Source organism: Phyllobates terribilis, unplaced genomic scaffold, assembly GCF_046119375.1.
Source record: "Phyllobates terribilis strain yellow unplaced genomic scaffold, ASM4611937v1 Scaffold_61__1_contigs__length_8056638, whole genome shotgun sequence".
Lineage (NCBI taxonomy): Eukaryota > Metazoa > Chordata > Amphibia > Anura > Dendrobatidae > Phyllobates > Phyllobates terribilis.
Genome location: NW_027362821.1, coordinates 2,566,090 through 2,638,178, shown reverse-complemented (window position 1 = coordinate 2,638,178; position 72,089 = coordinate 2,566,090). Strand labels below are relative to the sequence as shown.

Genomic DNA, 72,089 nt, shown 5'->3' with positions numbered 1-72,089 from the left:
TAACAAATTTTCCTCCACATGGGAGAGTACCCGGTCCGCACTCCTTCTGTCATCCGAGCGTATGAAAAGACATGCTGACAAAAAACGTCTGGATCCTCCTCAATTCCGTCCAGGGGATAAGTTCTGGCTCTCGTCCAAGTATGTCCGGCTCAAGATTCCTTCCTATAAGTTAGGGCCTCGGTTCATCGGTCCTCTGGAGGTCATCAGTCAGATCAACCCGGTGGCCTATAAATTGAAACTCCCGGCCAACTTGCGGATCCCTAACTCCTTCCATGTATCTCTCCTCAAACCCGTGGTACTTAACTCTTTTTCCAAGTCTACAGGCACGCCTCCTGCTCCGGTTTCCGCTGAAAACGAATTTGAGGTAGAGAACATTCTGGCCACCAAAAGGGTAAGAGGGAAGACCTTTTTTCTAGTAGATTGGAAGGGGTTTGGTCCTGAAGAGAGAACGTGGGAGCCCCGGGAGAACATCCATGCCCCTCTCATCCTTGCTAAATTTCTGTCTGGCCTAAAAAAGGGGGGCCTAAAGGGGGGGGTACTGTAGCGTCGGCGTCCCTGCCCTCTGCTAGGCAGGGACGCTGTTCCCCTCACCTCTCTGCTCCGAGCCCGGCGTCCCCCTCCCGCTCTGCTGGCAGCGCGCGCTCCTTCCCGGCCACTGTGCTTAGGGCGCGCGCGCGCGCGCTCCCTCCATCTTAAAGGGGCCGCGCGTGCCGTCCTAAGGAGTCCCCGGCCAATGGCCGGAGGACTTCACCATATATAAGGCACCTCCTCCAAAATGGAGGTGCCCGAGCAATGTTGTTGCACTGTTCACTACTCTGCTTCAGCCCTCAGGTCCCGTTGTCAGTTACCTGCCTGATTCCTGCCAGAGTCCTGCCAGTTTGCTGTCTGTTTCCTGCCTGATATTCCTGCTACCTGCTTGCTAGCCTGAGGTCCGACGGTCTGCCTTCCTACTCCTGTCAGTCTGTCTATGGACCAGCTTGCCCGCTCACCTGGGAGCGCTCCTCTGCTACCTGCCTGCTAGCCTGCCTGGAGGCTCCGCCGTCACGTGCTGTGACCACCTGCTATTCCAGAGACTCTTGCCCGCTCACCTGGGAGCGCTCCTCCGCTACCTGCCTGCTTGCCTACCTGGAGGCTCCGCCGTCACGTGCTGTGACCACCTGCTATTCCAGAGACTCTTGCCCGCTCACCTGGGAGCGCTCCTCCGCTACCTGCCTGCCTGCCTACCTGGAGGCTCTGCCGTCACGTGCTGTGACCACCTGCTTTTCCAGGGACTCTCGCCTGCTCACCTGGGAGCACTCATCTGTCATCCGCCTGCTAGCCTACCTGGAGGCTCAGCCGTCACAGGTCGTACCTACCCTATACTCAGAGACTGTCCCGGTCACTTACTGTGACCTCCTGCCCGTTCACCCAGAGACTGCCCCGGTCACTTGCTGTGACCTCCTACCCATTCACCCAGAGACTGCCCCAGTCACTTGCTGTGACCTCCTGCCCGTTCACCCAGAGACTGCCCCGGTCACTTGCTGTGACCTCCTGCCCGTTCACCCAGAGACTGCCCCAGTCACTTGCTGTGACCTCCTGCCCGTTTACCCAGAGACTGTCCCGGTCACTTGCCGTGACCTCCTGCCCGTTCACCCAGAGACTGTCCCGGTCACCTGCTGTGACTGCCTACCCGTCTTCCCTGGTCGCCACCCGCTCCCTTACAAGGACTGCCCCCTTGTATAGTAGCTCTGAGGTTCCGCCTACCAGACCCGTTACAATCGTCATCTAGAAATATTTCAATTTTTTCACAAAAATGTTTTGTTAGCCCCAATTTTTTCACTTTTGCAAGAGGTAACATGAAAAAAATGGACCACTCAGTTTGTTACCCACTTTCTTCTGAGTGTGGCAATACTCCACATGTGGTCAAAACACACTGTTTGGACAAACGGCAGGGCTGCAAACGGAAGAAGCACTATTTGAATTTTAGAACACAAATTTGGCTGAAATAGAGGTCTTTACATGCCAAAACAGCAAAGACTCCACAATTGACCCCATTTTCTAAACTGCACCACCTTATGAATTCATTGGATATAATAAGTGTTTTGAACCCACATTTTGTTAAAGGATTTACTTCAAAAACTGTGAAAAAAATATATATATTTTTTTTTCACAAAGTGTAATTTTTTAGGACAAATTTTCAATACATAGTAGTGAGAGGTGAGAAAGTAGACCCCAAAATTCATATTCCTCTTGTGCTCAAACGTAATCCCATTAGCATAGTTTGACTGAATGATCGGACCCAAAAGGGATGGAGCACCCAGTCTTTTTAGGTCATAAATTCATATATACAGTGCTGGCCAAAAGTATTGGCACCCCTGCAATTCTGTCAGATAATACTCAGTTTCTTCCTGAAAATGATTGCAATCACAAATTCTTTGGTATCATTCTCTTCATTTAATTTGTTTTCAATGAAAAAAACACAAAAAGAATTGTCCTAAAGCCAAATTGGATATAATTCCACACCAAACCTAAAAAAGGGGGTGGACAAAAGTATTGGCACCCTTTGAAAAATCATGTGAAGCTTCTCTAATTCGTGTAATTAACAGCACCTGTAACTTACCTGTGGCACCTAACAGGTGTTGGCAATAACTAAATCACACTTGCAGCCAGTTAACATGGATTAAAGTTGACTCAACCTCTGTCCTGTGTCCTTGTGTGTACCACATTGAGCATGGAGAAAAGAAAGAAGACCAAAGAACTGTCTGAGGACTTGAGAAACCAAATTGTGAGGAAGCATGAGCAATCTCAAGGCTACAAGTCCATCTTCAAAGACCTGAATGTTCCTGTGTCTTCCGTGCGCAGTGTCATCAAGAAGTTTAAAGCCCATGGCACTGTGGCTAACCTCCCTAGATGTGGACGGAAAAGAAAAATTGACGAGAGATTTCAACGCAAGATTGTGCAGATGGTGGATAAGGAACCTCGACTAACATCCAAACAAGTTCAAGCTGCCCTGCTGTCCGAGGGTACAACAGTGTCAACCCATACTATCCGTTGGCGTCTGAATGAAAAGGGACTGTATGGTAGGATACCCAGGAAGACCCCACTTCTTACCCCGAGACATAAAAAAGCCAGGCTGGAGTTTGCCAAAACTTACCTGAGAAAGCCTAAAATGTTTTGGAAGAATGTTCTCTGGTCAGATGAGACAAAAGTAGAGCTTTTTGGGAAAAAGCATCAACATAGAGTGTACAGGAAAAAAAAAGAGGCATTCAAAGAAAAGAACACGGTCCCTACAGTCAAACATGGGGGAGGTTCCCTGATGTTTTGGGGTTGCTTTACTGCCTCCGGCACTGGACTGCTTGACCGTATGCATGGCATTATGAAGTCTAAAGACTACCAACAAATTTTGCAGCATAATGTAGGGCCCAGTGTGAGAAAGCTGGGTCTCCCTCAGAGGTCATGGGTCTTCCAGCAGGACAATGACCCAAAACACACTTCCAAAAGCACTATAAAATGGTTTTAGAGAAAGCACTGGAGACTTCTAAGGTGGCCAGCAATGAGTCCAAACCTAAATCCCATAGAACACCTGTGGAGAGATCTCAAAATGGCAGTTTGGAGAAGGCACCCTTCAAATATCAGGGACCTGGAGCAGTTTGCCAAAGAAGAATGGTCTACAATTCCAGCAGAGCATTGTAAGAAACTCATTGATGGTTATCGGCAGCGGTTGTTCGCAGTTATTTTGGCTAAAGGTTATGCAACCAAGTATTAGGCTGAGGGTGCCAATACTTTTGTCCGGCCCTTTTTGGAGTTTTGTGTGAAATGATCCATGATTTGATTTTTGCTTCATTCTCTTTTGTGTTTTTTCCTTGAAAGCAAATTAAATGAAGATAATAAGACCAAAGAATTTGTGATTACAATCATTTTCAGGAAGAAACTGAGTATTATCTGACAGAATTGCAGGGGTGCCAATACTTTTGGCCAGCACTGTATGGGGTACAATGTCCCCAGCATCACATTTGTCAGTAAATATGACTATACTCACAGAGCATACCACAGTTATTTCATTAGTGCTGGAAAAATTGCATTGAAATGAAAGGCAACATGTTTCAAAATGAAGGAGTGTAACAATGTTACACGTGAGCACGTTCACTGGATAAAAGAACATCCAGGGCTACTGCCACTCTCGTAACAAAAGTGACTAGTTGTACATCAATCCCTATATGAGGGACGGATGTGCCATGTGATGCTGACACACTAAGGTTAAGTGCACACGTAGCATTTTTAATGCGTTTTTGCTGCGTTTTTTTAGTGCGAAAATGCATCAAAAACACTCTGACAGCAATTGCAATGGTAATCCTGATATGCTGTGCACATGATGCAGAAATATCCGCTCAGGATTACCATTGCGTAAAAAAACGCAGCATGACCATTATGCCTAGAGTTTCCGAATTATTTTGCGCCCATTGACTTTAATTGAAACGCAGCAAATCCGCACGTATGCAATTTATACTGGCGGATTTGCTGCGTTTCAATTAAAGCCAATGGGCGGAAAATGCTCCGGAAACGCGCTGCGAGTGGTACCCAGGTCGGCTGGGGAGGACTACTACTCCTCTCATCCGACCGCCGTTCACGCTCATAACAGTGTCAGCGGTGCAGCTGAGAAGAGCAGTAGTTCTCCTCAGCCGAGCGGGGAACCACCAGCAGTTAAAAAAAAGAAGAAAAAAAACACTATACTCACCTGTCCGGTGCCCCCGATGTCCTCCCAATGTCCCCCAGCGACGTTCTCCTCCCGGCGGCTGGCGGTACACTGCGCTCGCTCCCAGTAGTGTACTGCGCTGCCAGGACCTGTGGTCTCGTGAGCGATCAGCTGATCGCTCACGTGACTTCACCGTGGGAACATTCTCAAGAATGTTCCCATGGTGGTGAGCTCACTGGGGCTGATCAGCTGATCTTCAGCTGATGAACCTCAGTGACCTCCTGCAGCAGCAATGTACACTGACAGGAGTGATTTTACACCCCTGTCAGTACACATTGCTGTCTTCTACAGCAGTGACATCAGTGATTGGTGATGTCACTGCTGTAGAAGTAAATAAACTATTGCACCCCTGGTATAGGTTGGTGCACGGGTAAGGTACCAAGCCAAATATCAATATATAACAAAGCTCAGCACTCGAAGACTCAAATATTTTTTCTTGATTTTAATTAAGTAAATTACAGTACAAAACACAAACGTTTCGGTCGCATATGACCTTCATCAGTGTACAGTACTCAGTTTCTTGTGGTGTTGGTGCACTGTGTCGGCCATTGTTGCTGTGGTTTTGTGCTTGTGGGGCGGCGTGGCCTGGAGTCATGGGGACTCCGTCTTGCAGTATACGTGCTGTGAGGCACCAGGCTGCCCGTCCTGCTGGTGCATGGTCGCTGTGGCGGTGGTTGGCACACGGCTCCGCTCCCGTTCAGGCAGGAAATGTTAGGACCCACTACAAGGTTTGCCGTGACGTGGCAGTGGGCTTCATGCAGTCTGATCAGAATGTTAAACTAAGAACCTCATGTTCAGTTTTATATATTTTTGCCGAGAGGCATTAGATCAACGTATGTTTTTGGAGGTGCTGTCCATTCTCTTTTTTTGGCTCATTAACTTTTTCATTTTTTTTTTTTTGTACTCCAATTTATTAATGGGCGATGAAGAAATAAAAAGTGAATTGAGGGAAAATAACAGAAGGTGGCAAGGGTAAAAACAAAAAAATAAATCCACTTATTCTAGGGATGTTTGATAGCGAAGGAAATATTCCCTAATGCAGAGGCCAGGCTGATCAGGACAAGTGTCACACTGGTAAATGGTTTCCCTTTTAACTCCATCTTTATAAACACACCCTGCATCTCTTTTTAAGTCGGCCTTATTTGGTTGTTGGTGGCACTTGTGAGGGAAAATGCTGACTGGGAATTATTCTGCTGGCCTCGCTAGATGTTTCTCCCCCCAGCCTCCCTTGGTCTCGAACTATCAAATGTTTTCTCACTTTTTCCTGGAACTCAAGGTAAGATCCTTGGTTCCCAGTTTTTCCTTATAGTACAAAAGAATTACAGTATATAAAGCCACTTGGACAAGGTGTACCACAAGTTTTTTTTTACCATACGGGAGATTTGTGAACAGCCCTGTAGAGCTGCAGCATCTGGTCCACAAGGTCCACACCACCCATGAACTTATTGTAGTCCTGTATGCAGACGGGCTTCCGGATAGTATAACTTGTCCCGCGTACAGAGACAGGGCTGCTTCTGTCAGCATGTATTGATAACAGCATGAGGAAATCTTTTTTAACATGAAATTTGACAAGCAGCATGTCCTCATTACAGAGTGCCTTAATTTAATTTGCCTTTAATTTTTGGGTGACAAGAGTCTTGGGCAACGCTCTTTGGTTCCGGCGTAAGGTTCCACAAGCCACTTTTTTTGGCAGACCGGCACCTGAACAGGGGTACACTTGTATAGTAGTTATCTACATACAAGTTGTAGCCCTTATCTAAAAGGGGATGGACCAGGTGCCAGACAATTTTCCCAGCTACGTTTAGGGGGGAAGGCATTCGAGAGGAACAATCTGGGTGTCTTTTCCCTCATACACCCAGAATTTGTATGTGTAGCCATTGTCGCTTTCACACAGCTTTTATATTTTCAGTCTGAATCGGGACCTTTTATTCGGCAAGTACTTCTTGAAATGCAGCCTGCCCTTGAAAAGGACCAGAGACTCATCCATAAAGATATTTTTTTCGGAGGCATATGTCTGGGAAAATTTATTGCTAACGTAATTCATCAGGGGCCTGATTTTGTAAAGTCATAGCTGCAGTCATTGAGAGGGGGGCAATTTGCGTTTTATGCGAAATGTAGAAATCACAGAATGTTCTCAAGTCGTCGCCGGGCCATTACCTCTCTGCACATAGGGGTTTCGTACAGGACATCAGTTGACCAATATGATCTGATGATGGTTTTTTTTATCAGACCCATATTGAGAAGAAGGCCAAAAATTGTTAAAATATCCGCCACATCAACAGTAGGCATGAGCGAACATTTCAATGTTTGGTTAGGAAAAGTTCGCTGAACAAATTGATATTCGCCAAATTTATTCACTGAATGTTTGTCGAACATTTCCGAATCCCATAGGAGTCAATGGGGGGGGGACCAAAAAAATGCATATACAACACCTAGAAACAGGACCAAAAAGCTGCCAAAACACATCAAATTAGTTGTAAAAACCAGGGAAGTGCCATCAATTGACCCAGAGTATAAGTACTATAATTATTATTACTGTGACAGCGACATTTATTCAGTTGCGCTTTACATGTTAAAAGGGGTCACCGACTGGTACAACAGGAGAGAGGACCCCGCCTGCGAGGTCGCACTGTCACGGATGTGGTTTGTAGAACCACTGTGCCACGGACCCCAGAGAGCTTGGAGGGGTGTTACCAAGCGAGCGCCAGACTGTTCACTAGAGCATCTGATGGTGAGGTTAGACTTGGCTCCCGATGAACGCCAGGTGCCACTTCAGGACAGACCAACGGACACGCAGCAGCTGGATCCAATAGGACAGACTAGATGGTGCAGCAGGCAGAGTCTGTATGAGGAGCGCAGCAGGCAGAGTCTGTATGAGGAGCGCAGCAGGCAGAGTCTGTATGAGGAGCGCAGCAGGCAGAGTCTGTATGAGGAGCGCAGCAGGCAGAGTCTGTATGAGGAGCGCAGCAGGCAGAGTCTGTATGAGGAGCGCAGCAAGGACTGGTACGCAACCTTACACAACTTAGACTGCAGAACAGGAAGGTTCCACTACAACCAGCCCAGTAGATGGAGACCCAATCAGGATTCCCCAGATTTAAAAAAATTAGTGGCAGATGCCAGCAAAGTGGCATCAATTTCACTACTGTAGAAATAGTGTAAATAAGACCCACACCTCTTCCAGTACAGCCAACCACTGTTATGATCTGCTACAAGCGCTAAGGAAAGACAGGAGATCTGTCCCTACATTAGAACTACGCTAGATCCCTACGATGTAACGGGGAACCTGATCCTGCGATCAGACCCGCTAAAGTCCTCAGCTAGTCTGAACGAAGACCTATAGATGTGAGGGAGGGATCCCTACAAGAACTAGGGACTGGGAGAAAGATGGACACCTCCTAGCAGAAATTGTAGCAGTAAAAAGACAAACAAACAACATAGAACATAGAGGTCAAAAGACCAAGCTAAACTGACAGAGAAAGGTAACTAAGCACCTGGCTAGCTTAAGAGTAGAAATTGAAATTACAATGAAGTCCAGCAAGGCCAGAAGGGCGGAGCAGGCTTAAATAGGCAAAAAGGTCATGTGACCAGCAAAATAGAAAAAACCTAACAGGAGAGTTCTAACAGTACCCCCTCTTCTATGAGGATCCCAGGCTTATCAGGAAACCTCTTGTGAAACGCTCTGACAAGTCTGGAAGCAGAAACATCATCCGCCCTCATCCATGAGTTATACTCTGGACCGAAACCCTTCCAAGCGACGAGATACTGCAAACTCCCCCTATACCGTCTAGAATTAAGGATGCGGGAAATCTCATATTCCCCGTCCTCCACCACCGGAGGAACAGTGGCAGTGGCGTCTCTATCTGATACATCAGCTTTTTTCAAAAGAGAAACATGAAACACCGGATTAATCTTCCAGGAGGTGGGAACCTCCAACCTAACAGCAGATTGGTTAACTACCTGAAGCACCTTAAAGGGCCCTACAAACTTGGGACCCAATTTTTTAGAAGGAATCCTCAACCGCAGATTCTTAGAGGACAACCAAACCATGTCACCAACCGTAAACAAAACCTCTTGACGTTTCCTGTCAAAGTACCTCTTAGATTTTTTGTTAGCCTCCTGAAGATTACCACGCACATCCGTCCAAACTCTCTCCAAATCACCGGAAAAACTCTCCTCCTCAGGCACAGCCGATACCAATTTGAAGAATGACCCAAAAGACGGATGTCTCCCAGAACAACAAAAAAAAGGCGAACATCCAGCAGAAGAGGATGTATGGTTGTTAAGAGCAAATTCAGCAAGCGGCAGAAACTCAGACCACCCCTCGATTGTCTGCCACAAAACAACGCAAGAACTGCTCAACATCCTGATTCTTCCTTTCTGTCTGGCCATTAGACTCAGGATGATATCCAGATGAAAACGACAACTGAACTCCCAAACCTGTCACAAAAGGCACGCCAAAAACGAGCCACGAACTGAGGTCCCCTATCAGAAACAATGTCAGTAGGAACATCATGGAGTCTGACAATTTCCTTAACAAAAGCCTTAGCGAGTGTCTTAGCGCAGGGCAGTTTGATGAAGGGAACCAAGTGATACATCTTGCTAAAAAGGTCCACAACCACCCAGATGACCGTGAAACCCTTAGAGGAGGGAAGGTCAGTAATAAAGTCCATAGCCAGATGTGTCCAAGGTGCACTAGGAACCTCCAGAGGGCAAAGCAACCCCGCAGCAGGAGTATGAGAAGACTTAGATCTAGCAAACACAGTACATTGACGCACCCACTTGATGACTTCCTTCTGCCATCCAGGCCACCAAAAACTGCGACCCATAAGTCTCTTGGTCTCAGAAATTCCTGGATGACCTGCCAACCGAGACTCATGACACTCAACAAACAAATCTCTCCTAAAGGTCCTAGGCACAAACAACCTCCCATGGGGAGTGTTAGATGGGGCATTCTCCTGTGCTTTAAGAATCTCATCTTCCAAAACGGAGTCCAATGCAGCAATCACAACACCTTCTTGTAAAATGCTTCCTCCTCCTCAGCACCGACCATGGGAGAAAAGCTGCGAGACAAAGCATCAGCTTTAACATTCTTGGTACCCGGGATGTAAGTAACGGAAAAATTAAACTGCGAAAAAAAAAGTGCCCACCTAGCCTGACGGGCATTCAAGCGCTTGGCAGCATCAAGATAGATCAGATTTTTATGATCAGTGAAAACCTGAATGGGAAATTCAGCACCTTCCAAGAGATGACGCCAGTGTTCAAATGCGAGTTTAATAGCCAGCAATTCCCGATTACCAATATCGTAATTAAGTTCAGTCTCAGAAAAATTTTTTGAAAAAAAGGCACAGGGATGTACTCCATCCTTGATTTCCTGAGACAACACCGCACCGACCCCCACAGAAGAAGCATCAACCTCAACCAAAAACGGCTTAGTCACATCAGGCTGCATAAGGATGGGGGGAGAGCTGAACCTCTCCTTTAGAAACACAAAAGCTTCAATGGCCTCAGTAGTCCACTGAACCGTATTAGCACCTTTCCTGGTGAGATCGGTCAGTGGTTTAACAATAATAGAAAATTTTTTAATGAATTTTCTGTAATAATTGGCGAAACCCAAAAACCTCTGTATCGATTTCAAACCAATAGGCGTAGGCCATTCCTGCACAGCTTGAACTTTCACCGGGTCCATTTCAAAACCCTCGCTGGAGATAATGTATCCCAAAAAACTAATTCTCTGTACAGCGAACTCGCATTTCTCTAGCTTAGCAAAAAGCGAATTGTCAATTAATAACTGTAATACCTCACATACGCTCCGCCAATGACACTCCAGATCAGGCGAATAAATCAAAATGTCATCCAAATACACAAACACATTTTTGCCAATCAATGGTCTAAGGATGTCATTAATAAGATTCTGAAAAAATGCTGGTGCATTGGTAAGACCAAAAGGCATAACCAGATTCTCAAAATGACCCACAGGAGTGTTAAAAGCAGTCTTCCATTCATCACCCTCCTTCATGCGCAACAAATTGTATGCCCCCCGGAGATCAATTTTAGAGAACCACTTGGCCCCCACTAACTGGTTAAACAAATCAGGAATCAATGGCAGTGGGTAGGGATTGCGTACAGTAATTTTATTAATCTCGCGAAAGTCCAGACAGGGACGTAAACCGCCGTCCTTTTTTTTTAACAAAAAAAAATCCAACAGCCACAGGTGACTTAGAGGGTCTGATATGACCGGCGGCCAAGCTTGTCTGTATGTATTCCTCCAAAGCCTTTCTCTCAGGAATAGTAAGATTAAATAAACGACTTTTAGGAAGAGTCGCTCCAGGGACAAATTCAATGGTACAATCATAGTCTCTATGGGGAGGCAAAATTTGCGACTCCTCCTCAGAAAAAACTTTCCAAAAATCCTGAATAGGTACAGGTAATTCCCCTTTATCCACAGCAGCAATGCGCCCGTTACAACACTTGTCTTAACACTTAGGGCTCCAGGACTTAATTTCATTAGTAGACCAATCCAGTACAGGATTGTGCAATTTTAACCAGGGTAACCCCAAAACTACTGGAGAAGGCAAATTATTTAATACCACCAAATCCAAATTTTCTTGGTGAATACCATTAACAGTGAGGGGAAATTAATAAACCTTGTGAGTAACACAGTTCAAGGGAGAGCCATCGACAGAAACCACGGCAATAGGGGATGAGAAAGGTTTGGGTTTTAATTTAAGTTTTTCCAAGAATCCCCCATCAATCACATTCAGAGTAGAACCACAATCCACAAATACCCGAAATTCAATTAATTCTTCTTGAGCTGCAGTAGTAGCAGAAAGAAATACCCCCTTAGTGTTTAAACAGGCTATACGGGAGTAACTGACCTTTTTTTTTTTCTTAGTTCATACGAAGCACACAGTTCTTAATGAAATGGTCAGATTTTCCGCAATAACAGCACAAACCTTCAGAAAACCTGCGGTCTTTTTCCTGAGAGCGGGGTGACATCGCCCCAATCTCCATCGGCTCTCCAATGTCAGTACAGACCCTCTCAAGACTCGGAGCTGACATGGCAAAGGATTTACTCTCATTAACCCTTGCACGCAGTCTCCTGTCCACCCGTATAGCTAATTGCATAGCCTTCTGCAAGTTTCCAGGTGTAGGATAAGCAATCAGCAGATCCTTAAACCTTTCACCTAGCCCAGCAAGAAACAAACTTTTCAAAGCTGAATCGTTCCACCCCACCTGAGCAGACCACCGACGGAAGTGAGTACAATAATTTTCCACATTACCTGATCCCTGCCTCAAAAATCTCAATTCCATCTCAGCTGATGAGACATGATCAGGATCATCATACAACAACCCCAAAGCAGAAAAAAAACTATCCACTGATCTAAAGCATGGATCACTAGGTTGGAGAGAAAAGGCCCATCCCTGAGGTTCTTTGCGCAAAAGAGACATTATGAACCCTATGCGCTGTGATTCATCACCAGAGGATCTGGGTCTCAAACGAAAATACAATAAACAAGCATTTTTAAAGGAAAAAAAATCTTGCTGTTCACCAAAAAATAAATCCGGCAATCGTACCTTTGGCTCCACAAAATGCGCTCCAGAACAGCTACTCACATGTTGTTGGAGCTCGGCCACCTCCAGAGAGAGTCCCTGCAGGCGTTGAGCCAAATCCTGAACCGACACCATGATGGAAACTGGAGGTCTTTCCTTAGAGATATTTTTGGGCTGGACTTACTGTTATGATTTGCTACAAGCACTAAGGAAAGACAGGAGATCTGTCCCTACAATAGAACTACGCTAGATCCCTACGATGTAATGGGGAACCTGATCCTGCGATCAGACCCGCTAAAGTCCTCAGCTAGTCTGAACGAAGACCTATAGATGTGAGGGAGGGATCCCTACAAGAACTAGGGACTGGGAGAAAGATGGACACCTCCTAGCAGAAATTGTAGCAGTAAAAAGACAAACAAACAACATAGAACATAGAGGTCAAAAGACCAAGCTAAACTGACAGAGAAAGGTAACTAAGCACCTGGCTAGCTTAAGAGTAGAAATTACAATGAAGTCCAGCAAGGCCAGAAGGGCGGAGCAGGATTAAATAGGCAAAAAGGTCATGTGACCAGCAAAATAGAAAAAAACTAACAGGAGAGTTCTAACAACCACGGAGATGAAGACCTAACCAGGAGTGTTCACATTACCCTAAATGAGGGCCTAACACCACCGAAGTGGCAAAAATATCATCAGACTACAAGTAGTTTAACGCAGACCCATACTTGTCCCACTACAGCCAACCCAGGAGATGCAGACTCAATCGGAAGTATTTACATTTAAAAAAATAGGGCCTAAGACCACCATTTCCGTGGCCAACAGATTGGAGATGGTGGAGTTCAAACTCTTAGCTTTGTCATGTGTAGGATGAAACAATCTCTTACGTGACCACAACAGCGGGATTGAGGGCTGGCTGCAGTGCTGAGAGAGGGCAGAGTACTGTGAAACGGACAAACCGATAGACCGTGAGTGAGGTGCGGGCGGAGATGTTACATTGGATTGAGAAGCGTGTGGTGTGCTCAGGGAAACAAACACAACAGGCATGTCCACTTCACTTACAGCTGACGGGCTGTCACTCAGCCTAACTGCAGCGGGTATACAGCTGGTTCTGTCGGATACCTGCGTGACACAACTTGGCACGGTAACAGAGAAGGAGGAAGAAGCAGCAGAGGTGTTTGATGGGGCGGCTGATGGTTGTTTATTGAAAATCAATTTAGAGTTTATCATGTTTGTGTACCCATTTGAGGAGAATAATATCTGCACCAAATGCTCAACTTCACTACAGTATAACTATAGAAATGCATGGAGACCAAAACCTCTTCCACTACAGTCAACCCAATGGATAGAGACCCATTCAGGATTCCCCACATTTCCAAAAATTAGCTGCAGACGCCAGCAAAGTCTAATCAATTTCACTACAGTAGAAACAGTGTAAATGAGACCCACATCTCATCCAGTACAAACAACCCAAGAGATGGAGACTTAACCAGGAGTGTTCACATTGCCCTAAATGAGGGCCTAACACCACTGAAGTGGCATCAATTTCACTAGAGTATAAGTATTGCAAAGGAGGCCTAATCAGTTCCACTACAGCCAACCCAATAGATGGAGACCCAATCAGGATTCCCCACATTTAAAAAAAATTGTGGCAGACGCCAGCAAAGTGGCATCAATTTCACTACTGTACAAATAGTGTAAATAAGACCTACACCTCTTCCAGTACAGCCAACCGGCAGCGCTGAAGACACTTTCAAAGGGAACGCTGGCTGCTGGGCATGATAAAACCTCCAAAGCGTGAGAGGCGAGCTCAGGCCATTCATCCATTTTTGAAGACCAAAATGTAAAAGGGTCCAAACCCTCCCTGATGGTATTGATATTGAACTCTAGATACTCCTGCACCATCCTCTAAAGTCGTTCATCACGTGTCAGACTTGTACTCTGTTGTGCTGGTGCAAAAAATATGTGAAAAGATTCACAGAAATTGCTTCTGCCACTTACTCTGCTGCTGCTAATGTTTTGGCGTTGACGAACTGATGTGCTGGAGGTTGAAAGACTACAGCTGCGATGCACACTGTGTGCCTCACTGTTATCTTGGGGAAAACCTCTATTAAGGTTGCTTAAAAGCTTGTTTCGATACTCCAACATAAGCGGGTCCCTTTCCGGAGCGGGAAGCATCTGGCAAAATTGACTCTTATAACGTGGATCTAACAGGGTGGCAACCAAGTAGTCAGCATTATTTCGAATCTTAACTATACGGGGATTATGTTGCAGATAGAGCATCAAAAAGGCACTCATATGTCGGGCTCTTCCAGGAGGTCCAAAGCCAGGCTGTATTGTGGGCTGCGTAACACTGATGCTTGTACCCTCCATCCCCTCCTGCCAACGACATTCAAACAAGAGGGGATGATTATCCTCTTCATCCTCTGACAGCTGCTCACCCATCACCTCTTCCTCCTCCATTAGTTCCTCGGCTTTTGCATCTTCACTAACAGTTTGCCTGGTATCACCAAACCCCCTTGATCGCTGTAATCCACCGTCACTTGGCATCCACCTGTGTGACGACAGACTGGAAATTTGAGACATTGGTATCCCTTCCGCACCCTCCTCTTGTTCTGGGGCCACCACCTCCTGCTGCAGGTTATTTCAAAGTTTGCTCCAGCATGTATATGACCGGAAGAGTGATGCTGATGCCATCGTCAGCGCTAACCAGTTTAGTAGCCATTTCAAAACCATGCAAAAGGGTGCAGAGGTCCTTAATCTGTTCCCACTCCGCAAATGTGATATGCCCCAAGTCCGTACTGCGTTGCTTCAAGCTGTACGTGATGACATACTGCGTCAGAGCTCGTTGCTGCTGGCACAGTCGCTGCAACATGTGCAGAGTGGAATTCCACCGCATCGGCACATTGCAGATCCAACCTGTTAACTGGCACAGACAAAGACCTCTGTATTGATGCAAGTCAATGACATGAAGGGTGCGAACGGTGGAAGTGAGCACACAGCTTCTGTACTTTGTGAAGCAGCTCATCCAGGCCAGGATAGTGGCGAGAAATCGCTGTACCACCAGGTTGAGGACGTGAGCCATGCAAGGCACGTGTGCGAGCTTGCCTCGGCCTAGGGCCACTAACAGGTTCGCACCGTTATCGCACATGGCCTTCCCTGGCTCTAGGTTCAGCGGAGACAGCCATTGCTGAAACTGAGCCTGGAGATCTGCCCACAACTCTTCACCTGTATGACTGCAATTTCCAAGGCATATTAATTTGAAGACTGCCTGATTATGGTGAGCCCTGACTGCGCATTACGGAGGTGGTGTATATTCGCTCCGCACCCTTGGAACGCGTGTCTCGTTAAGGCAGAGGTTGAGTGCGTAGGTGGAGGCCCTAGAGGGGAGGTGGAGGATGCAGAAGCAGCGGAGGAAGTGGGAAATACAGAGGTTTCTTCTGCAAGCCTTGGGGATTTCAAGATTTGTGGAGCAGCCCCTTCCCCGCCTGCCCCCACAGCCACCAGAGTCACCCAGTGCCCAGTCAGCGAGATGTAATGCACTTGGCTATGCTTACTTGTCTAAGTGTCTGTGGTGAAATGCACCCTGGCGCACATGGATTTCGACAAGGAACGGGTGAAGTTGTCTGTGACATGCTGGTGTAGCGCAGGCACAGCTTTCTTAGAGAAGTAATGGAGACTGGGCAACTGGTACTGGGGAACTGCGACGGCCAATAGTTTTCGGAAACTGTATCTACCAGACCCAAAGGCAACATTTCTGTGGCCAACAGATTGAAGATGGTGGAGTTCAAGCTCTTAGCTTTGTCATGCGTAGGATGAAACAATCTTTTACGCGACCACAACTGCGGGACCGAGGGCTGGCTAAGGTGCTGAGAGAGGGTGCAGTATGGTGAACCGGAAAAACTGGTGGAGTGTGAGTGAGGTGAAGAAGTTACGGTGGATTGAGAAACATGCGGTGTGCTCGGTGAAACAAACACAGCAGACGTGTCCGCTTCCGTTACAGCTGACAAGCTGTCACTCAGCCTGACTGGAGCGGGTAAAGAACCGGAGTTTCTGCGATGGGAGACCTGCGTGACAATACTTGGCACGGTAACAGAGGAGGAGGAAGAAGCAGCGGATGTGTTTGATGGGGCAGCTGATGGTTGTTGAAGTGCGCTGTTCCGCATTTCAGCGCGGTAAGATTCCCAGCATAAAGAATGTTGTTTGAGCATGTGAACGTTCATGCATATAGTAGTCAAATTATTGCAGTTTTTCCCTCTACTGAATTTTTTATTGCAATGTTTGCAGATAACGTGAGTTGGCTCATCCTTTGCAGTGACAAAAAAGGCCCATGCATGGCAACCCTTGCTGCCCCTGCGAGCTGCAGACCGTGACCCCTTCTGGCCACAGCCATAGTTGTGGCTGAGGATGCAGTGCTCCTTGTGCTTGCATCACTCCATGTCTGTGCCGTAGGGTGAAATGTAACCTCCTTGTCTTCCTCCTCCACCTCCTCTGATGAGCTACTCGGCTGTGTGACTCTGGGTTCACACCAAGTAGGATCTTCAACCTGGTCATCATCCAATGTGTTATCCCATTCCTCTCCCTCAGAGTGACCCCTCTCCTCTTGCTGCCCTGACAGCACAGTACTGTCCGCATGAGATTCAGTTATCTGAGTCTCATCGGGATCACCTCCCTCCCCTGTGGTTATCGTCTGGTGATGAGGTTCAGGAGCCTGCTTGGACCCTACTTCGTCCTGCCCCGAATCCAAGCTAAAAAAAATTTGGGCATCGGTGCAGATGCTTTCCTCCCCTTGACTCTGTCACTGTTTGGAGTACACTTCTGATGCCCATGGTGTAGAATGGGTGAATAGTTCTACAGACTCACCCATCTGTGGTTCGCTATAGTCAGTTGGTCAGTTGTGACGTGGGGGGGGGGGCATGGGTAATTGGGGTGCCACCTCTGTGGACTGTAGTGAGTGTGATGTTGAGATGGAGGAAGAAGAGGAGAGGGCACTGGAAGCAGACCTTGCCATCCACTGGAGCACCTGATCTTTCTGGGCCTTATCAACAAGGCATCCACTAACAGTTGTCAGTTGTCTTTGGATAGGACCGTTTTGTGATGTCCCCTACTGTATTACTTTAGGAACAGAAGATTTTTTTTTTAATGTGGATGAGGCCAGTATAGCATAGAATATATGCTCCAAAATGTTTCAAACTCAGATCTAGCCAGCTGTATCACTTTACTCAGAGCAAAAAATATTTTTGGGTTACACTGCATAAGCTCTGCGTCCAGCTGACTTTGACCCCCACTGACGTAGTAGCTGTCTTATAGCACTGTATGACTTTTGGCACAGGAAAAAATATTTTTTGGACTGGGTTTAGCAAGAGAAAAAAAATCTATTTTTTTTACTCTGAAACCACCAGAAGTTCAACTCCACTAAAATAGTATCTGGCACTAAAAAAAACTTTAGTGCACACAGCTTTCAATATCACAATAGCAGCAGAAAAAAACTGATTTTGTGCTCTGCAATAAGAAGCTCTGCAGACTGTGAAGAGCACAATTTCAACCCCACTAAATGAAAAGGTGCACTGCGCTTGCTTGATCACATTAGCAATTGCAAAAAAACATTCAAGGTATCCTGAGACATGGAGCTCTATACCAGCGGTGCACAGCACTATTGTATGGCATGGGCCATCTGTTTCTGTCAGAATCTTGCACAAGAACACCAAAAATGTGCTGCACCAGCGGTTGCAGAGGTACACAGGCAAGGAATTATCTACACTATCTGACTACCACACAAGCGCCCATCTATCTAGCTAATATCTCTCATTACACAGGAGAACTCTGAGCTGCGTCTGTCTCCAGCAGTGACATGCATATAATGGCGCTGAGGGAACATGGCCGCTTTTTATATTGAGAGGACATGTGATTTCTGCAGCCAATTGCAGAAGCCCTTATGTCTGGACAGTGTAGATGCTTCCTGCGCTATGATTGGCTGGCTGCGCTTTCTCCAGTTAAAGTTACCGCCCACAGGAAAAAAGAAAAATAAAGTGCGCTGTTGGCTGATCTGACCTGTTCTAAGCTCTCCCCAGCCCCCACACTCACCTGGCACGTCACCTTCCCCCATCATACACTTGCACTATGCTAACAAAACTGTTCAAAATGCTGTGGTTGCCCTGTATTCGCGGTCCCACGCAAGTTCTTAAAACTTTTCAGATTTTAAGAAAATTTGATCGCCTTTGTGATCACGAATCTGAATGTGCCATATTTGTGCCGAATTTGAAACTTTTGAACATTTGCCGAACAAATTCACTCAACACTAGTGACGACCACAGTTTTAGGCTGGGGTCTTTTTGTACAGTATTGTTCAGCGACCAAGTGTGAATAAGTTCAACAACACACAGCTGGCTAACTTTAAATTGAGTATGTTCGGTATGCTCCACAAAATGTCTGTATTATTATGGCAGTAATATGGGATCAGGTGTGACGATCACGGTTTTAGGCTGGGCCCTTTTAGTATAGTATTGTTCAACCACCAAGTGTGAATAAGTTCAACAATACACAGCTGGCTGACTTTAAATCGAGTATATTTGGCACGCTCGACAAAATGTCTATTATTACGGCAGGAATATGGGATCAGGTGTGATGATGGAAAATTGTCTCTGCTTTACAATACAGCAATGTGAATAAAATAAAAAAAATGCCTGTATTCTGCTAACAAGCATATGGAGCAGCAAAATGGTGTACTGTATTGCTTTTTAAGCTACTAATCAGGATTAAGATAAAAAAAAAAAAAAAAAAAAAAAAAAAAAAGAGCCCTGGCCCCTGATATCTGGGGCCATGTCTACAGATATCTGTAACAGCAGGAGCAGACAGAACGTGCAATGGACCCTATTGTGCTGTATACAGTGTCCACAAAATCTGCCTGCCTAACTCCTGCTATCACCACTGAATATATGCAGCTGGATTAGTCCTCAGAAGGACTGTTAGTTCAGATGGATATCTATCTTGGTGTGGAATACCTATACCTAACTATTACACTGCCAATTCTGTCCTTCACACAGCAGCACCTCTCCCTACTCTGCCTGTTTCTGGGTTAGACTCTGATGAGCATAGGGGCACCAGGTCTTATATATACCCGATGACGATATGCGGCCAGCCAATCACTCTAATGCCACAACCAAGATGGCTATGGCATTACAGTGAGTGGCAGATAATCCCTGCATGTTCACTGTCTCTCTTAAGAGCACCAAACATGCAGGACGGGGACCCGAGCTCCCGCCCAAGCATCTCGGAAATACTCGCCAAGCATGTCGAGCAGTGAAACCCTCAGGCGAGTGCCACATCCACATCCCCGTTCCTTAACGTCACCCTTTCCCATATTGGATGCTTTATGAAAAAAAAAATCCCTGGCTTTATTTTTCACAAGTACCCTCACAGATGTGTTATGTATAAATTCCCTGTATGTAGTAATGTGTGGGTAATTTTTTTTAGCTTTATTAGACACAGCAACAGTAGACTCAGGAAAATTACTGGTAAACAGTGACGTTTGAGTATCCCAGCAGACTTTGCGCCAGTCACAACTGTTGGATAAATATACGCTTTTTATTTAACCAATAGCACAGTAATTTTTTCGTTATACTGCCTTTATGACACACGCCAACAGCAGACTCAGGAAAATTACTGGTAAATAGTTTAGTTTGCATAGCTCAGCAGGCTTTGCGCCAGTCGCACAACTGCTAGATAAATATACGCTATTTCAGCAATAGGCCAGGAATATTATTTAGCTGAAAAAATTGTTTAGTACATGCTGGTACTGAGGAATATTATTTTGCTCTATAAAAGAGCTGTTTTGTATATTATGGTACTGGATATGAAACCCTGCCTCTCCCTACTCCCATAATCTGTTCCTACATTATAGACAACCTACAAAAAGAGTGGCGTGACAGAGCCCAAAAAAAGAGTCAGGTCAACATCATAATGATTCCAGATTAAAAAAAACGGTTTTATTGTGTATTGAAAATATAAAAAGGAGGTCCCACGGACACTCCTAAATAGATCACAACCAATAAAATAGTAGGTCATAGGTGAAAACTACACAAAGGACAGAGATACAACCATGTGAGTCCACAAATATGGGTACATGAAAAGAAGTGACAATATTATCAATCCAAGTATCAATAAATCCAGTTACCAATTAATTGGACAACGTAACTTACAAGCACTGTATACAATCATGCATATGTGTTGTCTTGGCATCATAACAGTAAAGGTGCCCATAAGACATGTGTAACCTTCTATGATGTCCAGAAATATAATGACATTGCCTGGGAAGAGAAATTGACCCTGACATAAAGATGAGTCATAACATACCCATAGTGCGGTATGGACCGGTGTCTCGCTGGGGCCCCGACGCGCGTTTCGCGTGAGGCTCTTCGGGGGGCGTTGTGCACAACGTTGTGCCAGGATAACACATATGCATGATTGTATACGGTGCTTGTAAGTTACGTTAAACAACCAAAATATCCAGATCAATATATACTAAACGTCTAGACAAAGAAGAGATACCAGCTGCATATAAAAGGTAGGTGGTGACAGATATAAGGTAATTAATTTATCTACCCATACCTTATCCAAAACTCAACTAACACTCTTAGGGCCCCGTCACACTTAGCGACGCTGCAACGATCCCGACAACGATACGACCTGTCAGGGATCGTTGCTGCGTCGCTATGTGGTCGCTGGTGAGATGTCAAACAGGCAGGCTCACCAAAGATCAGGGGAGCAGCGATATTGTGGAAAGAATCTTTCCACGATGTCCTGCTCCTGGTTACCAGCCTGCTGCTGAAGCAGGAGCAGGCTGGTAACCATGATAAACATCGGGTTACTAAGGGCACACGCGCACCTAGTAACCCGTTGTTTATCATGGTTACCACTCTGCTACAGTGAGCGGGAGGTTACTGCTCACTTTAGCAGGCTCGTAACCATGATAAACAATGGGTTACTAGGTGCGCGTGTGCCCCTAGTAATCCGATGTTTATCATGGTTACCAGCCTGATCGCTGCTCCCGGTGGTCACACACAGCGATGTGTGCTGACCAGCGGGAGGGCAACGACCAAAAAATGGTCCAGGACACTTTGCAGCGATCAGCGACCTCAGAGCAGGGGTCTGATCGTTGCAAAGTGTCACACAGAGCGACATCGCTGGTGAGGTCGCTGTTGCGTCACCAAAATCGTGACACAGCGGCGATCTCGCTAGCGATCTCGCTATGTGAGACGGGGGCTTTAGAGAAGGGCCCTACCTATTCTCCCGTTCATCACCTAGACCCGTTCACGACACTGAAAGATACACATCTATTTGCAAGGAAACTCATTTACAAAAAATTACATTACAAAACAGCGTTACATGAACTATTTCCTACCAGAGAAGAAAGGGAAGCATTGGAAAACCTGGAATCTCTGGAGGCAGAAAGTAATTCAGAGATTAGTGACTTTCCCCGTAATCTATGTAACAAATCTAAGAAATTTTCAGCCCTCAGCCTATGTCAAAAAGGGGACAAAAACTGAACTTGGAAATTATAGGCCAGTAAACTTAACCTCTACTGTGGGTAAAATCCTGGAGGGTTTCCTAAGAGATGCTATACTAGAGTATCAGAAGAAGAAGAACCTCATGACCCAATATCAACATGGGTTTACGAGGGACCGTTCCTGTCAGACTAATCTGATCAGCTTTTATGAAGAGGTAAGTTCCGGACTGGACCCAGGAAATGCAGTGGATGTTGTGTATATGGACTTTTCAAAAGCTTTTGATACGGTTCCACACAAAAGGTTGATACATAAAATGAGAACAATGGGGATAGGGGAAAATATAAGTAAGTGGTTTAAGAACTGGCTCAGTGATAGGAAACAAAGGGTGGTTATTAATGGAAAACACTCAGACTGGGTCTCAGTTAACAGTGGGGTACCACAGGGGTCAGTATTGGGCCCACTTCTTTTTAACATATTTATTAATGACCTTGTAGGGGGCATACAGAGTAGTATTTCAATATTTGCAGATGACATTAAACTCTGCAGGGTAATCAATACAGAGGAGGACAATTCTATATTACAGGAGGATCTATGTAAACTAGAAGCTCAGGCTCATAAATAGCAAATGAACTTTAATGGGGATACATATAAGGTAATGCACTTGGGCAGAGGAAATTAAAATGTATAATTATATGCTTAATTGTAAATCACTGGGTAAAACTGTCACTGAAAAAGACCTGGGTGTATTGGTGGAAGACAAGCTCACGTTTAGTGGCCAGTGTCAGGCAGCTGCTGCAAAGGCAAATAAAATAATGGGATGCATTAAAAGAGGCATAGATGCTCATGAGGAGAACATAATTTTACCTCTATACAAGTCAAGAGTGCGACCACACTTAGAATACTGTGTACAGTTCTGGTCTCCGGTGTATAAGAAAGGCATAGCTGAACTAGAGCGGGTGCAGAGAAGAGCGACCAACGTTATTAGAGGACTGGGGGGTCTGCAATACCAAGACAGGTTATTACACTTGGGGTTATTTACTTTGGAAAAACGAAGGCTTAGGGGTGATCTTATTACTATGTACAAGTATATGAGGGGACAGTACAAAGACCTTTCTACTGATCTTTTTACTCTGAGGCCAGAGACGGGGACAAGGGGGCATCTTCTACGTCTGGAGGAATGAAGGTCTAATCATAATCACAGACGCGGATTCTTTACTGTAAGAGCAGTGAGACTATGGATCTCTCTGCCACAGGATGTTGTAATGAGTGATTCACTACTAAAATTTAAGAAGCGCCTGGATGCCTTTCTTGAAAAGTATAATATTACAGGTTATAAATACTAGATTCCTTGATAGGGCGTTGATTCAGGGAACTAGGCTGATTGTCGTATGGAGTCGGGAAGGAATTTTTTCCCCAATGTGGAGCTTAGTGTTTGCCACATGTTTTTTTTTTTTGCCTTCCTCTGGATCAACATGTTAGGCTATGGGTTGAACTAGATGGACTTAGTCTTCCTTCAACCTTAAAAACTATGTTACTATGTTGATATCCTTCACATTTATCCCTAAGCAGCCTGTTCGGGCATTGTGCTGCTGGCAGAGCACTCTGAATCTCACACACTTGCTGTCCTAATTCTTGCATTTTTTGCAACAGCTGAATACGCTCTTCATGCTGCTTCCTATAAGCATGGAACAAGATCCAGCCTCTTCTGCTCACTGCAATCAGCTCCTTGTTCCTTTCAACTCTCATCCTTTGCAAACATGTCACCACATTCGCTGGTTCAGCATCTTTCCTACACTTATCCCATGATTCACTTAATCCAACACATTGCGACCACTCATTGGCCAAAACACAGTAGGGAGCCTGCTCCCAGCCTGGAACATCAACAGATATATTTACAACCTCTTTTTTCTTAAAGAGAGACATGTTTTACGCAATTTCACACACTTTTCAGGACTATCGGAATTTGGTCTCAAAATTCCGGATTATTGGAATTTAGCTAAAATTTAAATTTTAAGCCTTCTGCGTATCCCACTTCTGACACCAAATGTTTTGGCAAGTATTTAAGGGGCTCGGATACGGCTTTAAAGAAGGCGATTAATTTTTATTATAATCAAATGATTACAGAAAATAGGAAATAATCTGATATTGCGGACACTTTTACATAATATAAATCACAAAGGTAAAGTAGTTACAGCGCACACGGTACAGGAAAAACTTCACCAGGAGCAACATACATCATCTGTCCGGGAAACATCATCTGTGAGAAGCAAAACAGCGAAGACAGAGAAAAGTCCTGGGATGAATCCACACTGTGACGTCAGGGCGTCCCCTTTCAGTCCACAGGTCAACAGGCTTCTGTCTTAGCTGAAAACTTCACTAGCTTATATATTGTTCAAAAACAAATGCCAGCCTAACCAAATGTTACACAAATCCTGACAGGTTCTATTTGTTCAGTATAGTATCTTTCTTCTGAGTGGCCGGCTCTTCAGGCGTCAATTCACACCGAACAAATATATCAAATATATCACCGGAGATGAAACATGTCAAATGCTCCTGGTACCTGATGTCTTACCATTCTATAAGCACAGCATATTCTCACCAAATATCGCTAACTAATATAAACATCATTCTCACTAACCATTGATAATAGAGCTATGCGGTCCAGGTGTTGGGAAAATTACAGCAAGTACAAGGAAACATAAACTGGGGGCACAGGTGACATTACTAATATATAGGGGCACAGGTGACATTACTAATATATAGGGGGCACACAGGTGACATTACTAATATATGGGGGCACACAAGTGACATTACTAATATATGGGGCACACAGGTGACATTACTAATATATGGGGGCACACAAGTGACATTACTAATATATGGGGGCACAGGTGACATTACTGATATATGGGGGCACACAGGGGACATTACTATTATATGGGGGCACACAGGTGACATTACTATTATATGGGGGCACACAGGTGACATTACTAATATATGGGGGCACACAGGTGACATAACTATTATATGGGGGCACACAGGTGACATTACTAATATATGGGGGCACACAGGTGACATTACTAATATATGGGGGCACACAAGTGACATTACTAATATATGAGGGCACACAGAGGGCATTACTAATATATGGGGGCACACAGGTGACATTACTAATATATGGGGGCACACAGGTGACATAACTATTATATGGGGGCACACAGGTGACATTACTATTATATGGGGGCACACAGGTGACATTACTAATATATGGGGGCACACAGGTGACATAACTATTATATGGGGGCACACAGGGGACATTACTAATATATGGGGGCACACAGGTGACATTAGTAATATATGAGGGCACACAGGTGACATTACTAATATATGGGGGCACACAGGTGACATTACTAATATATGGGGGCACACAGGGGACATTACTAATATATGGGGGCACACAGGCTACATTACTAATATATGGGGGCACACAGGTGACATTACTAATATATGGGGGCACACAGGTGACATTACTAATATATGGGGGCACACAGGGGGCAGTAATACTATTTCGGGCACACAGGGGACATTACTAATATATGGAGGCACACAGGGGACATTACTAATATATGGGCGCACACAGGAGACATTACTAATATATGAGGGCACACAGGGGACATTACTAATATATGGGGGCACACAGGGGACATTACTAATATATGGGGGCACACAGGAGACATTACTAATATATGGGGGCACACAGGCTACATTACTAATATATGGGGGCACACAGGGGACATTACTAATATATGGGGGCACACAGGGGACATTACTAATATATGGGGGGCACACAGGGGGCAGTAATACTATTTCGGGCACACAGGAGGAGTTGTGGCCGCTGCAGGTGAATAGGGGAATATTATCTTGTGGGGTCACATGGGGAGAAGGGAGAATTATTACAGTGGCCGGTACAGAGGGGACATTACTCTCTGGAGGAGAGGAGGAAATAATAAGGACTATAGTGCGTGTGATAATAATGTGTACAGCGCTGTGGAGTGTGACGGCGATATAGACGGAAGAGGAAGAAATAATCCGCATAGAGAATAACGCGGAGTCTGCACAGACCTCCAGCTGCAGAGCCGCACACCGGGACAGACGGAGCCACCTGGGGAAGGGCAGCGTGTAGATTGGAGGCGGCTGTGTGAGGTGACGTCACCGGATGGGGCGGGGCCTTCTCCATTCCACTGCGGTAGAGACTAAAGTGAAGTGTGCTATAGGACCTTTGCTGACATCAGACCAATGTCGCCATGCGAGGCTGTGTCACCGTGAGAGGGCGGAGCCTAGTCAGTGCAGGCGTGATAGCAGAGTTGTGTGGAGCTCGGAGTTGCTCTTTCCTCACTGTCTCCTCCGCTGTAGCCGCTCAGTGCTGAGGGGAGGAGATTGGAGCTGCTGGAACGCGGGCCTCCGCTGTAGACAGTTCCGCACTGTCACCACTAGATGGCGCTGCTCCCGGCTCCTCATACATTCTGCTGTGTAGCTCGGAGTTGCTCTTTCCTCACTGTCTCCTCCGCTGTAGCCGCTCAGTGCTGAGGGGAGGAGATTGGAGCTGCTGGAGCGCGGGCCTCCGCTGTAGCCAGTTCTGCACTGCCACCACTAGATGGCGCTGCTCCCGGCTCCTCATACACTCTGCAGTGTATCCGTCTCTTCTGCTTTTTGATGCTTTTTTTAGGAAATTGTTCAGGTGTTTAACCCCTTAAGGATGAAGCCAATTAAGTCCTTAACCCCTTAACCCCCGAGGGTGGTTTGCGCGTTAATGACCAGGCCAATTTTTACAATTCTGACCACTGTCACTTTATGAGGTAATTACTCTGGACCGCTTCAACGGATCCCCCTGATTCTGAGACTGTTTTTTCGTGACATATTGTACTTCATGATTGTTGTAAAATTTCTTCGATAACACTTGTGTTTATTTGTGAAAAAAAATGGAAATTTGGTGAAAATTTTGAAAATTTAGCAATTTTCAAACTTTGAATTTTTATGCCCTTAAATCGGAGAGATATGTCACAGAAAATAGTTAATAAATAACATTTCCCACATGTCGACTTTACATCAGCACAATTTTGGAACCAAAATTTTTTTTTGTTAGGGAGCTATAAGGGTTAAAAGTTGACCAGCGATTTCTCATTTTTACAACAAAATTTAGAAAACCATTTTTTTAGGGACCACATCACATTTGAAGTCACTTTGAGGGGTCTTTATGACAGAAAATACCCAAAAGTGACACCATTCTAAAAACTGCACCCATCAAGGTGCTCAAAACCACATTCAAGAACTTTATTAACCCTTCAGGTGCTTCACAGGAACTGAAGCAACGTGAAAGGAAAAAATGAACATTTAACTTTTTTCACAAAAGATTTACTTCAGACCCAATTTTTTTATTTTCACAGGGGTAACGAGAGAAAATGGACCCCAAAATGTGTAGTGCAATTTCTCCTGATCTCGTACATACCACTGGTGGGAAAACCACTGGACGCACGGCAGGGTTCGGAAGGGACGGAGCGCCATTGGACTTTTTGAATGGAAAATTTGCTTGAATAATTAGCGGACGCCATGTCACGTTTGGGGAGCCCCTTATGTGACTAAACAGTGGAATCCCCCCACAAGTAACACCATTTTGGAAACTAGACCCCTCAGGGAACTTATCTAGATGTGTGGTGGGCACCTTGAACCTCCAGGAGCTTCACAGAAGTTTATAATGTAAAGCCGTGAAATTAAGAAAATCTAATTTTTTTCCACAAAAATGTAATTAAACCCCAATTTTTTTTTATTTTCACAAGGGTAACAGGAGAAAATGGACCCAAAAATTTGTTGTGCAATTGCTCTTGGGTACGGACATACCCTATATGTAGGGGAAAACTATTGTTTGGGCGGACGGCAAGGAAGGAAACTACACCTCTCAAGGATTTTATCCAGGGGTATAGTGAGCATTTTTAACCTACAGGTACTACACAGAATTTAATACCATTAGGTCATCATATAGGAAATGGACCCCATAATTTGTTATGCTATTTCTCCCGAACGCGATAATGCCCCATATGTCATCAGAAATTACTGTTAGGCCACACGTCAGGGCTGAGAAGGAAGGAGCGCTATTTGGCTTTTGGAGCATAGATTTTGGTAGAATAGTTTGTGGATGACATTTGCGGAGCCCCAAAGGTGCCAGAACAGCAGAAAAACCACAAAAGTGGCCCCACTGTCGAAAGTACACATCTCAATGAATTCATCTACTGCTGCAGTGACTATTATGTAACATCCACGCCAGGCTTTATTCTGGAGAATTCCAAATATACCAGTTTAGTGCCCATACATAGCGCCCCCATACATTTCTCACACACCTCGTAAATTAAGTACTCTCCCCGCTACAATAATGCCAAACATGTGGCCACTTAATGCAGTTTAGGTACAGTGGGGCATTTGGATTTGGGAGATCAGAATTCACTGGATTTTATTTGAGGGGACGGGAGCTGTCACTTTTCCAGAGACTTTGTTCTACCAGTAACGTGGGACCCCCTATAGTCCTCGTGACAGATGACGGACCTGAGAGGCAGCTGGTTTTGTGTGGGATAAATTAGGGGTTTTATTGGTAACATTTTGGGGTACATAATTATTGATTGCTTCCAGAATAAGACTGGATCGCCAGTCTACGCTGAGAACTTACGACAGGGTTTCCATGTAAATCCCACAAAAATGCGATTCAGACGAAACCCCCAACGGAACCACCCACCACAAAGAGGCAGATGGAGACACTTTGGAGCCTGTTTGACATCTGCTCCAGTGGTCTCCATATTTTTAGGCGCACACAGACCTGTGGTTGTCCACACTTGTGCACTAAAAAAAAAGCCTAAAATGATGGTACACCGCTGGAACAGAAACCAGTCCAAATGGACTCCATCAGCCTCATAAATGAGTGGCTCCATCTGGGTTTTTTGTCTGAATTGCAGTTTTGGTGAATTAACACGGAAACCCCAACGTAGGCGCTCAGTGGAGAGCGCAGGATAAACGTGAGTCGAGACTTATTCCGATTTTTTTGGAGGCACAATGAAGAAATAGACAGCAGTACCAGAATAGTTCTTGTTTTTGCGCTGTTCACCATGCGGTATAAGTGATAAGGCGGATTTATTCTTCGGGCCGGTGCAATTACAATGATACCAGGTTTATATGGTTTTTTTTAGGTTTTGTTGCTATTACACAGTAAAAATCCTTTTTTTTTATGAAAAGTAGTTATTTTTGTTGCCATATACTGAGAGCTGTAACTTTTTTATTTTTTGGTGAACAGAGCTGAATGACGGCTTATTTTTTACGTATCGAGTTGCAGATTTTTTGGTACCATTTTGGGGCACATAATAATTTTTTGATCGCTTTTTATTCAGATTTTTCAGACACAGGATGAACAAAAACCAGCAATTCAGTTATTGTTTTTATTTTTTGCGCTGTTCGCCGTGTGGTAAAAGTGATGAGACTGATTTGTCCGCTGGGTCGGTGCGATTACAGCGATACCAGATTTATATATTTTTTTTATGCTTTGCAATTTTTACAGACTAAAAACTGTATTTTACAAAAAAGAAAATTGATTTTGCATCGTCGCATTCTGAGAGCTGCAACTTTTTTATTTTTTTGCCGAATGAGCCATATTATGGCTTTTTTGCGGGATGATTTGATCGCTTTTTATTCACTTTTTTTGTGAGTCAGTATAATGAAAAAGCATCACTTTTGGCGTGTTTTTTTTTTTGCTAAACGAACTAAATAACACAACAGTTTTATAGAGCAGGTTGTTCCAGATGCGGTGATACCAATTATGTGTATGTTTCCTTTATTTTTGAGCTGCAAAACGGATTTTAGTGATGTGTGCACTTTGTGTTTTTTTTTTTTACTTTTTTACCAAGTCCCACTGTGGAACATGTGTGATTGTCACTTTGATATGTGGTCTCATACTCTGCAGTAACTCTGTACTGCAGTGTATGAGACCTGTCAGTGAGTCATGTCTGACTCACTGACTGTGCCTGTGAGAGCCGGCTTGTTGCTGGATCTCACAGGCCACCGTACCCTGGGATCATCACATGATCTCAGGGTACCATGGTAACCATAGGGACCCGCGATTCTCATCGCGGGGGTCCAATGGTTATTAAGGGGGGTATTTCTTGTCATAAAGGGCCCTCAAAGTCACTTCAAATGTGATGTGGTCATTAAAAAAATGGTTTTCTAAATCTTGTTGGAAAAATAGGAAATCGCTGGTCAACTTTAAACCCTTATAGCTCCCTAACAAAAAAAAATTGGGTTCCAAAATTGTGCTGATGTAAAGTAGACATGTGGGAAATGTTATTTATTAACTATTTTGTGTGACATATCTCTCTGATTTAAGAGCATGAAAATTAAAAATTTAGAAAATTGCTAAATTTTCAACATTTTTGCCAAATTTCCGATTTTTTTCACAAATATACGCAAGTCATATCGAAGAAATTTTATCACTATCATGAAGTACAATATGTCATGAAAAAACAATCTCAGATTCAGTGGGATCGTTGAAGCGTTCCAGAGTTATTACCCCATAAAGTGACAGTGGTCAGAATTGTAAAAATTGGCCCGGTCATTAACGTGCAAACGACCTTCAGGGGTAAAGGGGTTAAGGGAAAGTTGAGTGGAAAGAAAAATTGTGGTAGGAAAAGGTGCACAAGCAACCGGGATAACCGCAGCCTGAAAGGATTGTTAAAAAAGGCCATTCAAAAATTTGGGGGAGATTCACAAGGAGTGGACTGCAGCTGGAGTAATTGCTTTAAGAGCCACCACACACAGACGTATCCAGGACATGGGCTACAATTATCGCATTCCTTGTGTTAAGCCCCTCATGACCAATAGACAACGCCAGAAGCGTCTTACCTGGGCCAAGGAGAAAAAGACCTGGACTGTTACTCAGTGGTTCAAGGTGTTGTTTTCAGATGAAAGTAAATTCTGCATTTCATTTGGAAATCAAGGTCCCAGAGTCTGGAGGAAGAGTGGAGAGGCCACAATCCAAGCTGCTGGAGGTCTAGTGTGAAGTTTCCAATCAATCAGTGATGGTTTGAGGAGCCATGTCATCTGCTGGTGTAGGTCCACTGTGTTTTATCAAGACTAGTGATGAGCGAGTATGTTCTGTTAATCATTTCGCAGAGCATGCTCAGGCAAACACCAAGTATCTTCAGAGTGCTCTGTGTTATGTTTGAATCACTACTGTGTGCATGTTTTGCGACTGTTTGACAGCTTTAATAAATGTGAGGAATGTATGTTTCTTTGACAACTTTAATACATGTGAGGAATGCCTAACAGTTGCAAATCAGGCACACAAGAGTGATTCAAACATAACACAGAGCACTCTGAAGATACTCTGTGTTCGCCCGAGCATGCTTGTAAATCTCAAATAATGAGCATGCTCGCTCATCAATAATCAAGACCAAAGTCAGCACAGCTATCTATCAGGAAATTTTAGAGCACTTCATGATTCCCTCTGCCGACAAGCATTTTGGAGATGGAATTTTCATTCTCCAGGAGGACTTGGCACCTGTCCACACTGCCTAAAGTACCAATACCTGGTTTAAAAACAACAGTAACACTGTGCTTGATTGGCCTGCAAACTAGCCTGACCTTAAACCTATAGAGAATCTATGGGGGTATTGTCAAGAGGAAGATGAGAGACACCAGACCCAACAATGCAGACGAGCTGAAGGCTGTTATCAAAGCAACCTGGGCTTCCATAACACCTCAGCAGTGCCACAGGCTGATTGCCTCCATGCCACATTGCCACATTGATGCAGTAATTGATGCAAAAGGAGCCCTGACCAAGTATTGAGTGCATTTACTGAACATACATTTCAGTAGGCCAACATTTTGGATTTTAAAATCATTTTTCAAGCTGGTGTTATAAAGTATTTTAATTTAATGAGATAATGACTTTTGTGTTTTCATTGGCTGTAAGCCATAATCATAAACATTAACAGAAATAAACACTTGAAATAGATTACTCTGTGTGTAATGACTCTATATAATATATAAGTTTCACTTTTTGTATTGAAGAACTGAAATAAATTAACTTTTTGATGATATTCTAATTTTGTGAGAAGCACCTGTATATATACAGGAAAGTGCAGGGTCACTGGAGGACACTTCTGCTGTAATTTACACCACTTTTGTGTTGTCAATGCTTATGATTTGGTTTTCTGCTCCATCACTGTCACGACCCTCCCTGCAAATTTATACCCAAACTCTTAGTTTTCAGTTGATTTTTGAGGACCTCACTCTAGCAACTCCATTTTAGTCTCCTCACTAGTGAGCCGTCTACAGTGGAGGCTAAAATGATAAAAACTCCTCACGTATCTGAAGCTGAACCCATGCAAGTTAACCGCCTATTAAAACGTGAAAGTGCTGCGAGAAAAGAACGGAGACTTCGGGAAAATTTGTGTTTTTATTGTGGCAAGACTGACCACTTTCTCGTCAATTGTCCTTCTCAACTACATAAAGCAGTGGCAGTGGATCTCAACTTTTCCGAAGAAGAATCAGTCTTGTCTGAATCAGCGCCTCCAGTGAATGTGGTCATCCATTCAATTTCTTCTATTGCACCCAACAGTAAAAAAGAAAACAAGGACTCTCATTGCTTTATTTTTATCAAGTTTCAAGTTGATTCTCAAATGATTTCCACATCTGCCATGGATGATTCAGGAGCAAAAGGCAATTTTATGGACATCTCTTTCGCAAATGAACATGGGGTAAAAATTCAAAACAGACTTTCATCTATTATCATGGAAACTGTTGACAGATCTCCACAAAATTCGGAACCAGTGTATCAAGAGACTGAACCCTTAGAGATGTTATGGAACCTAATCACCATGAGGTTTTATCCTTCCTACTAATCTCATCTCCACATTTTCCAATAATCCTCGGGTTTCCATGGCTACAGACTCAAAATCCCACTATCAATTTGGAAACCAAAGAAATGTCTTTTCCATCTACTGTACCCTTCCCACAGGCTTCACCAAATGAAGAGTTTGTAGAGGATTCTTGTGCCGATACAGTGTAATACTTTAATTAGCCAGATGATTAGATGTGGTAATCCAAAAGAAATACATTATTGGGTTTTATTAGAGATTGCTAGCTGTTTTATTAATGTTCTGCTTGCTCTTCAGTTTATGTACACTAATTTAACTTGTAAAGTGTTCAGCATTCCACTAATTTCATTACTATCTAAGCAGCCTCTAACCATTTTTCAAAAGTCGTCTAGGCCTATTGTGTAAGTGTTGAAAGAAGATCCGGCAGAACCTTCACCACAGGGAATCTCACATGTATCATAGAATCATAGAATGGTAGAGTTGGAAGGGACCTCCTGGGTTATCTGGTCCAACCCCCTGCTCAAAGCAGGATTCACTAGATCATCTCAGACAGATGTCTGTCCAGCCTCTGTTTGAAGACGTCCATTGAAGGGGAACTCACCACCTCTCGTGGCAGCCTGTTCCACTCATTAATCACCCTAACTGTCAAAAAGTTTTTTCTAATATCTAATCTGTGTCTCCTCCCATTTAGTTTCATCCCATTGCTTCTAGTCTTTCCTTGTGCAAATGAGAATAAAGATGATCCTTCTACAATGTGACAGCCCTTGACATATTTGTAGACAGCTATTAAGTCTCCTCTCAGTCTTCTTTTTTGCAAGCTAAACATTCCCAAATCCTGCAACCGTTCCTCATAGGACATGGTTTGCAGACCAGTCACCATTCTGGTCGCTCTTCTCTGAACTTGCTCCAGTTTGTCTATGTCTTTTTTAAAATGTGGTGCCCAAAACTGTACACAGTATTCCAGATGAGGTCTGACCAAAGAGGAGTAAAGACCGATAATGACTTCACGTGATCTAGACTGTATGCTTCTGTTAATACATCCCAGAATTGTATTTGCCTTTTTTGCTGCTGCATCACACTGTTGACTCATGTTCAGTCTATGATCTATTAGTATACCTAAGTCTTTTTCACATGTACTGTTGCTTAGCTCTATTCCTCCCATTCTGTATATGCTTTTTTCATTTTTATTGCCCAGATGTAGTACTTTGCATTTTCCCTGTTAAAAACCATTCTGTTGGTTGCTGCCCACTGCTCCAGTTTATTTAGGTCTTTTTGAATCCTCTCTCTCTCTTCTCTAGTATTAGCTATCCCTCTTAGCTTTGTATCATCAGCAAATTTAATCAGTTTACCCTCAATTCCTTCATCTAAATCATTGATAAAGATGTTGAACAATACAGGTCCCAGGACGGAGCCCTGTGGTACCCCACTTGAGACATTCATCCAGCTGGATGTGAAGCCATTTACAACCACCCTTTGAGTCCGATCACTAAGCCAGTTATGAATCCACCTAACAGTTGCCTGGTCCATTGCATACTTGGTCATTTTTTCAATAAGGATGGTGTGAGATACTTTGTCAAATGCTTTGATGAAGTCAAGATATACTATATCTACAGCATTTCCCTGATCCACCCAGTCAGTGATTCTGTCATAGAAGGAAATTAAGTTAGTCTGACATGACTTGTTAGTTACAAACCCATGCTGACTCTGGTTAATCACTTCATTCTTATCCATGTACTTACATACATGTTGTTTAATAATTTGTTCAAAGATCTTTCCTGGTATAGAAGTCAGACTCACCGGCCTATAGTTCCCTGGGTCCACCTTCTTCCCCTTTTTGAAGATAGGAACAACATTTGCTCTTCTCCAGTCTTCTGGGACTTCTCCTGTTCTCCAAGAATTTTCAAAGATTATGGAGAGTGGTTCTAAAATTTCTTCTACGATCTCCTTCAGTACTCTGGGGTGTAATTCATCTGGACCTGGAGACTTGAACTCATTTATGTTAGCTAAATATTCCCTCACAATCTTTCTGTTTACAGATAACTTGGATTCCTCTATTCCTTTAAAAGGACAGTGAAGATCAGTTGATGTTACATTTTCTTTCTGAGAGAAAACAGATGCAAAATAGGAATTAAAAAGTTCGGCCTTCTCAACATCCTCTCTTACTATTTCTCCATTTTCATCCTGTAAAAATCCTATAGCATCTTTGACTTTTCTTTTACTTTTGACATACCCCCAAAATCCTTTTTTATTGCTTTTGACATCTCTTGCAAGCCTTAATTCATTGTCAGCTTTAGCTAACCTGATACGTGCCCTGCAGGATCTGCAGACTGCATTATAATCTTCTTTAGATATGCCTCCCTCTTTCCATTTAATAAACATTTCTTTCTTTCTTTTTAGCATGTGTTTAAGTTCTGTAGACCCAGGTGATGCGGTCGACCTGAGAAAGATACCTCCACTAATGCACACTTCGCTTTGGAAGGGGTGGGTGAAAGGAGTTCTGCCCATTCAAGAGACTTGAGCCCAGAGAAGCAGAAGGGAGCATGTATTTCTGTAGCTGTGGGACTTGGGACAGAGAATCAAGGAACATCAGAAAGATGAAAGGAGAATGAGAGACATCCTTCAGGACAGCAGATGGATTGCATGGCATCCAAAGAGACACCGATTTGAATTTCACATGATTCTGGTCTAAGGGTATGCTCCCTGACTGGAAAGATATGGATTTGCTCCATTTAATCATCAGAGATACCATAGATACTTTTGGGGAGACCAGGAGAGGACAAAGAAGTCACCTGGTCCCATGGATGTTGTTTGGGCGTTGCTAGGGTGAACCCGCCGGTCACCTAGAACCCATGGAGACATTTACAGTTGCCAGGAAGGACCCACCGGTCGCCTGGCCCCATGGAAACTCTCGGAGAGGCCAGGTTGGGACCCTCGGGTCTCCTGGCCTTGTACCTTGATGGACTGCTAGCTTCCTAAGCTTACTGCTACCTCCTCTCTGTGGGGGCCCACCAGAAGCGGGGGGCCACTGGTTGAGGTAGTCGGCCCTGGAAGTCTCCAAAGGCGCAGTTGTTCTATCCTAGGCAGTCGAAGAAGGAAGGGTGAGACTGTGTAATGTTCCATCTTGGGTATATGATGGGATTGTTCTGTGTGTTTGTCAGTTTGTGGGTCAATAAAGTATTGCCACGCTGTTTTACCCTCACCCTGTGCTGTCTGAGTAGCGTTACGCCCATGGAAGACCCCGGGTCTTCACAATCCTGAATAATCTTCTAAACTACCATCTGTGTATAAAGAATTTGATGATGTATGTGACAAGTAGTATTGTGTCTAGGTGTTAGCCTAGTTTCCAGTCTCCAAGCTCCTGAACATTTTCCTAGATTGTTCTCACCCATCTACGGATTGTTCCTACAACTCCTTTTGCTAACTACAAGAACTTCTGCTACTGCTTGCTCTTCTGCTCGTGCTCCTTTGGCCACTGGTTTCCTGCAGTACTGTGCCGGTATCGTAGCACGCCGTCCAATCAACCTTACTGCATTTGGTGGTATCTGAGCAGAAAATATCGGCCATTGGAAACCAAGCATGCCTGTAACTTCACACAGCCGCCACCATGTGTTACAAAAGATGTGCTGTGTTTGGATCATGAGCCGTTTCAAGCCTTCTCCAAACTTTATTCTTCCCATCTTTTTTATACAGGTTGATATTAGTTTCATCTGTCCAAAGAATGCTTTGCACCTTGTGGTGAACCCTCTGTATTTGCTCTTATGAAGTCTGCTCTTTTATGGTGGACCTAAACACTGAAACACCTTTTTCCTGGAAAGTTTTCTTCACGTAGGTTCATATTGTGAAGGGGCTTTTCTTCACCATTGAAAGGATTCTGCAATCATCCACCACGGTTTCCTTCAGTGGGCGTGCACACCTTTTTGAGTCCCCAAGCTCAGAAGTGAACTTTTTTTTTTGCAAAATATACCATTCTGTTAATTTAGCAACTCCTAATATTTCTGATCATTGGTAGATTTGATCTTTTCTCTTCCATTGAGAGCTCATTTCTGTGTTATGGGTTCACAGCAACAGCTTCCAAATACGAAGCCACACCTGGAATCAGCACAAGACCTTTTACCATCTTAATTGATGATGGATTAATGGGGGAAGAGCCCATACAGCCAGTGAAAGAGCTTTTGAAATAATTGTCCAATTACCTTCGGTTCCTTGAAAAAGATGCAGCCCCATATTAAAGAGCTGTAATTCCTAAACCCTACATCCAATTATGATGTGAACACCCTCAAATTAAAGCGGAGAGTTGGAACTTTAAGGCCAGACTGATTATATAATTTTATCCTAAATATGTTTTGGTAAACCGATAAAATGCCCAAACTCGTATCACTGTCCAAATATTTTCTGGACCCAACTATTTAAAGAAATCAAACCAAAGATGGCCAAAAAATAAGCTATTTGTAATAATGAGAAATGACACAGGGAATAAGTATTTAACTCACTCACTTAAGTTTATTTAATACTTCACACAAAAGCCTTTGCTGGAGATGACAGCTTCAAGATGCCTCCTGTATGGAGAAACTAGTCACATGCATTGCCCAGGTGTGATTTTGGCCCATTATTCCACACTAACACTCTTAAAATCCTGAAGGTCCCATGGGGAATCTTCATCATCCTGGTAGTTGGCAGCAGATTGGCTCTAAATGCCCCAAAGTCGCTGAGGTTCTAATCCCCAGCGAGCCAATGGGATTGTAATATATGATGTTAACTGTTGTTGACCCAATAAAGTCTTATCTGAGTGTGGTCCCCTATCCTGCATTGTCTGAGAAGTGTTATACCAACGGAAAGGAGTACGGCAATCAATAGGATGAACCCTGGCCCATGTGGTCTTTCTAACACTGCTGCATGGACAGTGCATGCACACTCAGCTCTGCTACATACGCACATTTACATACACACAGCTCTGCTACATACAGTGGTGTTCAAAAGTCCTGCATAGGTATAGGATAAATTGATTTTTCAAGTTTTAAACGTTTTCTGTCGAATATCTTCGATGCTAATATGACATTATATATGGTTTTGTTCAGAATACAATTTTGCATTCTCTCCCTGTAATATTTTTAGCTTTTGAAGCAGTTTTGCCTGAAATTATTGCTGTTATGTTCTGCTACCAGAGCTAAGGAAAGAGAGGAGATCTGTCCCTACGATAGAACTCAGCTTAATCCCTACGATGTAACAGGGGACCTGATCCTGCGATCAGACCTGCTAAAGTCCTAAGCTAGTCTGTACGGAGACCTATAGATGTGGGGAAGGAATCCCTACAAGTACTAAGGACTGGGAGGAATATGGGACACCTCCTAACAGAAATAGTAGCAGACAGACGAACAAACAAAATATATAGAACATAGAGGTCAGTAGACCAAGCAAACTAACAGAGCAAGACACAGAGCACAGGCTAGCTAGAAAGTAGATATACAATGAAGTCCAGCAAAGCCAGAAGGGCGGAGCAGGCTTAAATAGGCCAACAAGGTCATGTGACCAGCAAAGGAAAAAAAACCTAAGAGCAAGGTTCTAACAATTGCAACAATATGGGAATTGAAAGCACAACTAAATATTGTACAGCTTCAGATCCAAAATTAGCCAATCACAGATGAGGTTCTTGTGACCAATCATAACCTGGATATGGCAGCCAATCACATTCCATTACATTGCATCACATCTGCTGCTTTGTTTGCTTGTTTTATCTGTTGGTCTATCTAGTGAATCATACTGTAGAGCTTTATGATGGGAGCCTTCAGATTTTTGTCAGCGGAGGATCGTGTGCGAGTTGTGGTGCTACATGAAGAGGGTTATACTGGCCCCCAGATCGCAAGGAAGGTCGGCTGTAATCAGAGTACAGTCGTAAGAATTTTGCAGAAACATAAGCAGCTTGGAATTACCCAGGACAGGCCCAGATCTAGTCAGCCCAGAAAGTCAACTAAAAGGGAGGATAGAGTACTGATAAGAACATCCCTTGCCAATCGAAAGCTCACCTCTCCTCAGCTTCTGCGAGAATGGCAAGAAAAGTGCAATATTGAGGTATCAACATCAACTGTTAGGAAGAGATGTTTGGAAGCAGGATTGAGAGGGTACAAGGCCCGAAAGAAGCCATTGATGACAGCCATACAAAGACAAAGGCGAAAACTGTGGGCATTGAAATATTCAAAATGGAGGAAGGAGGAGTGGGAAAAAGTGCTATTTAGTGATGAAAGCACTTTTTTCATTTTAGGAAATGATGGCAAGTCTTATCTGAGAAGGTTTCCACATGATGAGTACAAGCCAGTGTTTGAGCTTCTCTGTGAAACATCCGATGAAAGTAATGGTCTGGGGCTGTATGGCAGCCAATGGTGTTGGAAGGCTTCATATTGTGGAGGGTATGGTAATGCAAAAAAATACATAGACATCCTTAATAAGAAAATGCTGCCTTCTGCTCAACACCTGTTTTCAGGGGATTATATCTTCCAGGATGATAATGCTCCTTGTCACAGAGCTAAGAATGGAAAAATAGAACAAGGTGGCTACTATTGACTGGCCAGCCCAGTCCTCGGACCTCAATCTAATTGAAAATTTGTGGCACAAGGTATCAATAGAGATATCTAAAAAATAGCCAAGGACCAAGAGAGAGTTGATTGAGTCTCTGATACAGGCCTGGAAGCACATCATCACTCGTGAACATCTGCAGAAGCTTGTTCACTCAATGCCACAGAGATGCAAGTTGGTGCTCAAGAGCAAAGTCTGGCCAATAAAGTATTAGAAGCTAAGGCTAAGTGCCCACGTTGCGGAACTGAAGCATATTTTTTACACTTCTCCTTGGCGGGAAAATCGCATGCGGTTTTCCCGCCAGGTAGAAGCGTTTGTGAGGTGTCTTTGCATGCATTTCCGCATGCGGGTTATCAAGCACTTCTCCAAGTGATTTAAGCATCACTTGGAAAAGTGCTTGACAACTTGTTCACACTATATAAATCCATGCAACCGGCATGGATTTATATAGTGTGACCAAGTAATAGTTAAAAAAAAAATCAGAATGGTAAAAAATAAAGTTTATACTCACCTTCCGATGCATTCTCTGCCCCGTCCGGAGTCTTGAGCGGCTCACGCTGTTGTGTGCAGGACCTGCGGTGAAGTCATTGAGTCATGTGATAGGTCACATGACTCAATGACGTGGCAGGTCCTTCACACAACAGCGCAACGGAGGGAAAACATCAGAAGATAAGTATAAACTTTATTTTATTCTTTTTTTTACAGGTTCTTTGGTACCCAGGTCTGGATGAGAGTCTCCTCTCCTCCAGACTTGGGTACCATCCGCACATTGATTCCGCATGCGGAAACGCAAAATTAATGAACATGCTGTGGATTTTTGACCGCAGTATATACGCTGCGGAAAAATCCGCAGCATGGGCATTGACATTGCGGAATGCCATTGGGGACCATGGGGTGCGGATATACATGCGTTTTACAAGCGTTTATGCTGCGGAAATTCCGTAGCATATACGCTTGTAATACGCAACGTGGGCAGGCAGCCTAAAGATGCAGTCAAAAGGCCCTTTTCAGGACTCTGAATTAAATAAAAAACAATAAATCTTAAAAAGTAAAATTTAAGTCTGTGTGAACTTGCATTGGAAGTTAATGAACTTAGAAACCTGTTCACCATTCTACACACTGTACTGGTGTAGGTATGGTTATGATGGTTATGCTGTAAAAAAAAATTATCAAAAATGCGCATACCATAACAATTTATACACTTGGGACATTCAAAAATGAGTATGGCATACAATGAGGGATTACAAAAACATATATGTTCCACCAGTTTCACTGTAGAGATGCAGAAGTATGAAATATATAGTTTTCTTCATGCCTATGCAGAACTTTTGAACACCACTTGTATGCATATTTATATACACAGAGCTCTGATTCACATTTACATACACACAATACGTATGTACAATTTGTCAATAACATATATAGTTTCTACCCGTCTGGGTTATTTTTGATGGTCAACAAAATACGATTTTCCAGTAATTCATTTCTCACACTCTAGGTATGATAATGTCTTCTCTGTGTGTGGGATTTTTGATCTTTAAAAGGGGCTGTCCACTACTTAGACAACTCCTTCTCATTCCTCATGTTTGGTCCTGTTAAAATAAAAAGTCATACAAACCTCCCATGCCTGCGGCGTTCTAGCGGTGTCAGCACTTGCGTTTCCAGGGATTATATTACGTTGTTACGTCATGTAAGCCCTGTGCCCAATCAGCCCTGGAGTCACTGTCCCCACCTTTGGACACATCGAACAATAACAGAAAGTCAGAAAGCAGCTGTAGCCGTGGCTTCCTGTTGATGTTCAATCTGTCTGAAGGCGGGGACAGTGAAGCTGGCGCTGATTGGGCGCAGGGCTCGGGTGATGTAACAACCTCACAATAGCCCCGGGTACATGAGTGCAGACACGGCTGGAACAGCGATGACACAGAGTGTGAGTATGAGTGTTTTTATTTTAATGAGGCCAAACATGAGGAATAACAAGTGGTTGCCCTAGTAGTGGACAACCCCTTTATGAAGATACAATTTTCAGTTAAATCTTTTCAAACATTCTGAACATGAAAAATGCTTATCCCCTGTGTGAATTCTCTGGGGCTTAATCAAACCTGATTTCTGGTTAAAACATTTCCCACATTCTCAACAGGAAAAAGGCCTCTCTTCTGTGTGGGTTCTCAGGTGCTTAATCAAATGTGATTTCTGGTTAAAACATTTCCCACATTCTGAACATGAAAAAGGCTTCTCCCCTGTGTGGGTTCTCTGGTGGTTATCAAGATTCTGTTTCAGGTTAAAACATTTTCCACATTCTGAACATGAAAAAGGCTTCTCCCCTGTGTGGGTTCTCTGGTGGTTATCAAGATTCTGTTTCAGGTTAAAACATTTCCCACATTCTGAACATGAAAAAGGCTTCTCCCCTGTGTGGGTTCTCTGGTGGTTATCAAGATTCTGTTTCCGGTTAAAACATTTCCCACATTCTGAACATGAAAAAGGTTTCTCCCCTGTGTGGGTTCTCTGGTGGCTACGAAGATGCGATTTCCAGCTAAAACATTTCCCACATTCTGAGCATGAAAAAGGCTTCTCCCCTGTGTGGGTTCTTTTGTGCATAACAACATCTGATTTCCATTTAAAACATTTCCCACATTCTGAACATGAAAAAGGCTTCTCTCCTGTGTGAGTTCTCTGGTGGTTATCAAGATTCTGTTTCCGGTTAAAATATTTCCCACATTCTGAGCATGAAAAAGGCTTCTCCCCTGTGTGAGTTCTCTGGTGGTTATCAAGATGCTGTTTCCATCTGAAACATTTTCCACATTCTGAACATGAAAAAGGCTTCTCCCCTGTGTGGGTTCTCTGATGGCTATCAAGATACGCTTTTCGGTTAAAACATTTCCCACATTCTGAACATGAAAAAGACTTCTTCCCTGTGTGCGTTATTTGGTGCAAAACAAGACTACGTTTATGTCTAAAATATTTTCCACATTCTGAGCAGGAAAAAGGCTTCTCCCCTGTGTGAGTTCTCTGATGACTAAGAAGAGATGATTTCTTCATAAAACATTTCCCACATTCTGAACATGAAAATGAATTCTCCCCTGCGTGAGTTCTCTGGTGTCGAACAAGTTTCGATTTCTGGTTAAAACATTTCCCACACTTGGAACAATAAAATATATTCTCTGCTGTGTGAATGTCTTGATTCTTAAGAAAAAACTTTTGGAGAGGAAAACTATTTCCATATTCTGAACATGAAAATGGATTATTTGCCTTAGGAGCAGTTTGCTTTTTAATGCTTATTTTGTGACTTTGATTTTCCTTAGTAGTCGGTAATGAATCAGAAGACAGGACCTGTTTCAAAGGATCAGATGACAGATCTTTGCTGTGAAGGGATGATGGTGTATCTGGAGTAATGGCATTCACTTCAATTGTATCTTGTGGCATCTCAAGATCATCGGATTTAAAAATTGATGATGTCAGCTGTCCCTCTGATCTCCTGGTACAGTCATCTGCCAAGAATAAAAACAGTTATAATTTTTGAATAAAATATCCTTGAATGTAATATTTGTGAACATTTCTACTTAAACTGTCGGTAACAATTGAAAGTTACGTAGAAAAATTATTATTATTTACCAAGACAATGACAGTTCACAGTCTAATAGAAAACCTCATAGGATGAACCAGTGGAGCGTGGTGTTCAACTGTTTGTTCATTCTGCCTCCAAAATATGGAATAAAAAAAGCCACCAAAAAATGTTATGTAGGCGAAAATAATACCAATAAAAACTTCTACTCATCCTGCAAAAAAAAAAAAGTCCCCACTCAAGTCCATTATCTGTCAGTGGAAAAACAGAGGTTTCCACATTATTAGTGGCTCAAAAGGCTCTTAAAAAGAAACATGGCTTCCATAAACCAATCCAGCAATATCCGCACTCCCAAAAACAAATGCCCCCCTTGCTTCTGACCCTTGCAGTGTGCCAAACCACATTTAGCATCCATGAATTTGGCATTACTATAGTGAGAAGAACACAGTTAATTTATGGTGTGTGCCTCCTGGAGCACAATATGGGCACTATGTGTTGGGTAATAAAATGGCCAATGTGCAATTTTCACTCTCCAAAATCCACTGCGTGCTAATTTCCGGAAAGTGTCTGTGGAGTCAAAATAGTCACTAGTCCTATAGATTCATTCATTGAGGGTTATAATTTCCAAAATGGAGTCACTTTATGGGGATTTCTAATGTTCTGGTTTTCTGCCATTTTGTCATATTAGGGCTTCTGCAAATGGTGAATCCCATCTCCTCTGGGATCTTCTCCTGTCACCAGGAGCCGCCTTATTCATTCTGCGGGTGGCATTGGTGATGGAGATGTTGGAACCAGAAGCTCTGGGCGCACAGGCCCTGTCCAGCCATTAAGATTAGGGTGCTTGGGACCTGTAGTACCATCCAGTCTGGCAGTATGAGTGTGTGCAATCCAGCTGAAGTCACACTACTAAAGCTCAGAGTATATTGCCAGAAGCTGCCTGATACAGCCTTGTTCTCCTCTGGTTCAGTCCTCTGTACTCAGCACCCGGCTTGTGTGTTTGGTTCCTGATATGGCTTTGGCCCATTTACTGACTATTAGTGATGAGCGAGCATGCTTGTCACTACTCGTTACTTACCCGAGCATCACAGTGCTCGAAATGCTCAGTACTCAGCGAGTATTTTTTTTTCTTAAAATTTCGGGAGCGAGCTCGAGTGCCGGCCTCACATGTTTGGCACTTTTTAGGCAGCCAATTAACATGTAGGGATCGCCTGCCAGTCACTGTAATGCCGTAGCCATGTTGGTAGTGACATTACAGTGAATTGCTGGCCGCATAGCATCATCAGGTCTATATAAGACCAGGGACCCTGCCCTCATCACAGTCTACCCCGGAAATAGGCAGAGTAGGGAGAGCTGCGGCTGAGCGAGGGAGAGAATTCTAGCTTCTTTTAGGCAGGGATTCCACACTAGTTGTATTTATTTCATCTGAACCAACAGCCCTTGTAAGGGCTCATTCTGATGTATATTAATACTGCTGTTAGCAGGTTAGGCAGAGTTTGTGGAGAGATAGTGCACTACAGGTTAGGCTTCATTGCATGTTCTTTCTGCTGCTGTAACTCATATCAATAGCCCTAGTTCTCAGGGATAATAATATTCCTTTTTGCTCTTAATCCTGCTAATTTTTGTGAAAAGCAATATACTACACTATTTTTACTGCTCCATTTGTTTGTTAACAGTATACAGCCACACTTAGTTGATTTGACTAGCATTGCTATGTAGTGCAAGCATTGAAAAAGTCCATCTGTGGTGGTCAGATTTTACTGCGTAATGATCCTGAAATTTTTTGTAATCTGCGAAATATTATACTCCATTTAAAATGTGACAGTTGTGTGTTGAAAACATACATCCTGACTTGGCCGCTAACCAATAGCATATTGCTATTGCAGTAAAACTTGCTCATCTGAAGTGGTCAGATTTTTACTGCATTAATAATCGTGAAATTTTGTTGAAGCTGCCAAATACACTGTGTTCCAAATTATTATGCAAATAATATTTTTTCAGATTTTCCCAAATTACCTATATGAATTGCAGTCATTGTAATTTTCCAGTCAAATAACTATTAGAGTACAATTGAAAGGTTTTTGTACAAACTGCCTATGATAACAGTATATTTTTTAAAAAATAAAACACTCAAACTGCACTCAAAATGCATGTTCCAAATTATTCTGCACAGCAGAGTTTTCAACCTTTTCATTTTAATAAAGAACAAAAAAATGGTCATTTTTGAAATTATAAGCATTAGCAGGTTATTACAAACTGAAATCAAACAGTTTTCACCTCAAAACTTTATTCTAGGTGATGTTACATTTGCACATAGGACCCCTTGTTCGAAAGGAGCTTCTGAACTCTCTCGTCCATTGAATTTGTCAGGTTTTGGATGGTTTCTGCTTTAATTGTTTTGCACGAGGACAGAATACCCTCCCAGAGCTGTTGCTTAGATGTGAACTGCCTCCCGCCATCATAGACACTCCTTTTGATGAAGCTCCAGAGGTTCTCAATGGGGTTGAGGTCAGGGGAGCATGGGTGCCACACCATAAGTTTGTCCCCTTTTACGCCTATAGCAGCCAGAGATGCAGATGTGTTATGTGCAGCATGAGACGGGGCAAGGGGAAACTGTGCCTGCTGAAGTAGCACAACAAACACCCACATCATGTCGACCTAGCGTCCTGTCCCACTTTGTGGAACAACACTCTTGAAGCCAGACCAGTGTGAAAAGGTTGTTGGGTTGATAGCAGACAATGCTTCCAGTCAGTTTTCAGCACCACCCTGTCTTCCACACGGTCCAGTCTCAGTAGTCTTGAGTCTGGACCACATAATCCTCACCCTGAGCCTCCTTCCTCTCACCATGCCGAGCGCCCGGAGACAAGTGATCTCACACTTAGACACTCCGAAGGGCTGTTTATATTTCCATTTATAGTTTCTGTCCTCTTGCCCTGTTCGCTTCAAGCAGGATATGAGGAGATCACACTTAGCGATACCCAAATATTTGTAAGTCAGTAGGAAGACAAGGGTGTGGACGGGGAAGACGAGATGGTGGACGATGAGGTTACTTACCCAATCTGGGAAGGTGACAAGCAGAGCAAAGACAGCAGCGCGGAGAAGGTGGGATCCATAGTACCGCAACAGGCAGGAAGAGGTAGTGACGTGACCATAGAGACAAGGCGGGCAACTGTTCCCCAGAACACCAGCACGAGGGAAGTTGCCAGTCCAAGGGTTAGGTCTTCCTGAGTCTGGCGCTTTTTTAAAAACTGTCCAGTTAACCCAAAAAAGGCTATTTGCAACATATACTGTGCCAGCATCAGCAGGGGCAGCACAACTACTAGCCTGACCACCACCAGCATGCTCAGGCACACGATAGCAAAGCACTCAACTAGCTGGGCCAAACGCCAGGACCAGAAACAGTGTCTGTGGGCGACACCACTGCCTCTTCACCTGTTGTATGTGCATGCCAATCCCCTGTCCATGATGCAGGCGAAGATGCCTCCCACTCTCCACCTGTCGTAGCAACCACATTCACGTCCTTGTCCCAGCGCAGCGTTCAGTTGTCCCTTGGAACACAAGCGGAAATACGCAGCCACCTGCACACCCACAGGCCACAATACTAAACGGCCACATTTCCAGACTGCTCGCACTGGAAATATTGCATTTTAGGCTTGTGGAGAAGGAAGCTTTCTGCAACCTCATGGCCGCAGCTGTACCTAGGTACTCAGTCCCCAGCAGCCACTATTTCTCCCGATGTACCATCCCTGCCTTACACAAGCACTTGTCCCTTAACATTACCCGTGCCCTCACAATGCAGTTACTAGGAAGGTCCACCTAACCACAGACATGTGGACAAGTGCTTGTGGCCAGGGATGCAACATTTCCCTGACGGCACAATGGGTGAATATTGTGCAAGCCGGGACGGAACATGTGCTACCGATGCCGAGGATTGCGGGCCCTGGTTCAATCAGGGTTGCCCCCACCTTGTACAGCAGTTCCTGCACCTCCTTCGCCTCTTCATCCTCCATATCTCTGAAACATCAATAATATGAAGCTAGAAACTTCAGCACTGCCTTGGCCAAGCAGCAACAGGCTCTGCAGAAGCTAATCTGCTTAGGTGACAAACTGCACACCCCTGCAGAGTTGTTGAAAGCTGTAACAGAGCAGACAGATCTGTGGCTCTCACCGCTGAACCTACAACCAAGCATGGTCGTGTGTAACAATGGCTGGAACCTGCAAGTGGCTCTGAAGCTTGGCAACCGAGCACATGTACCATGCCTGACCCACGTGCTCAACTTAGTGGTTCAGCGGTTTCTCAAAACCTACCATGATCTGCCTGAGCTGCTTGTGAAAGTACACTGCGTGTGCCCATTTCCGCAAGTCAGCTACAGCTTCCGCCGCCCTGGCTGTGCTTCAGCAGCCTTTGTAACTTCCAGCTCACTGATTGTTGTACAATGTTACCATGCGTTGGAACTCAACGTTGCATATGTTAACAAGGCCTTGTGAGCAGCAGTGGCCAGTTGTTGAGTACCAGCTCCAACACGCCCGTCAATATTCTGGTCAGTCTCCGCACATAAGAGCTGATGAGTGGACATGGATGTCTGACATCTGTGCAGTTCTCCAAACCTTTGAGGACTCCACCAAGATAGTGAGCGGTGGTGACGCCATAATCAACGTCACCCTCCCGCTTCTCTGCCTACTGAAACGCTCGCTGCTCACAATTAAAGAGGAGGTTTTGCAGGCGCAGCAAGTTGAGATGGGCAAGAAACTATACAGGGTGATGCTACACAGCCCAGCCTTGTATCATCTTTTCAACGTGGATTGGGTGCGAATGAGGAACACAGGCAGGTTTCCTGCGCTACAGACGGTACAACCTGCACCACCTTCATCCCGTCTGTTCACCGTGGCTGAAGAGGAGGAGGACAAAAGAGGAGTATGAGGAGGAGATGATGGACAATCATCCATCTTGGTGGGGACAGGGAAGTCTTGGCTCTTCGCAGTCTGGCACATATGGCTGAGTTTATGTTCTGCTGCCTTTCCCGTGACCCTCGCGTTGTACACATTTTAGGCAACAGTAATTACTGGTTGGTCACCCTTCTAGATCCATGCTACATGGAGAACTTTCTATCTCTCCTTCAAGTGGCAGCGAGGTCTAATAAAATGTTGCAGTACCAGAAGGCCCTAGTTGAAGAATATAAAAAATTCCCATCTGACAACTTAGATGGTAGAGGTCACAGTTCATTGGACAACCAATGAGTACAGGGAGACAGACACACAAAGCCATATGCAGTAGAAGCAGGGGAACACTCTCAAAGGTCTGGGACAGTTTTCTCAGACCCTCCCAGTGCCCAGGCCCTGATACACGGGGTAGTCTGACAATGAGGGAAAAGTTTTAGAAGATACTGAAGGAGTATCTTGCTGACTGTACCACCGTCCTTGGTGATTCCTCTGTGCCTTACAACTATCAGGTATCCAAGTTAGACTCGTGGCATGAACTGTCTCACTACAGCTTGGAGGTCCTGGCCTGCCCTGCCTCTAGCGTTTTGTCAGAGCGGGTTTTTAGTGCGCCGGGGGTATTATAACTGATAGGTGCGCCCACTTGTCAACTAAAAATGCTGACAGGCTGACTAATATCAAAATAAACAAGGCCTGGATTGGCCCAGACTTCTCAACACCACCGGATGACAGCAACAGAACATAAACTCAAATCCATTTTTTTCTGGTCTATTCCCATGCAAATCTTCACACCCAGATAGGTGTGAAGATTTCTTCTTTTTATGTTGTCCTATTCCTTCTTCTCATCCTACACCACAATATCAACAGGGTGATCATCATGCAACACCCCCATTAATTATTTTAAAGGTATTTAGGACGCCCGCATGAATAATTTTTAGAGACCTACTTCTAACATTCTTTACAATATACATGTATACTCCTGCTGGAAATGAGTGTTCATTTTCGTTGCATACACTGTCTATAACTTGATTGCATTCTTCAAAAAACTCACTGACAGATGTGTTTTTTAATGTAACCTACACTCAGAAATTCAACAAAGCAGGCAGAGTTGCGTGCGTTCCTTCACAGTTTGGTGCTGCCATATCCCAAAAAAATACTCTGGGGGCGGGTTAAAATCTATTTTATATTCTGCAATATTACCTCTCTTATCTGTAATTTGTGTACGAGTGAGCTATAGCACTAGGAATAGCGTATTACAGGTTATCTAGTCAGGGATTATAGCCTTATACTCCGTGCTGCTGCAAGCAAAAAAGAAAAAAAAATCTATGCTATTCCTTATTAATACCACTGTTAGCTACATTTAGTATATTAGTATAGGGATAGGTGCTAGGTGGTAGCATCTGCTGGAAAGGACTGTTCATTCTGGTCAAATACATCTTTCCACAGTTCATAACTTAATTAATTTCTTCCATTCACTCATTGACCAATTCAAAATTTTTACGGTGATCTGTACTCAGAAATTCATCAAAGTTCACAGAAATTTATCATGGTTGACAGAAATTCATAATTTGGGGTCCTTGTCCTGCTGAAAGACCCATGACCTAGGATGCCAATCCAACTTTCTGACACTGGGCACTACATTGCTACCCAAAATCCTTTGGGAATATTCAGATTTCATGATGCCTTACACACAGTCAAGGCATTCAGTGCCAGAGGAAGCAAAACAACCCCTAAATATCTTTGACCCTCCACTATAATTGACTGTAAGTTCTGTGTTCTTTTATTTTTAGGCCTCATTCCATTTACAGTTAACAGCTGAATGATATGTTTTACCAAAAAGCTCTATCTTGGTCTCATCTGTCCACAAGATGCCTACTGGCCCTGTAAAAATAGTGGAGGCCACTTGCTGGCACTCTATAAATTGTGAGGGCCGCCTGCTGGACCTCCAAGTTGCAAACTTTACATAATATATACAAAAAAGAAAATTTGACCACCTCAGATGGATACGTTATATTGCAGAAGCAATATATGGCCATGCAAGTTTCAAACTTTACCGTATTAAAGAAGTTGTCCACTAATTTTACATTTATACCCCATCCGTAGGATAGGGCATCAATGTCTGATTGACCTGGGTCCCGCACCCGGCAACCCCGCCAATCAGCTGCTATTGGTGCCAGTGGCTTCCGTCGGCCGGAAGCGCTTACTTGCGGAGCTTGGCCGTCTAGCTTTAGTGGCCGCCGCAGGGTACTCTAACAATAGTAAGGGCCGCCTGATGGCGCTTTATAAATAGTGAGGCCTGAAAAAAAAATGGGACTTACAGAGTCTCTCTTTCATGAATGAAACAGATGTATCTGATCATGTCTTACACACCACATGGCCAGATAAGGTAGTAAAATGTTAAAATTACATTTACCGGTGAATGTATTTTTCACCGTTGAAAGCAATGTGAACGTGCAAAAACACTAAGTGTGAACATAGCCCAAGGTGTGGAGGAGTATTTTTTCTGTTATTTATTTTGCATTATATAGAAGTCATTATCCTGGAAAGAATGTTTCTTAAAAATTGTTTCCAGGAAAATCCATTTTATCTTCGTTTTTGTATTTTTTATTGTCAGCCCGTAAAAGTGGCATACTACTCTGGTAACATTGTTCACAGCAGCGACCTGGGATTCAGAGATGATTCCAGGGGTCTTCCCCATGCTGTTTCCACTGTTTTCATAGATCTGAACAATTTTTAGACTCCCTCCAGCCCTACGGAGGATATGGGGGGGGTTGGGGAAGGAACCGCCGGAAAATTGCTCGAGTAACAAATAACCAAGCATCACTACTGACTACTCTTTTGTCTTCTGATTTTGTATTTTCTCTGCCCTCCTGGTTCTAACCCGGCTACCTGACTATTCTTCATATCTCACTCCACAGAACAACAGGTCACACCAAGGCCCAAGCCTAGGTGTCTCTGTGTAAGTCCAGATTCATGTAGATGGGTTAAAGAAGTTAAAGGTTGATGGGGAAAACTGTGACTATAGACAATAACACATCACATTTTCTACTGAAAAGATTAGGCTGAACAGTCTTAGGCTGTGTGCCCACGATGCGTTTTTTTAAGCATTTCCGCAGTGGCAAAAACGCTGCAGAAACGCTTAAAAAACGCTTGGTAGAAGGCCTGCCATGTTCCCCAATGATAATCCGCATGTGCTGTGCACATGCTGCGGAAATTTCCGCTGCAGGTTATCATTGCGGAAAAAACCGCAGCACTACCAATTATTTTGCGGAAGCGCTGCGTTTTCGCCGCCATTGACTTGCATTGGAACGCATGGAATCCGCATCACTGCATCTGTACATGCGGAATCCAAGCGTTTCAATGTGCGGATGGTACCCGGGTCTGGAGAAGAGGAGACTCTCCTCCGGACCCAGGTACCATAGTACCTGTAAAAAAAGAATAAAATAAAAAATAAATATTATACTTACCTTCTGACGGCTCCCGGTCTCCTTGTCTTCGCTTGTCGCCAGATCGCGGTGGACTGAAGGACCTGCGCTGACGTCATTTAGTCATGCGACGGCAGGTCCTTCAGTGTTGTGTACCGCAAGCTGCCGGCAAGCCAGGACAGAACGAAGCAAGACTCCAGGGGCCATCAGAAGGTAAGTATAGATTTATTTTTTTATTTTTTTACATTCTTTGGGGTCGTTTGCATGGATTTATATAGTGTGACCAAGTTGTCAAGCACTTTCCAAGTGATGCTAAAATAGCTTGGAAAGCACTTGTCAACCACTTGTCAACCGGCATGCGGAACTGCATGTGAAGAAAGCTTCACATCTGCATGTCCCTGGCAGGAAAAAAGCATGTACAATCCGCATGTACAATCCGCATGTACAATCCGCATGCGTTTTTTCTGCCAGGGAGATGCAGAAATGCTCAGGAAAAAATCCGGAACATTTCTGCATCGTGGGCACATAGCCTTAATCAGTAAAAAAAAATGAGAAGATTAACTAGTGGAGAAACCTCTCTGGAGTAAACAGATTACCAACAGCCACAAACTCTAAATTATCGTAAAATCCAATATTTTCTGTCAGATGAGCTTCAAGAAGAAATATTAGACAGTTAAAGAGAACTTTTTATAATAGTGCAGAGATGAGGCGTCTTATATTTGAATATCTGGCATTTGGAAGAGGTAATGAGACCTCTTTTTAAAGAGACCAGGGAGTTACTGAGTAACATAAGTGAGGCCGGCCGATCCCACCACAATCATACAAAATGAAAATCTGTAAACAAATAGACATAGAATAAAAAATGTTACATCCCCAACAACAATACAGTTATATGAAAAAGTTTGGGCACCCCTATTAATCTTAAGGTTTTATAAAAATTGGTGTTTTTGCAACAGCTATTTCAGTTTGATATATGTAATAACTGTTGGACACAGTAATGTTTCTGCCTTGAAATGAGGTTTATTGTACTAACAGAAAATGTGCAATCTGCATTCAAACAAAATTTGACAGGTGCATAAGTATGGGCACCTTTATCATTTTCTTGTTTTAAATACTCCTACCTACTTTTTACTGACTTACTAAAGCACTTTTTTTGGTTTTGTAACCTCATTGAGCTTTGAACTTCATAGCCAGGTGTATGCAATCATGAGAAAAGCTACTTAAAGTGGCCACTTGCAAGTTGTTCTCCTGTTTGAATCTCCTCTGAAGAGTGGCATCATGGGCTCCTCAAAACAACTGTCAAATGATCTGAAAACAAAGATTATTCAACATAGTTGTTCAGGGGAAGGATACAAAAAGCTGTCTCGGAGATTTAACCTGTCAGTTTCCACTGTGAGGAACATAGTAAGGAAATGGAAGAACACAGGGACAGTTCTTGTTAAGGCCAGAAGTGGCAGGCCAAGAAAAACATCAGAAAGGCAGAGAAGAAGAATGGTGAGATCAGTCAAGGACAATCCTCAGACCACCTCCAGAGAGCTGCAGCATCAACTTGCTGCAGATGGTGTCACTGTGCATCAGTCAACTATACAACGCACTTTGCACAAGGAGAAGCTGTATGGGAGAGTGATGCGAAGAAGCCGTTTCTGCAAGCACACCACAAACAGAGTCGGCTAAGGTATGCAAAAGCACATTTGGAGAAGCCAATTTCTTTTTGGAAGAAGGTCCTGTGGACTGATGAAACCAAGATTGAGTTGTTTGGTCATACAAAAAGGCGTTATGCATGGCGGCAAAAAAACACAGCATTCCAAAAAAAACACTTGCTACCCACAGTAAAATTTGGTGGAGGTTCCATCATGCTTTGGGGCTGTGTGGCCAATGCCGGCACCGGGAATCTTGTTAAAGTTGAGGGACGCATGGATTCCACTCAGTATCAGCAGATTCTTGACAATAATGTTCAAGAATCAGTGATAAAGTTGAAGTTACGCAGGGGATGGATCTTTCAGCAAGACAATGATCCAAAACACCACTCCAAATCTACTCAGGCATTCATGCAGAGGAACAATTACAATGTTCTGGAATGGCCATCCCAGTACCCAGACCTGAATATCATTGAACATCTGTGGGATCATTTGAAGAGGGCTGTCCATGCTCGGCGACCATCAAACTTAACTGAACTGGAATTGTTTTGTAAAGAGGAATGGTCAAAAATACCTTCATCCAGGATCCAGGAACTCATTAAAAGCTACAGGAAGCGACTAGAGGCTGTTATTTTTGCAAAAGGAGGATCTACTAAACATTAATGTCACTTTTCTGGTGAGGTGCCCATACTTATGCACCTGTCAAATTTTGTTTGAATGCAGATTGCACATTTTCTGTTAGTACAATAAACCTCATTTCAAGGCAGAAACATTACTGTGTCCAACAGTTATTACATATATCAAACTGAAATAGCTGTTGCAAAAACACCAATTTTTATAAAACATTAAGATTAATAGGGGTGCCCAAACTTTTTCATATAACTATATATGTATGAGGGGAGAACTTCAACACTAAACTGGAGTCACACTCATTTATGATGGACCATTGGAGCAACTATGACTCCTGAGCAGAAGAGTAGAGAAAGTATTAATGCCCCCATTTCAGGAGAGATTGTGCAGTAATCTGAATTCCTTAGGACTGATAACATAATGGAATTGATGATGTGGAGTGAATCCATGAAACCAGGGCTCGAGCCAACACATCTCCTGCAGGCGTGAATAAATGTATATTACAGCCATCAGCCACTCACAGCTTAGAGATATATCATGGCAAAGGTGTAATGTTTTCTGTTCAGTTTATCACAATCCTGTTTGAAGTTAGTTGGTTTTAAAAGAAATTGAAAAGTCAGGATAAAGGGAAACTCTGTTGTTATTGGACAGAAATTCACACTTGGCCCTCACTGCACATTTAATGTTGTCGATCATAAAAGTGAAGTTTGGCCAGAAAGACTGGACCTGGTCTTGTAGGGACCATATGAGCACATTCAGCAGCACAGAAGGGAGAGAAGGTAGATTCATCCAATAAGATATCAGGGATCTAGGAAGCCAACAGCATCATTACCCTCCGCTTTCTTTTACAGGTCCATCATAATATTTTTCTTCAAGTGATTTTCTAACTTCTCAGCACATTCTACATAATGTGAAAAAGTCACTGGTAAAGTACTGGAGGAGAGATGTGTAGCACTGAGATTGTTAGCTCCAGTAATTAAACATAGGAAAAAGGTTCCAGCACACGAGGGGGTAAATCAGCCATCTTTAGTGCTAGAATGATTGAACACCTGTAGAGAGGGAGGAGGTCATAGGATAAAATTCACAGCCTTTAGAGTATTTGTGTGGTGGGCCTGGAGGTAACAGCCGCACTTTAAATAGAAACTGTTCCTGTGTCTGCCTCTTTAAGAAGCTGAGTGAGTCGATCACAATACGCTGACATTTGGCTTTGTAGTTTACAGATCTGGGCAGGTAATGGTCAAAGTCTCCTAATGACAGTGGGTAGGTGGATCCTCCAGGTTGTAAGTTCTATAGAAAAGGGCTTTTAATGCCCAAAGTCATTTGGACAGTTTTGGGTGGAGGAGAATGTTGTGGTCTAGAGGGAAATGGTGATCACACGATTGTGATACGGCCGGTCTACACCACCGATAAAGCAGCCACAGCTGGTGACTGAGAAGAATCTGTGACTTCTCGGCATTTAGTGGTCACTACTCACCTGGGTGGTCATATGTAGGAATCTCCTCTTTACACCACTCATCACCCCTCATATATGTCTCTGTAGTATTAATATGGGTCAGATCTTCACCCTGAAACAAATATTGTAAAAGTCAGACAGATGGAGAGGTCACATCTATGATCAGCTCTAATCCTGCCATCTCCACCGTTCTCATTACACAAGTATAAAACATATAATACTGGTGGATAAAACAAGACTGAACACAAGACCTTCACAGCCGTCTACACATCATAGGGGAGATCTCATGGCACCTTCTCTCCATCTACCTGATGATCCTGAGGAACATTGGGGTCTTCTTGTTTACAGTCCTGTGGAAGAAGAGGACGGGGACATCTCTCTGGTGTTGTCCTCTTGCTGGACAGATCTGGAAGGAAACACATACAGGGACTGAATTCATTCTTTACATACAGATAATTATAGGCCGTGTGTATTTAGTCCTGTCTATTACCTGGTGATGTGAGGGGCTGGGGAACCTCCATCATGACGTCCTTGTACAGATATTTGCGTCCTTCTAAATACTCCCACTCTTCCATGGAGAAATAGACAGCGACATCCTGACACCTTATTGGAACCTGACACATACAATGATACCGTCACCCCCCCGATCCCTTCATAGTGTTACTGTATAATGTCCCAGCATTCCCAGCAGTGTCACCTCTCCAGTCAGCAGCTCAATCATCTTGTAGGTGAGTTCTAGGATCTTCTGGTCATTGATGTCCTCATGTATCAGGGGATGAGATGGAGGCCCTGTGATTGGGCTTAGGGGTCTTTCCCATCCCTCAGACACAGGGTCCTGACAGTGCTCACTAGAGGTCTTCTTCACTACTGAGTAATCCTGGTTATGGAGAGACACATTAATAAATCTCACTCCAGACATTTCCAGAGTCCTCACCTCTCCAGTTCTGTCCATCTGTTATTCCCATAGATAAGAATGATGTAATGTGACGTCATCAGAATCTCTCACCTCTCCAGTAAGACGGAAGAGGATCTCCAGGGTGAGGTGTAATATCCTCTCCGCCATCTTGTGTCTGTCCGTATCCATCTTTGATGGGTAAATCAGGAAAATTTTCTTATATAGGAGATCTTCACTGAGAGGATCTGATATTGTAGGGACCTGAATGAGAAGATGATGAGCCGATGTAACATCATAAAAATCCTGTGTATTAATACAATTACTGGAGATAATAAGGGAAACATATCAGGAGATAGAAGGAGTAGATGTTGTATTCTCTAGTCTTATATGGACATCTCCTCCATACTCCCAATCACTGGCTGTGTTACTCACTGCGTCAGCAGCTGATTGGCTGTAATAATCACAAGTTCGTTGGGGCTGACCAGGAAATACAGAGATTGGCGGGGACCCTAACAGCTATGGTATTTTTATTATTTTACAACATTCAGTTATTTTCATTGACTTCTACTAATAAAACCTATATATTTTAGGCCACAGACAACAAGCAGTTTCTTCCTTGGAGTCTGCAGCTGAATACGTTTCTCATAGACTCATCTTCCATAACGCTAATTCTCATCTCATTTACCTACACTGGAATTATATTATGCTGTGTGTGGGGGGGATGGCGGTACTGTGGGAACATTACACTGTGTGGGGGCATCATATATACTGCATAAGAGCAAACAAAAAACCGAAGAAAGATGATCTAGAGGCCGTATTGTAAAACTACAATAATCCTTATTAGTATCAATAATGAATCACAGGGCATGGAAGTGAACAGGGCACAGTGCAAATGGCTAAGCACAAAGACGCGCAGCAAGGAAGATACATAGTAAGAGCAATAAGTTAAAGCGGATAATTTATATATATGTGTACACCCCCTACATATCCAGGAATCAATACATATAAGAATGAACAAGTATAAATCTGTCTTAGTATGATATGTCACTCTTTAGGGTAGTGTGGAACCACTTCAGTATGTGCAAGGCTATATGTACCCACATACTGGCCAATCATTATAGGATAAATTGATTGTAAGGCAAATTGATATTGCAATTTACCCTATAATGATCACCACAGGTAGTCTCACATGCAAACCCAGGGGATGGGTTCCACCTGAGAAAATATCTCCACTAAAGGCCCCGTCACACTAGGCGACGCTGCAACGATCCCGACAACGATACGACCTGTCAGGGATCGTTGCTGCGTCGCTATGTGGTCGCTGGTGAGCTGTCAAACAGGCAGGCTCACCAATGATCAGGGGAGCAGCGACATCGTGGAAAGAATCTTTCCACGATGTCCTGCTCCTGGTTACCAGCCTGCTGAAGCAGGAACAGGCTGGTAACTATGGTAAACATCGGGTTACTAGGGGCACACGCGCACCTAGTAACCCATTGTTTATCATGGTTACCACTCTGCTACAGTGAGCGGGAGGTTACCGCTCACTTTAGCAGGCTCGTAACCATGATAAACAGCGGGTTACTAGGTGCGCGTGTGCCCCTAGTAACCCGATGTTTATCATGGTTACCAGCCTGATCGCTGCTCCCGCTGGTCACAAACAGCGATGTGTGCTGACCAGCGGGAGGGCAACGACCGAAAAAAGGTCCAGGACATTCTGCAGCGATCAGTGACCTCACAGCAGGGGCCTGATCGCTGCAAAGTGTCACACATAGTGACATCGCTGGTGAGGTCGCTGTTGCGTCACCAAAACCGTGACACAGCAGCGATCTCGCTAGCGATCTCGCTATGTGAGACGGGGGCTTAAGGCACAATTAGCTGTGGGAGGGAGGGGTGTGCTCTTCAGCCGATTCAGGGGGCTGAACCCTGTGCAGGAGAAAGGGAAGATTCATTGCTAGTCGGACTGAGAACTGGGTGGTATCACGGGCTGTGGCCGTGATATCCATCATCCGAAGGAGGATATGCTGTGACTGCCAATATACAGGCGGGAGATACAAAAGGCTGTGGGCCAACCAAAAGTTGGGGGACAGTGGGTATCACCTGGTACGGGACAGTGGAACTACTGATCCCAGGATGGAAACTCGAGAACTAAGAGAATTGCCAGTTGGACATTTACCTGGAATTGCAGTTCACCGTGGTCGGAAGGAATAAAACTACTTGCATCGATAACCAGCCTAGGTGATTATTAAAATCCACAACCGCACATCTTTACAGAAACTAATAAAGAATATTGTGGTTTTACAATACGGCCTCTAGATCGTCTTTCTTCGGTTTTTTGTTTGTTATGTTTATAGAGATTGGCCATGATATTTAGTCCTAATAAATGGTAGGAGTCTATTATTGTATTATTGTGATTGATATATGATAAATATTGCTCTCCCTACTAATAATCCTATGAATTTCATCTATTATACTGCATAAGGGGCATAATGGGGGCATTACACCGCGTGGGGACATCATACATACTGCATAAGGGGCATAATGGGGGCATTACACCGAGTGGGGACATCATACATACTGCATAAGAGGCATAATGGGGGCATTACACTGTGGGGGCATCATACATACTGCATAAGGGGCATAATGGGGGCATTACACTGTGTGGGGGCATCATACATACTGCATAAGGGGCATAATGGGGCATTACACTGTGTGGGGGCATCATACATACTGCATAAGGGGCATAATGGGGGCATTACACTGTGTGGGGGCATCATACATACTGCATAAGGGGCATAATGGGGGCATTACACTGTGTGGGGGCATCAAACATACTGTATAGGGGGCATTACACTGTGTGGGAGCATCATACATACTGCATAAGGGGCATAATGGGGACATTACACTGTGTGGGGGCATCATACATACTGCATAAGGGGGATAATGGGGACATTACACTGTGTGGGGGCATCATACATACTGCATAAGGGGCATAATGGGGTCATTACACTGCGTGGGGACATCATACATACTGCATAAGGGGCATAATGGGGCATTACACTGTGTGGGGGCATCATACATACTGCATAAGGGGCATAATGGGGGCATTACACTGTGTGGGGGCATCATACATACTGCATAAGGGGCATAATGGGGGCATTACACTGTGTGGTGGCATCATACATACAGCATAAGGGGCATAATGGGGGCATTACACTGCATGGGGATATCATACATACTGCATAAGGGGCATAATGGGGACATTACACTGTGTGGGGACATCATACATACTGCATAAGGGGCATAATGGGGACATTACACTGTGTGGGGGCATCATACATACTGCATAAGGGGCATAATGGGGGCATCACACTGTGTGGGGGCATCATACATACTGCATAAGGGGCATAATGGGGGCATTACACTGTGTGGTGGCATCATACATACAGCATAAGGGGCATAATGGGGGCATTACACTGCGTGGGGATATCATACATACTGCATAAGGGGCATAATGGGGACATTACACTGTGTGAGGGCATCATACATAATGCATAAGGGGCATAATGGGGTCATTACACTGCGTGGGGACATCATACATCCTGCATAAGGGGCATAATTGGGCATTACACTGTGTGGGGGCATCATACATACTGCATAAGGGGCATAATGGGGGCATCACACTGTGTGGGGGCATCATACATACTGCATAAGGGGCATAATGGGGGCATTTCACTGTGTGGGGGCATCATACCTACTGTATAAGGGGCATAATGGGGGCATCATACATCCTGTATAAGGGGCATTACACTGTGTGGGGGACTCATACATACTGTATAAGGGGCATAATGGGGGCATTACACTGTGTGGGGCATCATACATCCTGTATAAGGGGCATAATGGGGGCATTACACTGTGTGTGGGACTCATACATACTGTATAAGGGGCATAATGGGGGCATTACACTGTGTGTGGGACTCATACATACTGTATAAGGGGCATAATGGGGGCATTACACTGTGGGGGCATCATACATCCTGTATAAGGGGCATAATGGGGGCATTACACTGTGTGGGGGACTCATACATACTGTATAAGGGGCATAATGGGGGCATTACACTGTGTGGGGCATCATACATCCTGTATAAGGGGCATAATGGGGGCATCATACATCCTGCATAAGGGGCATAATGGGGGCATTACACTGTGTGGGGGCATCATACATCCTGCATAACGGGCATAATGGGGGCATTACACTGTGTGGGGGCATCATACATCCTGCATAAGGGGCATAATGGGGGCATCACACTGTGTGGGGGCATCATACATACTGCATAAGGGGCATAATGGGGGCATTACACTGTGTGGTGGCATCATACATCCTGCATAAGGGGCATAATGGGGGCATCATACATACTGCATAAGGGGCATAATGGGGACATCACACTGTGTGGGGGGCATCATAAATCCTGCATAAGGGGCATAATGGGGGCATTACACTGTGTGGGGGCATCATACATCCTGCATAAGGGGCATAATGGGGGCATTACACTGTGTGGGGGCATCATACATCCTGCATAAGGGGCATAATGGGGGCATCACACTGTGTGGGGGCATCATACATCCTGCATAAGGGGCATAATGGGGGCATTACACTGTGTGGGGGCATCATACATACTGCATAAGGGGCATCACACATTCTGCATAAGGGGCATAATGGGGGCATTACACTGTGTGGGGGCATCATACATACTGCATAAGGGGCATAATGGGGGCATTACACTGTGTGGGGGCATCATACATCCTGCATAAAGAGCATAATGGGGGCATTACACTGTGTGGGGGCATCATACATCCTGCATAAGGGGCATAATGGGGGCATTACACTGTGTGCGAGCATCATACATCCTGCATAAGGGGCATAATGGGGGCATTACACTGTGGGGGGCATCATACATCCTGCATAAGGGGCATAATGGGGGCATTACACTGTGTGGGGCATCATACATACTGTATAAGGGGCATAATGGGGGCATTACACTGTGTGGGGGCATCATACATACTGCATAAGGGGCATAATGGGGGCATTACACTGTGTGGGGGCATCATACATCCTGCATAAGGGGCATAATGGGGGCATTACACTGTGTGGTGGCATCATACATCCTGCATAAGGGGCATAATGGGGGCATTACACTGTGTGCGGGCATCATACATCCTGCATAAGGGGCATAATGGGGGCATTACACTGTGGGGGCAGTAAAGGGGTCCTGTACTATGAGAACAATACGTTTCCTCCCTTCCTGTCTCCATAGTTGGGTCGTATGTATCTATTACAGGAAACAGAACAAAAACCTTATGATTCATATAAAGGGGCAACACAAGACCCCAAAAGAGTCTCCGTGCTGAAGGGGTTAATGCCCCCTGCGCCCAGTAATGGGGGGTCTCCACATACCTCCACCTGCAGAGCCGCCACCACATATATGGCTGCTCTGTGCGCACAGGAGCTGTGATGAGGTCACAGGAGGGGAGGAGTCAGGCGTCACATGATCAGGGGCCTCAGTGGATGCAGGACTCTGCTGTGCTGGTTGTCATGGTGCTGGATGAGCTGAAGTTTATGTGTGGGGTCAGGAGGGGTTTACAGTGTGGATGTAGCAGAGCCGCGTGTGTACGAGGTGTACGGAGCGGAGCCGCGTGTACGAGGTGTACGGAGCAGAGCCGTGTGTGTACGAGGTGTACGGAGCAGAGCCGCGTGTGTACGAGGTGTACGGAGCGGAGCCGCGTGTACGAGGTGTACGGAGCGGAGCCGCGTGTGTACGAGGTGTACGGAGCAGAGCCGCGTGTGTACGAGGTGTACGGAGCGGAGCCGCGTGTGTACGAGGCGTACGGAGCAGAGCCGCGCGTGTACGAGGCGTACGGAGCGGAGCCGCGCGTGTACGAGGTGTACGGAGCGGAGCCGCGTGTGTACGAGGTGTACGGAGCGGAGCCGCGCGTGTACGAGGTGTACGGAGCGGAGCCGCGCGTGTACGAGGTGTACGGAGCGGAGCCGCGTGTGTACGAGGTGTACGGAGCGGAGCCGCGTGTGTACGAGGTGTACGGAGCGGAGCCGCGTGTGTACGAGGTGTACGGAGCAGAGCCGCGTGTGTACGAGGTGTACGGAGCGGAGCCGCGTGTGTACGAGGTGTACAGAGCAGAGCCGCGTGTACGAGGTGTACGGAGCAGAGCCGCGTGTGTACGAGGTGTACGGAGCGGAGCCGCGTGTACGAGGTGTACGGAGCGGAGCCGCGTGTGTACGAGGTGTACGGAGCAGAGCCGCGTGTGTACGAGGTGTACGGAGCGGAGCCGCGTGTGTACGAGGTGTACGGAGCGGAGCCGCGTGTGTACGAGGTGTACGGAGCGGAGCCGCGTGTGTACGAGGTGTACGGAGCGGAGCCGCGTGTGTACGAGGTGTACGGAGCGGAGCCGCGTGTGTACGAGGTGTACGGAGCGGAGCCGCGTGTGTACGAGGTGTACGGAGCGGAGCCGCGTGTGTACGAGGTGTACGGAGCGGAGCCGCGTGTGTACGAGGTGTACAGAGCAGAGCCGCGTGTACGAGGTGTACGGAGCAGAGCCGCGTGTGTACGAGGTGTACGGAGCAGAGCCGCGTGTGTACGAGGTGTACGGAGCGGAGCCGTGCGCGTACGAGGTGTACGGAGCGGAGCCGTGTGTGTACGAGGTGTACGGAGCGGAGCCGCGCATGTACGAGGTGTACGGAGCAGAGCCGCGTATGTACGAGGTGTACGGAGCAGAGCCGCGTATGTACGAGGTGTACGGAGCAGAGACGCGTGTGTACGAGGTGTACGGAGCAGAGCCGTGTGTGTACAAGGTGTACGGAGCAGAGCCGCGTGTGTACAAGGTGTACGGAGCGCAGCCTCGTGTGTACGAGGTGTACGGAGCGGCCCCGTGTGTACGAGGTGTACGGAGCGGCCCCGCATGTGTACTAGGTGTACGGAGCAGAGCCATGTGTGTACGAGGTGTACGGAGCAGAGCCGCGTGTGTAAGAGGTGTACGGAGCGGAGCCATGTGTGTACGAGTTGTACGGAGCGGAGCCGCGTGTGTACGAGGTGTACGGAGCGGAGCCGCGTGTGTAAGAGGTGTACGGAGCGGAGCCGCGTGTGTAAGAGGTGTATGGAGCGGAGCCGCGTGTGTACGAGGTGTACGGAGCGGAGCCGCGTGTGTACGAGGTGTACGGAGCGGAGCCGCGTGTGTACGAGGTGTACGGAGCGGAGCCGCGTGTGTACGAGGTGTACGGAGCAGAGCCGCGTGTGTACGAGGTGTACGGAGCAGAGCCGCGTGTGTACGAGGTGTACGGAGCGGAGCCGCGTGTGTACGAGGCGTGCGGAGCTGCGCGTGTACGAGGCGTACGGAGCCGGGCGTGTACGAGGCGTACGGAGCCGCACGTGTACGAGGCGTACGGAGCCGCGCGTGTACGAGGCGTGCGTAGCGGAGTCGAGCGTGTACGAGGCGTACGGAGCGGAGCCGGGCGTGTACGAGGCGTGCGGAGCGGAGCCGGGCGTGTACGAGGTGTACGGAGCGGATGCTGCCCCTCTCCAGGAGCGATCACAGCAGCACGGCATGAGACGTTCTTGTACTACACGGACTGTCCTGACAGAACACAGCTCGTCAGGACATAGCCCCGACCTCCAGCGACAGCCGGACAGTCCCATTGGATCGGGGACGGTTGGGAGGTTTCTGTATATAAGTTGTGTGTGATAATTGTAGAATTATTAATGTCTTAGCATAAAAGGATGTGCCTGAGTGTTTGTGCCGGGGTCCACATGCATGGAGGGGGTTGAGGCGGTGCTGGCTGTATTATGCAGACGGCATCTGCCTGTAACAGTAGTAACCAGAAACTACTAGAAACTCTGCACCAAAATGAAGCAAATCCTTATTCTGGGAGCTTCGCCTTGTACGTAACACCCCCGGATCCGGTACAAGCCAGGCAGATGTTCTCATTCATGTCATTTTCTGCTTAAGGTTCTGCGGTTTTCTGGCCAACTATAAAAAAGAAAAAGCGTAAAACAATATTTGTTTCTGCTGCATTGACATAAGTACAATCTTTCATAACATATAAATCTATTACACGTCGGGTCAATGCTGTAAAGGACAGTAAAGTGCCAGGGTTGTGGTTGTGGTTTTTGGGTCACTCTTCTTCCCTCCCAAAAATGCAACTTGTAACTACTGATCTCTCCCCAAGAAAAAGCCGACAACTCCATCAATGGGATCATTTTATAAAATTAGGTCTTCGCAAGATGAAAATGGTCTCACAAACCACATTTTTTTTTAAATGTTCATAAAAAACCCCAAAGAAACAAAAATAATAACCTTACTTTGATTTTTTCCCCATTTTTTCAATACTTTATGTGCTAAATTGAATGTTGTCATTCCAAACAACAACTAGTCCCACAAAACACAAGCCCTCCGTCTATGTGAATGAAAAAACAAAGTTATATTTTTTGGGAAAAGGGGGAGGAAAAAAATAAAAAATTGGTCTTGTCAGAATAATGTAATTGCTATATATATTTTTAAAATTGAATAATTTTACCCCAAAATTTTGATCTGTTATAATATTATCATTCTTCTTGCGAGATTAATCATTAGTCTGTAAATAAATCCAAACATCTGGAAGATGTAGAACAATATATCTGTGATTCTCTTCTGCCGGGATAAGCGCCTCCTTTATGTGATGGAGAAAACGCTTGAAAGATTCAGAAAGTCCGATGAGTTTTTGGAGCTTATTGTAAAGGGCCTTATTGACGACCTGGGAAAGAAACCACCAGAAACAAAGGATCCGACCAGGTAAGTTCTAATGATCCCATCTGATAAAATGATCAGCTTTATTTCCATGGGATTGTTCTGTAGAAGAGATGGGACCTGCAGCATTTTGATCCTGAACTTCACTATGTATAGATGTAGCAAAGCTTCATGTGACAATTCACACACCGCATTGATAAACTGTCTCAGAAGGTTAGCTCTCATAATAGAATTAACATCACTTATAGTGGAACTAAACTTACAATTTATTTTCAGAATTGTGAAAATTATGGCACTTTGCAAAGCACTTCATTAGTTTCTTTGGCGTCATATCCACAAAATGATCATATTAAAGTGGCCTCCAGACCCTGCTTTTCCCCAGTGCAGGAGCGTTGCTGGGGTCCTAAGAGATCAGGGACCCCAGCCCCAAAGTACATGTTTCCCCATATAACCTCCCTGCCACTTAAAAGAGGATTTATACATATATAATTACAGTATACCACTGCTGCTAATCTAAAATACACTATACAAAGACCAATATTCCCAAAATTACTACTATACAAGGCCAAAAGTATCCTGCTACACAATGTCCTCTACCATCACCACCACACAGTGAGTACATACAGTACAGACCAAAAGTTTGGACACACCTTCTCATTTAAAGATTTTTCTGTATTTTCATGACTATGAAAATTGTACATTCACACTGAAGGCATCAAAACTATGAATTAACACATGTGGAATTATATACTTAACAAAAAAGTGTGAAACAACTGAAAATATGTCTTATATTCTAGGTTCTTCAAAGTAGCCACCTTTTGCTTTGATGACTGCTTTGCACACTCTTGGCATTCTCTTGATGAGCTTCAAGAGGTAGTCACCGGAAATGGTCTTCCAACAATCTTGAAGGAGTTCCCAGAGATGCTTAGCACTTGTTGGCCCTTTTGCCTTCACTCTGCGGTCCAGCTCACCCCAAACCATCTCGATTGGGTTCAGGTCTGGTGACTGTGGAGGCCAGGTCATCTGGCGTAGCACCCCAGCACTCTCCTACTTGGTCAAATAGCCCTTACACAGCCTGGAGGTGTGTTTGGGGTCATTGTCCTGTTGAAAAAGAAATGATGGTCCAACTAAACGCAAACCGGATGGAATAGCATGCCGCTGCAAGATGCTGTGGTAGCCATGCTGGTTCAGTATGCCTTCAATTTTGAATAAATCCCCAACAGTGTCACCAGCAAAGCACCCCCACACCATAACACCTCCTCCTCCATGCTTCACGGTGGGAACCAGGCATGTAGAGTCCATCCATTCACCTTTTCTGCGTCGCACAAAGACACGGTGGTGGGAACCAAAGATCTCAAATTTGGACTCATCAGAGCAAAGCACAGATTTCCTCTGGTCTAATGTCCATTCCTTGTGTTCTTTAGCCCAAACAAGTCTCTTCTGCTTGTTGCCTGTCCTTAGCAGTGGTTTCCTAGCAGCTATTTTACCATGAAGGCCTGCTGCACAAAGTCTCCTCTTAACAGTTGTTGAAGAGATGTGTCTGCTGCTAGAACTCTGTGTGGCATTGACCTGGTCTCTAATCTGAGCTGCTGTTAACCTGCGATTTCTGAGACTGGTGACTCGGATAAACTTATCCTCAGAAGCAGAGGTGACTCTTGGTCTTCCTTTCCTGGGGCGGTCCTCATGTGAGCCAGTTTCTTTGTAGCGCTTGATGGGTTTTGCAACTGCACTTGGGGACACTTTCAAAGTTTGCCCAATTTTTCGGACTGACTGACCTTCATTTCTTAAAGTAATGATGGCCACTCATTTTTCTTTACTTAGCTGCTTTTTTCTTGCCATAATACAAATTCTAACAGTCTATTCAGTAGGACTATCAGCTGTGTATCCACCAGACTTCTGCACAACACAACTGATGGTCCCAACCCCATTTATAAGGCAAGAAATCCCACTTATTAAACCTGACAGGGCACACCTGTGAAGCGAAAACCATTTCCGGTGACTACCTCTTGAAGCTCATCAAGAGAATGCCAAGAGAATGCCAAGAGTGTGCAAAGCAGTCATCAAAGCAAAAGGTGGCTACTTTGAAGAACCTAGAATATAAGACATATTTTCAGTTGTTTCACACTTTTTTGTTAAGTATATAATTCCACATGTGTTAATTCATAGTTCAGTGTGAATGTACAATTTTCATAGTCATGAAAATACAGAAAAATCTTTAAATGAGAAGGTGTGTCCAAACTTTTGGTCTGTACTGTATATGAAAGAAAACCCCGCAGGGTAAAAGACCATCAAAGGAGTCCAGGGAGTATAAAATCTATCATATTTATTCAGCAATAGAAGAATAGGATGATGGGGGAAGGGACACAACACATATGTGATTGTTAGACATGTAAGCAAAAAAAAAACAAGGCACGCAAGGAAGGGGCCATTCCAGGTATAATGGCTGTCTATAGTATCATCAAAGGTATACTAAAATATCCCAAAATAGACACCACATATATTCCACTGGGGGCAACAGTCATCATATGCTGGTGCATCTCACTAAATTAGAATATCATCAAAAAGTTAATTTATTTCAGTTCTTCAATACAAAAAGCGAAACTCATATATTATATAGAGTCATTACAAACAGAGAGATCTATTTCAAGTGTTTATTTCTGTTAATGTTGATGATTATGGCTTACAGCCAATGAAAACACAAAAGTCATTATCTCAGTAAATTAGAATAATTAACAAAAAACACCTGCAACGGCTTCCTAAGTGTTTAAAAATGTCCCATAGTCTGTTTCAGTAGGCTCCACAATCATGGGGAAGACTGCTAACTTGACAAATGCCAAGAAGGCAGTCATTGACACCATCCACAAGGTCCCAGAGTTCCAATTTTCCTTTGGAAATCAAGGTCCCAGAGTCTGGAGGAAGAGTGGAGAGGCCACAGTCCAAGCTGCTTGAGGTCTAGTGTGAAGTTTCCACTATCAGTGATGGTTTGGGGGCCATGTCATCTGCTGGTGGAGGTCCACTGTGTTTTATCAAGACCAAAGTCAGCGCAGCCGTCTACCAGGACATTTTACAGCACTTCATGCTTCCCTCTGCCGGCAAGCTTTTTGGAGATGGGAATTTCATTCTCCAGCAGGACTTGGCCCCTGTCCACACTGCCAAAAGTACCAATACCTGGTTTAAAGACAACAGTATCACTCTGCTTAATTGGCAGCAAACTCGCCTGAACTTAACCCCATAGAGAAACTATGGGGTATTGTCAAGAGGAAGATGAGAGACACCAGACCCAACAATGCAGAGGAGCTGAAGGCTGCTATCAAAGCCACCTGGGCTTCCATAACACCTCAGCAGTGCCACAGGCTGATCGCCTCCATGCCACGCCGCATTGATGCAGTAATTGATGCAAAAGAAGCCCTGACCAAGTATTGAGTGCATTTACTGAACATACATTTCAGTAGGACAACATTTCGGATTTTAAAAACATTTTTCAAGCTGATGTTATGAAGTATTTTAATTTACTGAGATAATGACTTTTGTGATTTCATTGGCTGTAAGCCATAATCAGTGGCGTACCGCCAATGGTGGCAGGCCACACCACTGCTATGGGGCCCGTGAGCCTCGTGGGAGCGAGGAGGATAGGTGAGTATTGGGGGGGTGGGAGGTTGCGGCGGCGGAGGAGCGGGCACACGCAGTAGCGGCTGCTGTAGCTACCACGTGTGCCTGCTGCTAAAGGGACATGAATATTCCCTCTTCTCCACTTCCATGGGCGTGGAGAAGAGGGAATATTCATTCTCTTTAGTAGCGGGCACGGAGGAGCACTGAGCCCTGGCTCCTGCTTACAGTGCCCGCTACTAAAGAGAATGCATATTCACGCTTGTCAACGCTCATAGTCCCGGCGTGGAGAGGAGTGAATATGCTGGCAGCAGCAGTTGCTCACCTAGGCAACTGAGAGCGCACGCTGCTCAGATACCAACATGAGCTGCTGGCAGACAGAGCACAGCAGCTCTGGAGCAGAGGTGAGGAAGAAAGGTGAGTATAAGTGCTTATTTTTTGTGTGTGCAGTGATGGGGCCACACATACCAGGATTGGGGGGTGAGGAGGCCATACATACCAGGATTGGGGGATGAGGGGGCCACACATACCAGGATTGGGGGATGAGGGGGCTATGCATACCAGGATTGGGGGGATGAGGAGGCCACACATACCATTCCTGACCCCATTTCTGGCGATCGGATATTTCCCTGGATCTCGTGTATCCTGCTGCATATTGCTGTATATAACATAGGCTTACGTCATGTGAACAATGGCCAAATAGCTGTTGGCTGAGAACTCGTCCTGTATGATAAAATCTGCGATGGAGGTTCCTAATACGGCTTCCAACGAAGATGTGAAATCATCTAAATGTGTATAAGAACTAGCGAGTGATAAAGGAGACAATGGCTGGTAGGTAATAAGTCATTACCTGTCTGCCAATAACTTCTTCTGGAAGACTTCAAGATATCATGTATTACATATTACATATTATTCTGAAAGAGCTCCATGTAATACCACATGTGTCCTGGAGAGGTCACTACATCCAGCAAAACACAGCTGATTGCTGAGGGTGTTCACTGCCAGACCCCCGACTATCAACTGATCGCCGGCAAGTCCTCATTTGGGGACAGGAGTTGTTCACACTTGGCATATTTTGTGATTCATGAGGGGAGGGCAGTAGCCGGATATAGACTTTTTCTATAAAGTCAGATTAAAGGGGTTTTCAGGAATGTTTTTATGTAATATATAGGAGGTTCCCAGTGGTAGAGAAAACACACAGAGCTTTACTTCCTCCTGCTGCTCCAGCTCTGGATCTTCAGCGCTGCCTGTGGTCTATTGTGACTGGCTGCAGGGGTGATGGCTCAACTTCAGCACACATCATTGCTGCAGCCAATCACTGAGCTTAGAAGCTCTGTCAGCGTGGGCCACTGAGCCAAGTGATTGGCTGCAGAGCTGCAGTCATGATGTCACCCTTGAAGCCAGTGACTAAAGATCAGCGGCAGCGGTGAAGTGCTGGAACTGGAGCAGGAGGTAGTAAAGCTTCATCTGTTCTACTTAAGTGACGATTTATATCATTTATATTTAAGTGATGAAAAAAAATTCTGAAATTTGTAAAAAAAAAAAAAATAATAATTTGCTTGTGTCGCCACTTTCAGAGATCCGAAAGCCGTGGCGTTTTCATGTTTCGGGAATGGGGCTGCGTGAGGGCTAGTTTTTTGCACCACAAACTGATGGTTATATTGATATCATTTTGGGGTATATACAATGTTTTGATTGCCTGTTATTATTTATTTTTTTCTTGTTGCAACGACTGAAAATCTGTAATTCTGGCATTTTATGTAATGTTCTAGTTACGCCGTTTACTAAATGGATTAATTTATTTTATATTTTGATGGATCTGACTTTTACAAACGCAGCGATACCAAATATGTGTATTTTTTAAAATGTTTTATAATTCTTAATTTTTAATGGGGGAAAACTGGGATGATTTGAACTTTTATACTTTTTTGATTTTTTTTTTTTACTTTTCACTGTATTTGTTTGTCTCTTTAGGGGGCTTGAACCTGCAATCATCTGATTGCTTGTGCTATATACAGCATTGCTATATATAGCAGAAATCACGGTCTCCTATGAACACTAGCAACAGGCTGGCTGTCACAGGAATACAGTGATGACAGACAGTGTGCAGTGATGGGGCCACACATACCAGGATTGGGGGGTGAGGAGGCCCCACATACCAGGATTGGGGGATGAGGGGGCCATGCATACCAGGATTGGGGGTTGAGGGGTCCACACACACCAGGGGATTGGGGGATGAGAAGGCCACACATACCAGGATTGGGGGATGAGGAGGCCACACATTCCAGGATTGGGGGATGAGGAGGGGGCACATACCGGGATTGGGGTTGAGGAGGCCACACATACCAAGATTGGGGGATGAGGAGGCCACACATACCAGGATTGGGGGATGAGGAGGCCACACATACCAGGATTGGGGGATGAGGGGGCCACGCATACCAGGATTGGGGGATGAGGGGTGCCATATGTACCAGGATTGGGGGATGAGGGGTGCCATACATACCAGGATGGTGAAATTTTCCAGTAGCTGCTGCCTTTCCTACCCTAGGCTCAGGGGCGGAACTACCGCCCGTGCAGCCGGTTCATTGAACGGGGGCCCCGAGGGAGAGGGGGCCCCTCCAGCCTCAGCAGGGCCGCCATCAGGGCCCCCCTCTTATGCATCTCTCGCCTCATGGGGCCCCTGGCCCCATGCTAAGCGCCGGGTCCGGGACATCTCAGCGCTGTGCTGCGCTGCCGTGGCAGCGCCTTCAAGATTCCCCTGACTTCCGGTCATGTGACGGTGCCGTCACATGGCCGGAAGTCAGGAGAACCTGGTGTCAGCGATTTGGACGAGCGCCAGGATTCTGCAGGGATCGCATGGGGGTAAGTATAACAAGTTTTATTTTTTTAAAAATACAATTAACTAGGAGTGGGGGGAATTGGGAGATGCACATGTGTGTGGGGGGGGGGAATTGGGAGATGCACATGTGTGGGGGGGGGGAATTGGGAGATGCACATGTGTGGGGGGGGGGAATTGGGAGATGCACATGTGTGGGGGGGGGATTGGGAGATGCACATGTGTGGGGGGGGGAATTGGGAGATGCACATGTGTGGGGGGGGGATTAGGAGATGCACATGTGTGGGGGGGGGATTGGGAGATGCACATGTGTGTGGGGGGGAATTGGGAGATGCACATGTGTGTGGGGGGGAATGGGAGATGCACATGTGTGTGGGGGGGAAATGGGAGATGCACATGTGTGTGGGGGGGAAATGGGAGATGCACATGTGTGTGGGGGGGAAATGGGAGATGCACATGTGTGGGGGGGAAATGGGAGATGCACATGTGTGTGTGGGGGGGGGGGAATGGGAGATGCACATGTGTGTGGGGGGGGGGAATGGGAGATGCACATGTGTGTGTGGGGGGGGGATGGGAGATGCACGTGTGTGGGGGGGGAATGGGAGATGCACATGTGGGGGAGGGGGATGAGAGAGGTGCACATGTGGGGGTGAGAGAGGTGCTCGTGGGGGGATGAGAGATGCACATGGGGGGATGAGAGAGGGGCACATGTGGGGGAGGGGGATGAGAGATGTGCACATGGGGGGTGGTGAGAGATGTGCACATGGGGGGTGGTGAGAGATGTGCACATGGAGGGGTGAGAGCTGCACATGGGGGGGATGAGAGCTGCACATGGGGGAATTGGGAGAAAATGAGCTGCACATGGGGGAATTGGGAGTAGGGGGATAATGAGCTGCACATAATGAATGTGGGGTGGGGGAGAGTAAATGATAAATGATGATGGGGTGGGGAGAGCACGGACATGATATAATGAATTGGGGCAGGGGGTGCATGTAAATATTGAATGCGGGGAGCAGGAAGTATAGAGTAGGGGGCGTTGCGGATGCAGGAGTGTAACTGGTAA

At 44.9% G+C, this 72,089-nt stretch overlaps 1 protein-coding gene across 1 annotated transcript; it reads right to left on the bottom strand.

The window, feature by feature from the left end:
• Window positions 1-37,167: 37,167 nt before the first annotated feature.
• LOC141192431 (uncharacterized) lies at window positions 37,168-61,332 on the bottom strand. The gene is made up of 7 exons (XM_073661954.1): window positions 61,247-61,332; window positions 55,906-56,055; window positions 55,597-55,776; window positions 55,390-55,513; window positions 55,208-55,305; window positions 54,921-55,011; window positions 37,168-42,745 (listed from the first exon to the last, which is right to left on the bottom strand). Exons 2-7 carry the CDS (start codon window positions 55,981-55,983, stop codon window positions 41,391-41,393), a joined length of 1,926 nt encoding a protein of 641 aa, XP_073518055.1. The 5' UTR covers window positions 55,984-56,055; window positions 61,247-61,332; the 3' UTR covers window positions 37,168-41,390.
• Window positions 61,333-72,089: the final 10,757 nt, after the last annotated feature.

What these genes read in the sequence shown, in the direction of transcription:
- LOC141192431 (XM_073661954.1), bottom strand. Translation starts at nt 55,983, where the DNA reads ATGGATACGGACAGACACAAGATGGCGGAGAGGATATTACACCTCACC. An exon ending in TTGAGCTGCTGACTGGAGAG is followed by an intron (nt 55,514 to 55,596) that starts GTGACACTGCTG and finishes TGTATGTGTCAG; the next exon opens with GTTCCAATAAGGTGTCAGGA. An exon ending in CCAGCCCCTCACATCACCAG is followed by an intron (nt 55,306 to 55,389) that starts GTAATAGACAGG and finishes GTTTCCTTCCAG; the next exon opens with ATCTGTCCAGCAAGAGGACA.